At 37.7% G+C, this 72089-nt stretch overlaps 1 long non-coding RNA gene across 1 annotated transcript; it reads left to right on the top strand.

Moving 5' to 3' along the window:
• The first annotated feature begins 20991 nt into the window (after positions 1–20991).
• LOC116809602 (uncharacterized) lies at positions 20992–47995 on the top strand. The gene is made up of 4 exons (XR_009215595.1): positions 20992–21097; positions 21943–21991; positions 23213–23386; positions 47852–47995. It is a non-coding gene; the product is annotated as an uncharacterized LOC116809602 (long non-coding RNA).
• The last annotated feature ends 24094 nt before the right edge of the window (positions 47996–72089 follow it).

Here is a 72089-nt window from a genome sequence, read left to right as displayed (position 1 = left end):
AAGTCAATGAGAAAATTGGCAGAGCCTTTTAGACAATAAAATGTTAAAAAGCCAAGCATGTTTGAAGAGAAATCAGAAATTACATTTTAATCTTTCAACCCTTATATTTGTCAAGTGCCTTAGAGTTCAAAAATGATGTTCACATGTCCCCTTTCATTTGTTATTGGCAACACATCATGTGCATATTATTATCCTTCCTATTTTCCAGCTAAAGGAACTAAGGTTCAGAGAGGCAAACCGATCTTTGTAAGATCATATAGCCACTTTGTGGCAAAGCTTTGGATAAAATTTGTTTGTTCCATTATTAACTTCATATATAGAGTGCTATTTTAGGATAAGGGTTTGGTTGCTATAATAAAGGCCCAAACAAGAGAAAAGTTTATTGCTCTCTAATTCAATTGTCTGTAAATAGTCTGAGCGTAAACAGTCCAAGGCTGTTTTACTATGTGGAGGATCCAGGTCTGTCTGCCTAATTTATCTGCAGCTCATGGCTTCCATCTCATGGGCTAACCCAATGGCCAGAGTTTCCATTTTCACATTTCAATTCTAGCTAGTGAGAAGGGGAGGAGAAAGGGAAGAAGAGCTCTCTGCTTCACTTTAAGAGTATAATCTAGAAGTGGTACACATCTCTTCTGCTCCCATTAGCCAGAACTTGAAAACACCTACTGGCAAGTAGCCTTGTCCTCAGCTAAACCAGGGGATTCTATTGACAAAGCACAAGTCATGAAATGCATACTGGGGGACAATAGCGATCTTTGTCATTTTGAGCACCTATTGTATTTCAAGAATTAGCTAAGGTGTTGGAATACAGAAAGGAAGAAAATGTGATTACCTTCCCCTCAATTTAAGCCAGTATGAGCTTTCCTCCTCTGGTTGGAAAAGTCCCTCTCATCCTCAGGTAGACAGGATGGTTTGAACCAGGCATCCCAAGTGTGCTAGGCTGAACCATAACCACCAAATATGTCCACATCCAAATACCAAGGTTCTGTGAATGTTGCCTTATATGGCAAAAAAGGATTTTGTAGTTTTGATTTAACTAAGGATCTTGAGATAGGAAAATTATACTGAATTATCCAGGTGGGTCCAATATAATCACAATGGTCCTTTTAAGAGAGAGACAGGATATCAAAGTGAGTAGTAGAAGGCAGTGTGACCATGGAAATACAGATTGTCATGATGTGCCACAATTCAAGAAATGCCAGCAGCCTCTAGAAACTGAACTGACCAAGGAATCAATTCTCCCCTGGATCTTCTATAAGGAATCAGGCCTGCCAGCATCTTGATTGTAGCCCTATAATACTCATTTTTGACATCTGACTTTCAGAACTATAAGATAATAAATTTATATTGTTTTAAGCCACTAAGTATGTGGTAATGTGTAACAGCAGCAATAAACAGAAACAAATCCATTAGGTGAATGATAGGACCAAATGCCACTTCTCAGAAAAGCCGGATGCCAGGACTCAACTTTGTGTACGGTGACATGACCTCTGGCACCACCCAGCTGGAAGACAAATATCTAATTTCTTTATATATCATGTTGAGCCCCTAGGAGCCTTTTTCCTCTTGAACCCTTTGCTTTGAAATTAGATCCTCAGAGGAAGCTTCAAAATGGTGGACTAGAGGGACCTGGCACTCACCTCCTCCTCAAAGAAGAACCAAACAGCAAGTAGCTAACCACACCTAGAATAAAGCTTGTGAGAGAGAAACGAATTCAGCAAGGAAGTGACAGGAAACCTCTGAGACAAAGGAGGAGAAGGAAGCAAAGCAGTCTGCCTGGCTAGGAAGAACTCCCTATTGCAGGGAAAATATGAGAGATATGAGAGATATCCAGTGGTCCACATTCCTACTGCACACCCCTGCAACCTCAGCCATGGGAGAGCCCCTTGGTCCTCACAGGCCCTGTGACTACTACAGGGAGCTTCCTAGAGTCTATGCAGAGGCATTGTTCCAGAGAGAGAAAGTTTATGCTGGGTTCCACATAACAACTGAGACCCAAGGAGCTGCAGCATGGTGTAATTTTGAGAGCCCAGCCCCCACCAGATTATATCCTGCCTTGGGGCCCAATAGCTCCAGATCCCTGGAGCCCTGCTGACATCCTCCCACATTCACCCAGAAAGCTGCAGTATCATGATGCCAGCTGGACCCAGCACTGTGACTAAATCTCTAGCATTCTAGCCCATGCAGTGTCCTACACCCAAGGGAATAATAGGTGGTACAGCACACCAGGGAGAATGCCACCAAGACAAAGGGAGTCAAAGCATGTGCTCAGCAGAACCTGAGAGCCACCTGCCTAGGCCACTGACACTGACAGGAGCCTGTGCACTTCAATGACAGGACTGTTGACCAAATGCATACATCTTTAGAGGGTCAGGGGACTGGCTCATCTGATTGCACTGTCCCAAGGCCTAAGGAAAGGCCCACCCTGTCTGCTGCAGCCAGTGCCTGCTTGCACCACCCAGGAGTCTGAGGACAGGTCTACTCTGCTCACTTCCACCACTGCCAGTGCTTGAGTGTGCTGTCCAAAGGCTTGGGGATTGACCCATTCCATCTGCCACTGCTGGCACCCACACACATTGTAGGGGATCTGGGGATTGATTTGCCCAGCACGCTGTTACTGGCACCTACTTATACCATTCAGGGGCCTGAGGACATGTCTGTCCTACCCACTGCTGCCATTGCTGGTTCATCATCGAGGGGCCTGGGAATCAACCCCTCTCTACCTACCCTGACTGTGCCCATGCACATCTTCTGGGAGCTGGAGGATAGGTTCAACCTGCCCACCACCACTGCCCAAATATGCTGAAAGGGGCCTGGGGATAAGCCCACACAGCCTACCACGATTGCCACTAATACTTATCAGCTTGTCCCACCTAGGGAACTGGGGACTGGCCTACTCAGTCCACTATCACCAAGATGGCACCCAAATGTGCCACTCAGGAACCCAAAGAGTGGCTTGTTAGTGCTATTGCCACTGCCAACACAAAACATGCATTCTGAGGGTGCAAGAAGCCCCCTGCTTACCTCACCCACTGCTATGGCCAGCACCCAAACAAGTTACCTGGAGGCCCAAGGACTGGCCCACCAGGACCTGCCTCTTCTGCTGCCTGCATATGTCACCCTGGGGCCTGAGAACTGGCATATCTGGCCCACCACCAGTGCCTGAAGATCAGCCTGCCTGGTGTTTCCATCCCCAGCAAAGCCTTACCACAGCCTCCAATAACAACAGCAGCCTAAGCCACTAAGAAACACACAGACACCACTGATGCTGATTAGCAGCCAAAGAAATCATACAGAGATCACACTATTATACCCACCCAGAATCAAAGCCAGGCACCCTACCCAACCAACATGATAGTACATCTGTGGGAGAAAGTATTTTCCTGCTAAAGCCAAATCATTAAATTGGAAGAAGTGACTGTTACATCAGATGTGGAGATATCAATGTAATATCAGCAAAATATAAGAAACATGAAAAAGCAAACGTGACACCTCCAAAGAAGCATAATAATTACCTAGTAACTATCTCAATTTAAAGACAATCTTTGAAATGTCTGAAAAAGAATTCAAAGTGATGACATTAAAGAAATTCAGTGAGATACAAGACAATACAGATAAACAATACAAATAAATCAGGAAAGCAATTCAGTATATTAGTGAGAAGTTTAACAAAAAGGGAGACACTATTTTTTAAAAAAAGAAGAAAACAAAAACCACAGAACTGAAAACTTCAATGAATGAAACAAAATGCAACTGGGAGCTACAACAATAGACTCAATAGACTAGATCAACCAGATGAAAGCATTTCTGAACTTGAAGACAGGTCTTTTGAAATAATCCAGTCATGAAAGAAAGAAAGAAAGAGAGGAAAGAAGGAAGGAAGGAAGGAAGGAAGAAAATGAGGAAGAAGAAAGCCTACATGACAAAAGAGAAACCAAAAAGCAATCAAATATTTGAAATTTGAGAATTACAGAAGGAGAAAAGATAGGCAAGGGCATAGGAAATCTATGTAATGGAACAATAGCTGAAAACTTCCCAAGTCTTGGAAGAGAGATAGAAATTCAGATACAGGAAGCCGAAAGATTCCCAAATAGACTCAACCCAAAAAAGGTCTTCTGCAAGGCACATTATGGTCAAACTGTCAAAAGTCAAAGACAAAGACAGAATTCTAAAAGCAGCAAGAGAAAAATATCAAGTTATATATAAGGGAATTCCCATCAGACTAACAGTGAATTTCTCAGTGGAAATTTTACCAGCCAGGAGAGAATGAGATAATATATTCAAAGTCCTAAAATAAGAAAAAAACTGCCAGCCAAGAATACTATACGTAGAAAGGCTGTCTTTCAAAAATAAAGGAGAAATGAAGTGTTTACCAGACAAGCAAAAACTGAGAGAATTCATCATCATTAGACCAGCCCTACTTGAAATTCTTAAGGGAATCCTACATCTGGATGTGAAAGGACAATATCTGCTATCACAAAAACACAAAAGTATAAAACTCACTGGTACAGTAGATACACAAAAGAGAAAAAGGCAAAAGTTGCCACTATAAAAGCACTCAACAAATTACAAAGGTAAACAATAAAAGAGAAAGAAAGAAACAAAGATTATACAAAACAATCACAAAACAATTAAGAAAACGACAGGAGTAAGTCCTTACCTATCAATAACAACCTTGAATGTAAATGGTTTAAATTCCCAAATTGCAAGATACAGACTGGCTGAATGGATCAAAAGAAAGACTCAACTATTTGCTGCCTACAAGAAACTCACTTCACTTGTAAAGACACATATGGACTAAAAGTGAAGGGCTGAAAAATATATTTTATGCAAATGGAAACCAAAAGCAGGCAGCAGTATATAAGTTATATAAGTCAAAAAACATAAATAGGGACAAAGAAGTTCATTATATAAGAAAGAAATCAATTCAGCAAGAGGATATAACAATTCTAAGTGTATATGCATACAATGCCAGACCACGTAGATACATAAAGCAAATACTATTACAGCTAAGGAGAGAGATAGACTTCAATACAATAATAGCTGGTACTTCAACACTCCACTTTTAGCACTGGAAAATCATCTAGACAGAAAATCAACAAAGAAACAATGATTTAATATGCACTACAGACCAAAGGGACCTAACAGACATTTACAGAACATTTCATCTAACAGCTGCAGACTATACATTCTTTCTCATCAGCCCATGGAACATTCTCCATAATAGACCATATATTAGGCCATAAAACAAATATCAAAATTTATTTAAAAATTGAAATTATGTTAAGTATCTCCTCAGACCACATTGGAATAAAACTAAAAATCAATAATGACGAACTTTAGAAACTGTACAAGTACATTGAAATTAAACAACAGGCTTCTGAATGACCATTGGGTCAATGAAGAAATTAAGAAGGAAATTTAAAAATGTCTTAAAACAAATGAAAATGAAAGCACATTATACAAAACCTATGGGATACAGCAAATGTAGGGCTAAAAATGAAGTTTATGATAATAAGTACCTACCTGGAAAAGTTTCAAATAACAATCTAACAATGTTTCTCAATGAACTAGAAAAACAAGAACAAACCAAACCCAGAATTAATAGTAGGAAAATAATAATAAAAATTGGAGCAGAGCAGAAATTGACAAAATAGAGACTAAGAAAATTACAATGGATCAGTGAAACAAAAAGTTGGTTTTTTTGAAAAGATGATATTGACAAGCTCCTAGCTAGACTAACCAAGAAAAAGAGAAGACACAAATTAATAAAATCAGAAATGAAAAGGAGATATTACAACTTATATCACAGAAATACAAATGATCATTACAGACAATTTTGAAGAACTATACACTAAAAAATTGGAAAATCTAGAGAAAATAGATAAATTCCTGAACACATACAACCTACCAAGATTGAATCAGGAAGAAACAGAAAACCTGAACAGAACAATAATAAGTAGTAAGATTGAATCAGTTATAAAAAGTCTCCCAACAAAGAAAAGTCCAAGACTGGATGGCTTTACTGCTGAATTTTACCAAACTTATAAAGAAGAACTAATACTAATTATTCTCAAACAATTTCAAAAAAATTGAAAAAAAAGGGAATTCTTTCTAACCTATTCTATGAGGCCAGCATTTCCTGATACCAAAATTAGAGAAGGACACAACAAAAAAAGAAAACTAAAAGCCAATATACCTAATGAACATAGATGCAAAAATCCTCAATGAAATACTAATAAACCAAATGCAACAGCACATCAAAAAGATATTACATCATGATCAAGTGGGATTCATTCCAGAGATGCAAGGATGGTTCAACATACACAAATCCATAAATGTGATAAATCACATAAAAAGAATGAATGACAAAAACATATGTTATGGTTTGGGTATTTGTCCCCTTCGAATCTCATGTTGAAATGTGATTCCCTCCAACACTGGGAATCACATGGTGGAAGGTGATTGGATCATGGGGGTAGATCCTTCGTGAATGGGTTAGTACCACACTTTAGCACAACCCCTGTGGTTATAAGTGAATTACTCAGTTCACTCAAGTTCTGGTTGTTTAAGAGTCTGAGAGCTCTTCCTTCTCTCTCTTGCTCACACTCTCACCATGTGACATACTACTTCTTGCTCCACCTTTTGCTGTGAGTAAAAGCTCCCTGAGGCCACACCAAAAGGTAAGCAGATGCTGGTACCATGCTTCCTGTATAGCCTGCAGAATCATGAGCCGATTAAACCTCTTTTCTTTATAAATTACTCAGCCTCAGATATTTCTTTATAGCAATGCAGAAACAGAATAACACACCACATGATCATCTCCATAGACGAAGAAAAAGCATTTGATAAATTCAACTTCTTTTCATGATAAAAAAGCTCAACAAATTAGACATAGAAGAAACATAACTCAATATAATAAAGGCTGTATATGGCAAACCCACCACTAACATTATACTTAATGAGGAGAAGCTGAAAGCCTTTCCTCCAAGAACTGAAACAAAACAAGTAAGGGAGGACACCACCCCTCATATTGTCTTATGCCCAATTTCTGCCTCAAAGAAAAAGTAGGAGTTAAAGAAAAGACAGAAGAGAAATCAGTAGTCAGACAGCCCAGCACTGCATTCCAGGCCTGGTAGTTAAAAATCAACCCCTAACTTAACTGTTTGTGTTATCTATAGATTCCAGACATTGTATGGAAAAGCATCGTGAAAATCCCTGTCCTGTTCTGTTCTGTTCTGTTCTGATTACCGGTGCATGCAGCCCTCAGTCACGTGCCCCCTGCTTGCTCAATCAATCACGACCCTCTCCTGTGGACCCCCTTAGAGTTGTAAGCCCTTAAAAGGGACAGGAATTGCTCAGTCAGGGAGCTTGGTTTTTGGAGATGTGAGTCCGCTGATGCTCCCAGCTGAATAAAACCCTTTCCTTCCACAACTTGGTGTCTGAGGGCTTCTTGTCTGCAGCTTGTCGTGCTACACAAGGATGACTACTTTTACCACTCTTATTCAACATAGTACTAGAAGTCCAAGCCAGAATAATCAGACAATAGAAAAAACATTAAAGGCATCCCAATTGGAAAAGAGAAAGTCAAACTGTCCTTCTTTGCAGGTAACATAATCTTATATATAGAAAAACCTAAAGACTCCACCCAAAAACTCTAAAGCAAATTCAGTAATGTTGATAAGCAAATTCAGTAATTTTGGAGGATATACAATCAACATATAAAAATCAGTAGTGTTTTTACATATTAATAATAAACTAGCTAAAAAAGAAATCACGAACATAATCCAATTTACAATAGCTGTCACACACACAAAATACTTAGGAATAAATTTAACCAAGGAGGTAAAAGCCCTATACAGGAAAAACATTGATAAAATACATTGAAGACTGGCCAGGTGCAGTGGCTGATGCCTGTAATCCCAGAACTTTTGGAGGCTAAGGTAGGAGGATTGTTGGAGGCCAGGAGTTTTTGACCAGCCTGGGCAATATAGCAAGATCCTATCTCTACAAAATCCAAAAAAATTAGCCAGGTGTGGTGGTGCATGCCTGTAGTCCCAGCTACTCAGAAGGCTGGGCCCACCTTGGGCCCAACAGGTTGAGGCTACAGTAAACTGTGTTTGTGCCACTGCACCCCAGCCTAGGCAGCAGAGCAAGACTCTGTCTCAAAAAAATTGAAGAGGACACAAACAAATGGAAAAACATCCCATACTCACAGGACAGAAGAATTACTGTGATCAAAATGACCATACTACCCAAAGCAATGTACAGATTCAATTCAATTTCTGTCAAAATTCCAATGACATTCTTCACATAAATAGAAAAAGTATTTCTAAAATTTGCATGAAAACAAAATACTCTGAATAGCCAAAGCAATACTGAGCAAAGAGATCGAAGCTGGAGGCATCACACTACCTAACTTCACAATATATTACAAAGATATAGTAACAAAGACAGCATGGTATTGGTATAAAAACAGACACAAAGTCCCAAGGAACAGCACGGAAAACCTAGAAATAAATCCATGTATTTACAGGTGACTGATTTTTACAAAGTTGCCAAGAACATACATTGGGAAAGAGCCAGTGTGTTCAATAAATGGTGCTGGGAAAATGGTGCTGGATATCCATATGCAGAAGAATGAAACTAGACCCTTATCTGTCATCATATAAAATAATCAATTCAAAATGGATTAAAGACTTAAACATAAGAGCTGAAACTATAAAACTTTATTTTATTAGAATAAAACATGGGAGACATTTCAGGACATTAGGCAGAGATTCTATGGCTAAGACTTCAAAAGCACAGGTAGCACAAACAAAAACTGACAAATGATACTACATTACACTGAAAACCTTCTGTGTGGCAAAGGAAACAATCAACAGAGTGAAGTGACAACCTATAGAATGGGAGAAAATATTTGCAAACTATTCATCTGACAAAGGACTAATACCTAAAATATAAGAGGAACTCAAGCAACTCAATAGCAATAATAATAATGATCTGATTTTAAAATAGGCAAAATCCCTGAATAGACACCTCTCAAAAGAAGACATACAAATGACCAACAAGTATATGAAAAAATACTCAGCATCATTAATCATCAAGAAAATGCAAATCAAATCTACAATGAGATATCATCTCACCTGAGAATGGCTACAATCAAAAGACGAAAAAGAACAAATGTTGGTGAGGATGTGAAGAAAAGGAACTCTTATACACTGTTGGTGGGAATGTAAGTTAGTACAGACATTATGGAAAACAGTATGGAGATTCTCAAAATAACTACAAATAGAACTACAATATGATTGAGCAATCTCACTACTGCATATTTATCCAAAGGAAAAACAAATCAGTATATGAAAGGAATACCTACACCCCATGTTTATTGCAACACTATTCACAATAGCTAAGATATGGAATCAACCAAAGTTTCCATCAATGCATAAAGAAAGTGTGATTATATATATATATATACACACACACTTTGGAATACTACTGAGCTATAAAAAATAATGAAATCCTATCATTTGCAGGAACATGGATGGAAGTGGAGGTCATTATGTTGAGTGAAATAAGCCATCCACAGAAAGACAAATACTGCAAGTTCTCGCTCATGTGTGGGAGCTAAAAAACTTGATCTCATAGAGAAAGGGAATAGAATAATAGATACCAGAAGCTGGGAAGGGTTGAGGGGGAGGATGAAGAGAGGTTGGCTCATGAGTAACTCATAGAGTTAGATGGCAGAAATAACTTCTAGTGTTTAATAGCACAGTAGAGTGACTATAGTTGAAAATAATTTATTGTATATTTCAAAATGGCTAGAAGAGAAGATTTAAAATGTGCCCATCAAGAAGAAATGCTCATTATTTGAGGTGATGGATATCCTAAATATCCTGATTTGATCATTACACACTGTATGCATATATCAAAATATCATATGTACTCCATAAATATGTACAATTATTACGTATCCATTTAAAAGTATTTCAAAAATTTAATAAATACATCTAATTAAAAATCTTTGCAAATTAAAAAAAAATAGATCATGAGTCTTACTGAAAAGCCAGGCAAGCCACATGTGGCCTAGAAATCACAGCTTCCTGTCATACTTAAACACTTGTTTAAGCCTTCTGTGCATGTTCCTTTTTTTGCATATCAATTCCTTCATACTAAAAAGGGAAGGGTTCCTTGCTTTCAGAGGTGGGTAGCCCTGTGATTTAATTTTTTGGAAAGGTATAACTCAAATATTTTTTTAAAAAGAAAAAAGAAACCATAGTGGAAGATAGTAGAACAGAAAAGTATGACCCACTCTTACTATACATCAGTAAGTAGATCTGAATTGCTGTGGTCCTTGGCCACTGTCACAGGTAACTTTCCAATGTAGTCCTCCTCCCTCTCACTTGAAGACATGGAAGTATGAGTCAGGAATGGACACGGGCTCTGTCGGAAGCTAAGGTGAATGAACACAGGTGTAGCTCAAATATTTCTAACGTGAATTGCTTTAGGCTGAATGGATTCATGCCCTGAACTTGCACATGGTGCACTGGATAAACCCAGCAAGAAGCTGAGAGTTCATTTGTCCTTTTGGAGAGAGGCTAGAGTCAGATGCTTCATCTAGAGATACCAGTCAGCTCTTCTTGGCTGGCAATTCCTAAGGAAAGAGAGATATAGAAGATATATCTGTTGTGTAGCAGATATTTAAGAAGATAGTCAATTCACCTTGTGGTTGGATTTGGTTCAGGTTGAATACATTCTGAAGGCAAATATTAGCATTATGTTTTGCAATGAAAAACAATTTTTTGTAGGCATTGATGTCATGTCATCACTGCAATAACTCCATGATCTTAGTATCATCATTCTGATTTACAGATAAAGTACCTGAGACCAGAAAGATTATGTAGCTTGTCTAAGTTTACTCAATTTTGTCAGGTAGAACCCAGACCTGAACTCAAGTCTTCAAACTTCAAAATTTCAAGTCTTTTCACTGAAACATGAAGCCCGTGTAGTAACATTCAATGTGAGGGCATTGGTAAAGGAGTATTAATATACTGTTGGAGCTGCAGAGATTCAGTGATTAATTTAGCTCTGCATGTACCTGTGGAGGTAAAGCTTGGGAGACCTGTGAAGGTCTTTGGATAGGCTGTCTTCAGATATGCCATCAGTGCAAAAGCAATGCCAACTCTGCGTAATTTCTCTAATTGTCTTTCTCCTGCCATTCCAGTGCATCCATTAGCATACATCAGAGACTATAGGACTTCCTCAAGAACCTTTATGACAGTTGTCTATAAACTCAAGGAGTCAAGTAAATTCCCCCAAGTAAATGCTACTGTAACCAACATGTCCAAGGCTCCTTAAAGCTGTGTTGTTCTTTCTTCCCTAATCTTCATACTGCTGCCTGCTTCTCACCATTTAGATCCACAGAGTGGCCTGGCCAGCAGCCCTGACTAAAGGACTCACCCTAACCCAAGCACTCCTCATGTCATTACCATTTAATTTTTCTTCAGAAGTATTAATATTTTCTGTAATCTTTGCATTTGTTTTCAAGTTTATATATTCTCTCTTTCTTCACTAGAATATAATCTCTCTGAAAGCAGGCTCCTTATCTACGTTATTCACTGTTATATCCCCAAAGACTAGAATCCTGCCAGGTATGGGAACAGATTCTCAATAAATTATTTGTTGAGTGAATGCATGAAGTGACACTTAGACGAATTCTTCCAATTTTCATGCTCCAAGCCCTGCACTGAAAGAGAACCTAGACTTTTCTCATGGTGACTCTTCCCAAACATTTCTGGAATCCTCCAGGGGCCCTTACAAATGCTTGTGAATCCATTCTCATAATTTTTGCAACTTGCCAAGGGAATGAAAACCCAAGTGCCCATCTCAAAGCTGGACTTCATCTCTGGTTGTTGCTGTGTTGGTTTTGAGCTGGAAATTCAATACTTCTGGCACCATCTTGATTTTCATGGCTTGTGCCAACTCACTTGTCCCTTTTAAAGTGAGAGAGTGGACACAACTTCTTTCTGTGTTACAATCAGTGAAGGATTCCCCATAACAGAGTTGCCAAGGATCCTAAGTGTTACTGACCTTCCACTTCATATAAAAGCTGCCAGAGTAATTGGGTCAAGATGAATTCCAAAATCTAGAATTATCCATAGGCTTTCTTGCTCAAGATCATCAAGCTGGTATCCCACTTAGGTATGTTGGAAAATAATGATTATTCCCACACCTATGTAAAACCTTACACTTAATACCACAGGTGGTCTAAATATTACTGTAGCATAAAGATGTATGCAGTTCCAGTGATGTTGTTACAAAATTATCACAGATGCTTCCTGGTGCTGCACCTCATGGTCTCTTATTTCAGCTGAGATCATCTGCTGGATACTTGAGTGTTAGCCCTTAACACAAGGTAGACACTGAAATGTCATTTTTATACCCACTCACTGGTTTTATATGTGGCAACTTTATTTCTTGTTGTATGTTTTTAGCTCTTTTGAGTAAAGAAACCAAATCTTATGGGTTTTTTGTTTGTTTTGTGTTTTTGAGACAGAGTCTCACTCTATCACCAGGCTGGAGTGCAGTGGCGTGATCTCGGCTCACTGCAACCCCTGCCTCCTAGATTCAAGCGATTCTCCTGCCTCAGCCTCCTGAGTATCTGGGATTACAGGCACCTGCCACCACAGCCAACTAATTTTTGTATTTTTAGTAGAGACGGGGTTTCACCATATTGGCCAGGATGGTCTTGATCTCTTGACCTCGTGATCTGCCTGCCTCGGCCTCCCAAAGTGCTGGGATCACAGACGTGAGCCACTGTGCCCGGCCCAAATCTTATGTTTTACTCTCTATTTCTAGTGCCCACGTATATAGGAGCTGGATCATTAAATATTGAATGGCATTTGATGATTCATGCACTTGCATATTATGGTTAAGAAACTCTAGCTAGATAAATCTGCAGTTGTATAACCTGCTTCAGTTATATTTATACTTATCATTGAAGGACATTACATCCATGAAATGTTTAGGAGATGTATTAAGCTAATCAATTTAATCATGGGCCAAATTAGAAGAGACAAGAAAGTAGCTGAGGATTTATTGCTCATCAGCCTTGGCAAGGCTAAAACCATGCCTGGACATGCTGATTCTCCCTTGCCTTCCTCTGTCTACAAGCTTAAGTCTCTTTTATTCTTATTAAAGTGTAATTCTCTTTCTTTCAAACATTTCACAGCACTACTAACCCCCACTCCCATCCTTTCACATCATCCATGACCAAAGTCTTTCTAGATTTTTGGAGTCACTCAGGATTCTAAGGAACTTGTTCAGAAAGAAACTTTTTCTTTCACATACATGGCTTCTATTTTCCACACAAGCAGGACTGACACACACTGAGTCAACCTTATGTGTGCTGAGCTGTTCCTCACAACAATGTGTCATGCTCACTCTTATATTGATAGTATTTCATTGAACAAATAAACTACAATTCATTTATTTAGTCTAGTCTATTCATTCTGTACCACATGCATTTATTCATGGTTTGCTGTGAACAGTCTTACACATGTCTGTTAAACTTATGCATGTAATGTGTTGGGTGTAGAACTAGGAGCTGATTATTGTGTTTTAAGATTGTCAAAAGAAGACTTGTAGACTTGAAGAAGAAAAGTTTATTTGCAAAGTAGTGCAAAGGACTCAGATTCCAGAAGGCTCAAAAAAAAAATTTAAAAATGAGCAAACTATTTGAAAAAATCAGCATAATTTCCAAGTTTATATTAGTTGATTCATCAATTCATGGTGGGAAAAGAGCAACATTTCTTTTTTTTTTTTTTTTTTTTTGAGACGGAGTCTTGCTCTGTCGCCCAGGCTGGAGTGCAGTGGCACAATCTCGGCTCACTGCAAGCTCAGCCTCCTGGGTTCAGGCCATTCTCCTGCCTCAGCCTCTCCAAGTAGCTGGGACTACAGGCGCCCGCCACCACGCCCAGCTAATTTTTTGTATTTTTAGTAGAGACGGGGTTTCACCGTGGTCTCGATCTCCTGACCTCGTGATCCGCCCGCCTCAGCCTCCCAAAGTGCTGGGATTACAAGCGTGAGCCACCTCGCCCAGCCAAGAGCAACATTTCTGTATGATTATTAGGTTTGCAAAGATCATGGCCTATCTTCAGATATCAGCATCACAAAATCAGCAATAAAGATATTTTTACAGGGCAGGCAAGGGCTCTAGGAAATGTTCAAGGTTTCATTTATTTTGAGGCCTAGAACTACACAGCTGTGCCTGTTATTCTTGCTGTATCTCTGGGTGGAAAGTATTTTGTTTTCTCTGTGTCATGTGATACATACTGCTTTATTCATTACATTAGCAGGACAAAATGTTAGTTATGCTTTTACAGGAATATACAGGCATACCTTGGAGATACTGAGGGTTTGGTTCCAGACCACTACAATAAAGTGAAGGTCACAATAAAGTGAGTCATACAAATTTTTTAGTTTCCCAGTACATGTTGTTTACATTATACTGTTGTCTATTAAGTATGCCATAGCATTCTGTCTAAAAATATATACATACCTTAAATTAAAAATATTTTATTACTAAAAAATGCTAATGATCATCTGAGCCTTCAGCAGGCCATCAGCTTTTCACTGATGAAGTGTCTTGCCTAAATGTTGATGGCTGCTGACAGATTAAGTGGTAGTTGCTGAAGGTTGGGGTGGCCGGGGCAATTTTTTAAAATAAGACAACATTAAAGTCTGCCACATCGATGGATTTTTCCTTTTCATGAAATGTTTACCTGTAGCATGTAATGGTGTTTAATAGCATTTGACTTACAGTAGGACTTCTTTCAAAATTGAAGTCAATCCTCTCCAATCCTGCTACTAGTTAATCAACCAAGTTTACGTAATAATCTAAATACTTTGTTGTCATTTCAACAACATTCACTGCATCTTACAGGAGTAGATTCCAGCTCAAGAAACCTCTTCATTTCCTCATTTATAAGAAGCAACTCCTCATTCTTTCAAGTTTTATCATGAAAGTGAAGCAATTCAGTCACAACTTTAGCCTTCACTTCTCATTCCAGTTCTCTTGCTATTTGTACCACATCTGCAGGGATTTCCTCCGCTGAAGTCTTAAACCCCTCGAATTCATCCATGATGGAATCAACTTCTTCCAAACTCCTCTGAATGTTGATATTCTGACCTCCTTCCATGACTTAGGTTCTTAATGGCATCTAGAATGGTGACTCCTTTTCAGGTTTTCAATTTACTTTGCCCAGATCCATCAGAGGAATCACTATGTTACGGCAGCTTACAAAATGGAGTTTTTACACAATAAGCCAAAATTTCTCCTTGACTCATGAGCTGCAGAACATATGCTGTATTCACAGGCATGAAAGCAATGTGAATCTCTTGTACATCTTCATCAGAGCTCTTGGGTGAGAAGGAGCATTGTCAATGGGCAGTAATGTTTTGAAAGGAATCTTTTTTTCTGAGCAGTAGGTCTCAACAGTGGGCTTAAAATATTATGTAAACCATGCTGCAAACTGATGTGCTGTCATCCAGGCTTTGTTTTTCCATTTATAGAGCACAGACAGAGTAGATTTATCATAGTTCTTAAGGGCCTCAGGATTTTTGGAATGATAAATGAGCATTGGCTTCAATTTAAAGTCACCAGTTACATTAGCCCCTCACTATAGAGTCAGCCTGTCCTTTGAAGCTTCAAAGCCACATTCTGACTTCTCTCTAGCTATGAAATCCCAGATGGCATCTTCTTCCAAGAGGGGTGTTTTGTTTACATTAAAAGTCTGTTGTTTAGTGTAGCTATCTTCTTCAAATATCTTAGCTGTATCTTCTGGATAACTTGCTGCAGCTTCCACATCAGCACTTGCTGCTTCACCTTGCACTTTTTTTGTTATGGAGATGGCTTGTATCTTTAAACCTCATGAACAACCCCATGATAGTTTCAAACTTATTTTCTGCAACTTTCTCACCTCTCTCAGCCTTCGTAGAATTGAAGAGAGTTAGGATCTTGCTCTGGGTTAGCCTTTAGCTTAAAATAATGCTGTGGCTGGTTTGATCTTTCATCCAAATCACTCAAACTTTCTCCATATCAGAATAAGGCTGTTTTGCTTTCTATCATTTTTGTTTTCACTGGAGTGGCACTTTTAATTTCCTTCAAGAACTTTTTACACATTACATACACGTATCAAAATATCACCCGTGCCTTAAAAATATGTATGACTATGATATATCAATTTTTAAAACAATTTTTTAAAGAAAGAAAAAAATAACCTTTCCTTTGCATTCACAATTTGGCTAACTGGCGCCAGAGGACTAGCCTTTGGTTTGTCTTGACTTTCGACATGCCTTCCTCGCGAAGCTTAATAATTTTCTAGCTTTTGATTTAAAGTGAGAGATGTACAATTCTTTCTTTCACTTGGCACTTAGAGGCCATTGTAGGGTTGTTACTGGCTTAGTTTCATTATTGTTATGTCTCAGGAAACAGGGAGGCCCAAGGAGAGGGAGAAAGATGGGAGAATGACTGGTTAGTGGAGCAGTCAGAACACACATAATATTCATCAATTAAGTTTGCAGACTCATAAGAGAATGGTTGGTGGTACCCCAAAATATTACAATACTAACATCGAAGATCACTGTTCACAGATCACTATAACAAACATAAAAATAATGAAAAAGTTTGAAATGTTGTGAGAATTACCAAGATGTGACTCAGAGACATGAAGTGAGCACATGTTGTTGAAAAAAAGGCACCATGTATCTACTCAATACAGGATTGCCACAAGGTTTCAATTTGTAGAAAATGCAGTAACTGAGAATTGAAATAAAACAAGGTACAATAAAATAAGATATACCTGTATACCTTTAGTTTGGTTGATACTGCCAAATAGTTGATCAGCATTGTTGTGTGGATTTACAGTACCATCAGATGTGTGTAAGTTACTTTCAGTTGCCTTGCATCCTAACTATACTTTCGTTGCCTGTATTTCAAGTTTAGCCATTCTAGTAAACACGTAGAGGTGTCTTCTTGCAGTTTACATCTGCATTTCTCTGTTTTCCTGCGGATACTTGGTTATCTTTTGTTTCATACCACTCAATTTTATCCATTTTCATGTTGGCTTATTTGCTTTTGATTGTCATTTCACAGCACTACTTTATATTCTGGGTAAAAATCCTTTGTCTGATATATGTGGTGCAAATAATTTCTCCCACTCTGTTGCTTGCTTTTTTTCTCCCATAATAGTGTCTTTAGATGAACAGAAGTTGTTAATTTTAATGTAATCCAACTTACTCTTTTTTTCTTTTATGGCTGGTGTTTATGAAATCTTTGTCTATTTCAAGGTCATGACATATGCTCGTAAGTTTTCTCCTAAAAGCTTTATTTTTTTACCTTTCACATTTAGATCTACAATCCAACTAGAATTGAATTTTGTGGATTGTGTGAGATAAAAAGTTCAACACTTATTTGTTTTCAAATGGATATCCAATTGACCTAGCAGCATTTATTGAAAAAAATAATTGTTATCCTTTCCCCAGTGCACTGCAGTGTCAGCTTTTTCAAACATCAGGTGTCATGATGTGTTTGGGTCTGTTTCTGAATTCTAATTTGTTCCGCATTGGTTTATTGTCTATTCTTGCACTCATACCAGTCTGTTAGTCATTATTAAATGTGGTAGTTCAGGTTCTAAAGTTATATTCTTCTTCAAAATTGCTATTCTTAACCCTTTACATGTTGCATACATTTAGAATCAGCTTTTTCAAATTACAAACACACAAACACACACACATACTGCTGGGATAGTGATTAGGACTACAGTGAAACTATAGATCCATCAGAGGAGAATTGACATCTTTATACGATTCAGTCTTCCAATTCATCAACATGGCATATGCCTCCATTTATGTAGATATTCTTTAATTTATCACAATAATATTTTGCAGTATTTACTGTGGAATATGCTTAGTATGTTTTGCTCGCAAGTACTGTATATATTTTATTCTTTTGTAGATGATATTTTTAGTGTTTTATCTTTTATGTTTTTTGGTTGATTTATAGGAATACAATTGATTTTTGTATAGTGCCCTTCCACTAGTGGCCTTGCCAAATTTCTTGTTTGATTCCAATAGGTTGTATGTAGTTCTTTTGGACTTTATACAGATTATAATGTCAAATTCAGTTAATAACAGATTTATTTCTTCCTTTCTGTGGACAGGACAATTAAAGATAACCACCAATTAAAAATTGAATCTAATTCTCTTCTTCCTGCCTTTCTTCCCTTGATCTTTCTTCCCTTGATCTACTAGTGGCCTTTATACTTGATTGACCAATAGAACATGGCAAAGGTGAAGTCGGGCCGGTTTTGGGGACAGGCATTACTAGAACTGGCAGCTTTTACCTTGCCCTATTGGGTCCCTGAACTGCTACATAAAAAATAAAGTATTCACACCCTTTCTCCTACTAATTCCACTTTCGTATGACTCAAACATAAAAAATAAAAATAGAAAATGCAGATAAAACATTATGCACAAAATTGTTATTGACTGTGGTGCAAAACTATATGTAACCTAATTGACTAATAATAAATGGTTACATAATTTAAAATAAAATAAAATGAAATGAAACTACTCTGAGACTTTCATTCTGTAAGGAATCCCAAGCCATGGTGAAGCCAGCTTAAGACATGCTGGTCAACAGTCTCAGCTGAGCCCAACATTTCAGCTATCCTTGCCAAGGTACCAGGCATGTGAGTGGGGCCATCTTGAATCCTCCAAACCTCCCCATCTTCTAGCCGAATACTATTGAGTGACTTTGGTTGATGCCATGTGGAATAGAAGAATAAACCAGCCAAGGCCTGTCTAAGTTTCTGACCCACAAAAATTGTGATATATAATAAAAATGCTGTTGTTTTAAGTCATCAGGTTTGGGCATAATTTTCTATAAAGCAGTATATTTAATTTCATGAAACGTTGACCAGAAGTGGTGACAGTAGCCAGACTTATATTTTTCCTAAACACAGGGGAAAATAATTCAATATTTTCCCATTAATTATGATGGTACTATTGGCTTTTCTTCCTTTTTTGTAAGTAGTAATGCATTCCAGATCAAGAGGTTTTCCTTATATTCTCAGATATTGCTAAGAGTTTTCATAGTAGCTTTTAAATTTTTCAATAAGAAAATGATTTTCTTCATTTATTATGTTAATATGATGAATTACATTGATCTTTGAATATTATATCAACCTTGCATTCCTGAAATAAACCTGATTTTTTGTGTTTTTATCCTTTTATAATATTGCAAGAGTCCTTTTGATCATATTAGTTTAGAATTTTTGCATATATATTTATTAGTGAGATTGGCCTTCAATTTTTATTTTCCAAAATGCCTTTATGGATTTGATATACAACTAATAGCCTTATAGAGTTCAGTAGTGTTATTCCTTTTTAATATTTAGAAAATTTTGTGTAATAATTTTTGTTATCGAGCATTGCTTGTTTAAAAAATTTACTGCAAAAACCATCTAGACCTCAGCTTACTTTTGGCTCGTATCTTTTGATATATCTTTTTCTACCTTTTTATTTCCAATTTTTCTGTGTCCTTATATTTAAACTGAGTCTCTTGTACAAAAATACATTGTTAGATTTTTTTTTAAATCCAGTCTAACAATCTTGAACTGTATATATACATATACATATATATATAAAATTTGAAATTTTTGTGCTTGTGTGCAAGTGCATGTGTGTGTGTAATAGGATTTTGAATCTTGTTTATTTCTTCTTGAACAGCATTTTAGGATAGTACATATAAATATACATAACTATTTATTGTGACTATAATTAATTTGGGATGATAATAAAAGTCCATAGGGGTTTTGTGAACAATAAATTATTACTTAATTTTTTTAGACTTACAATACTTTGAAATACAGTTAATACTCAATAAATTAGTAATTACTATTTTCATTACTGAAATTTATTTTTTCAAGTGTTTGCTGCTTCAAATAATCAGCCACGAATATCACTGTACTATAGTTTTATGTGTTCATGCTGTAGTTTCTGCAATATTGCACAGTTCTGTAGTTGAATGTGAATATTTATAATTTTTATAAATAATGACAAATTTGGCTGGGTGTGGTGGCTCACGCCTGTAATACCAGCACTTTGGGAGGCAGAGGCAGGCAGATCACCTGAGGTCAGGAGTTCGAGACCAGCCTGGCTAACATGGTGAAACCCTGTTTCTACTAAAAATACAAAAAATTAGCGGGGCATGGTGGCACGTGCCTATAATCCTAGCTACTCAGGAGACTGAGGCAGGAGAATCTCTTGAACCTGGGAGGCAGATGTTGCAGTGAGCCGAGATCATGCCATCGCACTCCAGCTTGGGCAACAAGTGGGAAACTCCATCTCAAAAAAAAAAAAAAAAAAAAGACAAATTTACATTTTTCTCCTATAAAGCTCTAAAACTCACCTCTTTCATGAGTCATTCATAGCAAACATTTATTTAACTCTGATTACAGTAACAAACTCACAAATTTCTTGGGACTTATATGTAATTCTGATTAATTTACATTTAATAAAACTGATTTGTCATTCTTATTAATAATAGCCTGAAGTACTTATATGTATCAGGCATCAAAAAAAGGTTAAATCATTTTCCCAATATCATATAATACATAAATGTTGAACAAGAATCAAATGTGGTTTGATTTTAATCCAAAGCCTGTGCTCTTGACTGTGATGCAATGATTCTTCTCAGAGCAAATCTGCCTTCTCATTTAATTCTTGCAAGAAGCAAAGATTAAAGAGTTAATTAATCTACCCAAAGCCACACGAAAAATGGCCACTTAATTTATAATCTAAAGTTTAATTGTAAACTTCTTGTTAGATTTTTTTTTTCTACTTCTCAAACCGCAGACATAGAAAAAACCCAATTAATGCTGACTCCCTAACCCACAGGCTAATATATCTGACCACACTGGCTCTGCAAGACCATGGCTGAAGACTGCTTAAATGTTGTCCCTGAGTGAATATCTTAACATTTATTGCATCTTTTATTTTCTTAACAAAAATGAAGGCGTTTGTGACTGTATTGGTAAGTTATTTACAGTGAAAATATACTATATACTACTATAAATAAATCTACTTATTAAATAGAAATGCATGTCACATGACTGCACTGATAGCTGCTGTTTCCTTACATAACTGAGAGTGTGCCTTCCCCTAATCATGACCAAGGCTCCCTTTATAGTCCTTCACATTCACCTTGTCTGATAGGTTGAAATAAAACTGGGACGCTTGCATCCAGAGTCTGATAACAGTTTTTCTTTAGAGTTTCTTCATTTTATGTCCAGGTTATCATCTCCTGTTAGATGTATTGGTCTTCAATAATCTGCTTAGTCAGAAGTCTGAAGTAACTTAATTTATAACAACAACAAAAATCTTCCACTATCTTTCTCCCTGAATCAACAGTGTTTTCCCATTCTTATGACATAAACCTACCCACCATCAGCAAATGCTATATAACATTTTGAGCTATAGCATTTGCCTCTAAATAGTCTTTTTTTAATCAGATCAGATGGCATTATACATCTCACATGGTGCTGAAAAATAACATTCCCTGGCTTTACATAGTGTTGGCTATTGCATTATAAATTCCCACAATACAGGAGGATGGTGACAGAAGTATCAAGTCCCACCCATTCTTTGCTATCTAGAGAATACTTTATGTTTCTTGCTTATTTATAATGGAATTTTTAATCATTATATCATTCAAATGTGGCAAGTATTGATTTGGTATCTAAAATACTTCATTATTCTGGAATGCTTTTTCTGCTTCAAGAGAATCCACAAAGTTGCTACATTTTCTCTTAAGAAGGAATGGAATAGAAATTTAATAGAAGTGTTGATTGACACAGATGTGTTTCTTTTTCTTTACAGTTTTCCATCAAAAATTGGGAATCATGCCCTTTCATACAACACTGTTGTGGTAAGTAGAAGTAAAAGTGTTTGCTCATCATTAAGAATTGATCCATCACTTTTTAAGAGAAAATGAGTGGTTACATTTACATTAAAGAGCCAAGCTTTTTATTTTTGAATAATGACTCAATTTAAACTCCTTTGATTTGGATATTGGAGACACAATTTGTTGAAGTGAAAGAACACTGGAACAGAAACAAAAATACCTGAGATGGAGACTCACCTCTTACCATCAACCTAGTGTTGACTTTGGGTAAACTACTTAATCTCTTTAGCATCTGCATCCTAACTTGTGAAATGAGAGGTTTAAATTACAGTTTTCTTCCAGCTGTAAGAATCCGTATCATTATTTATTATATAGAAGTAATTTTCATTAAACATCTTAGAATTTATATTTCTATCTTTTAAACATTTTATTATTTTATAACACCAAAAATTAAGAAATGTTATGCCTGATATCCCACTAATAGTGTCCTTTGCTGGATTGGCAAGTACAACATGGCTATATGTTGTACTAAATATGCTATATGCTATTGCTAAAGCTATAGCAATTCTACTATGGTGCCTCTTAAAATTCTGCCCTAGACTAATACGTTATATCTTCTAATTAAACCTTAACAATGAGCATACAATCAAGAATCATTAAACATTTACTCAACAAATACAAGTTTAGCCATTTATTGAATTAAGTATACCTGTGAAGTCAATTTAACCTAGATTTTAGTCAAGTATGAATCTACCTATCTATCATCTCTCTCTCTCTGTATCTATCATGTCTGGGTACATATTTATTCAAGTTATTTTTAAATTTTATTTTTAATTGTTATGGGTACATAATAGTTGTACATATTTATGGGGTATGTGTGATGTTTTGATACAGGCATACAAAGTGTAATGATCAAATCAGGGTGATTGTGGTATCCATCACCTCAAACATTTATAATTTATTTGTGTTAGGAGCATTCCAATTCCACTATTTCATTTCTCTAAGATGTATGATAAGTTACTGTTAACTATAGTCACCCTATTGTGCTGTCAAATACTAGATTTTATTCATTCTAATTGTATTTTTGTAGTCATTAACCATCTCCACCTTATGCCCCGTATTTTTATATCCATTAATCATTCAAGTTTTGTCGTATTGTTTTTCAGTGAAAATTATACAGGATATTGGTATTTGATTTACCTACAACCTGGGACAAAATTGACCCCACTGTTATTTTCTTCCTAGGTCCATCTTTTCTCCTGGGGTAGTAGAACCATCAAGATCATCAGAGAACCTAGGGTGCAATATCAGCTCTCCAGTACCAAACACAGTTCATTAACCTCTCGGAACCTCATATGTCTTGGGGCATAGTTCATGTCTCCTGGCCCATCTCACAGGATTATCAGGAGGATAAATGAGGTAAGTGAGTGCATTTTGTAAATTGTGAAGTGCTAAATAAATGTAAGGTAATGCAATGCTAATTGTGAAGTCTTCACTCAAGCTATTGGTTCATTAACATACACTCAGCAGATGGTTTTGAGTACCGGTATGTGGCACAGGCACTGTTTTAAGCATTGGGAATCAGCAGTCAAAAAAGCAGATAAGACTGTCTTGGGGCAGTGGGAAAAAGACATTAAAAAGGTAAAAAAATTTCAAATAATCATCATTGATAAGAAAATTAAAATAAGATGCTTCAACAATTGAGGGACAACTATAAATGGTCATCTCTGTGAGGAGTGATTTTCAAGCTAAGACTTGGACGAAAAGATGGTGTGAGTCAAATCACTCAGGGAAGAGCATTCCCTTGGAAGGGAAGAGCGTTCCCTAGGAAGGGAAGAATAAGTACAAGAACCCTAAGGCAGGAACCAGTTTCATGTTTGAAGAACACAAATAATCTCTGTGGCTGATGTATTGAGTGAGGGTGAAGGTGAAGTGAGATAAGTTAAATGAAGTAGAATCTGCATTCCCTATGAAATGACAGAATGTTCTAGAATTTTGGTATAGTGTAGACTAAAGATGTTTTTCACTTGAAATGGTGCAGCTGCTCTGTCTTAAAAAGATTTAGAGTAAATCCTGGGGGCCAACTGCTCTATACAGGTTAATAAAAACTTCATGACACCTACATGCTATTTCCTGAAGACTTGTTTTGGGGAAGTCGGACTTCAAAGGAGAAATCATAACCAACATGTTTTCATCATTAGGTGAAAGCCAGTTTTCTTTGTGAGAGTACCATAGAAGCTTCAAATTTTCTGCCCATCAAGTTTGTCAGACAGGAGGTAAACTACCCAGTGTCTAAAGCTATTCCCATCATGCCTACATGCCCATGGCAATTTTTTTTCTTCAGCAATAGGTGTCACTAAGAGGTAGTTGGGGAATACTAAGACAGACTTTCTTCAAAAGGATCTCAAATCATTCAGTCTATCAACCACAAGGGCACCCTACTCCCTCCTTCCCCATCTCCTGCCCAGCCCTGACTTCAGCCTGTTTTCAAGAAAAGCAATATAGCAGCAGCCGTTTTTTGTTTTGTTTTGCTGTCTTTGCCTTAGACCACCTGTCCTAGCCTAGGAGAAGCAGTGTCCCAAACCCTGCCATGACCAATACACAGGCGCTTTTCACTTAACTTTAAGTCAAATTCTAATGATTCAGCGATGTGAAAACAAGCATCAAAGGGAGAGGCAGTGTGGAAGAGCAGCAAAAGCACTAGATTGGCAGTCAAGGAGACAGAGTTCAGCTTTAGATGTGCCTACTTCTGAAGCCTCAGTTCCCTTGTGTGTACAATCAGGATGAAAATATTTCCCTGCTGTTCTGACAAGGTTCTAAAGGGAATTAAGTAGCTGTTATCTGCAGAAAGCACTTTGTGAACCTAGGCTGCTATATAAAAACGGAGTGGGGAGAAATGGAGTAGTTCCGAATTGGCGAGTTTGTTTTCATTGACTGCCAGGTATAGGAAGGGCACTGAAGAAGCAAGACAGGGGCTGAGAGTCTGAAAAATATACCCTTTGCCATGAAGACACTAGAATTTATTCTAGAAAGCAGAGATCATGTATTAAGGGGCCACTGTACAGCACAGCTCTGGGAGGCATCGTTTGCACTGTAGTCTACGCATACATTTGAAGGGTTAAGTAAGACTGTAAGTTCACTCAATTAACGGATAGGCAGTAAGTGATGGAGGAGCTCAGTGGCTGAAGAAAGAAGAAAAGAAGGGATGAGACTTCAGCTACTAGGTAGAAAAGGAAACCTTCTGATGGGAGCAAGAATAGAGACAAAAGATCTCCAGTAAATTTAAGAACATGAGAATAATTGGGTGTCCTTTCAGTAGGGGTACGAGAAAGTGGTGTGACTTTTTTGTTCTTTTCCAAAGTTGTTTTTTTTTTTTAATATGGGAATAGTTTGGGGACTTTAAAAAATAATATTATGGCACCTGCCTATTCTTTCTCAATTCAAATGAAACTTAGCATCTGTTCTAAAAGCACTAGGAAAAGCCAAGAGGAGAATGAAGTGCCCGACAGCTAAAACTTTTGTGTTCTTATCTTTTTGCAGTATAATTTTTATTGACCTATGATCTGTTAACTTCTTTCCTCATTCAATGTAAAAAGATGATGACATAAATGTCTTTCAGAGCCTTTATGTATGTTCAAATGCAGAAAAGGCCCTGTGGTTGCTGTCAAGCTAAGGGATTCAATATCCCTGAGAACATCCATTCCAATAACACTGGCCACTCAGAATGTGTTTGTGTCGGTGAGAGCACACACATGTGCATGCATGTAAATTCTGTGTCTAAAATACTACAGTCCGTGAAAACGGTCATACTCTTCAATAAAATTCAGACATTTAGGGCTTCACAAGGTCCAGTATTTCTTAATATTATAAGACAAAAAAAGTTGAATTAAAGAATTTAGTTCATGGTTTAATTAAATTTGTAATTTCAAAATTACATTTGCATCTGAGTGTTAACTGTATTTGAGTAAATAAATGAGCAAAAAAGACTTAAGCATTTCTGTGAAATTGGGCCAATCAAGACATTTTTACTGTGGTTCATTTTTTGTCCCTCTTTTACTGTATAGCCTTTGATTTTTTAAAATGGTCCCATGTTTTATTGTTGACATTTTATTTCAATATCTGATTTGAAAACAGCAGACAGAGCCCCTGTGAATTTTAAAGAGATATCTGCTTTCTTTCATCACAGCTGCTCAGCCTTGGTGGATTGGCTGGGATTTTTTTTTTTTTTTTTTGGATTATTATTGTATTACTTGTGAGAGGAGAAGGAGACAATGCGAACCAATATTCTGATGATAAAGATTTGGCAATCGAGTCATGTCATCATGTCTCTTTTCTCTTCCTCATTGGAGTTTTTTGCAAAAGCAGAAACAGTGACTTTTTTCAACACCTGCATCTTTAACAACCAGAGCAGTGTAATTACCTTTCTTGAATATTCTATAGAATTGTCAAACAGCAATTTTCTTTTACAAGGGTGGCTTTTAAATAATGTCGTTTACATACAGAGCTTAACATCTCTTAAAGTAAAAATCTAATTATAAGAAACTAAAATTTACTGCATGTTTATACTTTGATCCTTATAAAATTGCTAATCAGGGCAACTTTAACATATATTATGAAGCAGAAAAAGTACATATAGTCAGATTAAACTAAATATTTTGGAGTTTCTTGAATATATGTTAATTTCTATCACTATTACTGTTATTAACACTATTTGGTATTTTATTGCGTTGCTCTTGAATTCAACAATTTGTGGAGAGAGGTGGCTCACAATGACATGTTTTCTCAAGATCATCTGATGTCATCGTTTCCTCTTTGTTAATGAAAAGTATCAATATTTAAAAAGAACTGTCATTGTAGTTTATGTATAGACAATAAATGGCATAATCAAGCCAGCTGAGATAATTCTTCCAATGGACACATTAGATAATAATGCCAATACTAAATAATATTAGAATTTAGGTAATGTAGTGCCATTTGATAAAGTGGCTTATGACCAGATTGTATACACACTTATCATCTTTGGCATCTGATTTTATAATTTTTGAAGTGCAGATGGGATTGTCAACCACTGGAAGGAGTGATACCTCAATATTTTACTACAAGGTAAATGTTAAAGTGAAAATCTTAACGTATCCCCACATTATTTCATTCTGGTACAAGCTCTAAATTAATGTTATGAAATGTTATGAGCATACCTATAAACCTATCGCTTACAAAAAATTAAAGAGTATCTTTTATAATCTTCAAATTGTCACTCTGGCAATTCCTCTGTTGCCCCACGTTATTCTCAGAATGTCGACTCGGCTACATTTTCCTTCTGTGCTTCTGTTCAGAATTTCTGTTCTCTATGCCAATTTATGCCCAAGGAGTCTGTAAATCTTTTGTATCTTTTTCTAAGCATGTTCTCCATGGAAAAGATAATCAGCCTGAAGTCTAATGTACAACCTTCTCAGGCGCTTTCTCAAAAGCACACTCTATCATTCTTTTTAAAAAATTACAAATTAAAAAAAGAATTTTAATGGCATTGTTTTGAATTTCCATCGAATGTCTAGATAACCAGTATCTGTTTATATAGCTCCATTCTATAGACATATTACTGTCATGTAAAATAATTTTTAGACTGTTTATATCTTGGTCATATACAATATGATTTTTGTGCCTGAAATCTTAAGTATGCCACTAGGAAGAATCACCAAGTCTGAAATGCTAGAAATGTATTCTTTATGCTATGATACTCAGTTTAAATCTTGACATTTCCTGTTTGGAAAATAACATTTGCAAAAGAAAGTGATACTCAAAATATTCCACCTATTCATAAACGATCTCAATAGCTATATTTTATTATGTAAAACCTGTTACAATTCTTATTTCCCTCCTGTATTTCTAGGCCCCCCATAAAATATACATGTATGATGGTAGATATGTGCGTATCTGTGTTGCGTGTATTTCACATGCAAATACCAGAAACAATAAAAGTAGCACATTCATTCAACTTCTATGTGAACATAATGTTACCAAAGCGAAAAGGCAATTCTCTCTCTCTCTCTCTTTTTTTTAACTTTGCTTTCTCTAGCAACCGCTTTAGATTTTATAGGGTTTCTCTCATACTATCTTAACTGGATTAAAGAGTAAGAACAAGTTTTCTCCGTTACAAAATTCTCATTTAATCCTTATCCACACTTAATTTATCAAATTAAATCAGACAAGATTGATGCCAGGGCTTTTTAAGCTGGACATCGTGTGTAAAATCGGCAGACAAGGGTTTGTAAAGGGTGCCCACCGTGACTTGTCATAGCCTCTTGCCTCAGCTGCCCTCGCCTCGATCCAGGCGGGGTCAGGATGCTTCTTGGTGTTCCACTGTGGGCTCGGCGGGGAAACAGAGCAGCTACACAGCCTCCAGCAGAGTTACTTATTACACCCTCGCCTCCTTCACCTGCCCCAGCCATTCAAAATAACATCACACCATAAAATATTCATGAACCGCGCCATGCTGCAGCCAGGGCTCGCTACTGCAGGTGGCTGTTACATCAGTAATTGCTCAATACTTCCCTCCACAGCGTAAAATTGTTTTCATTATGTGTCATGAACACAGAGCCAAGCAAAGCCCTCTTGAGTGGTTTCCCAAGGGCTGGAGGGAGGTGGTACTTAACTTAAACAGGCGCTTTTTGGCTTAGATTTAAAAATAAATAAATAAAAAATAAAGGGAGAAGCCAGTGAAAGCTCATCATTAACTCTCCTTCTAAGTGCAACAAAAAGCAGAAGCTCATGCAAAACTCTCGTAAAGATTATCCTAAATGTCTCAGTTACTAGGAAGAGCTTTAGGGGTTTTAGCAGGTCTTACGATACTTCAAGCTGCAGAGAAGAGAATAACTTTCCACCTGACTGAAGTTCCCATGGAGTGCAGAGCTCTGGGATAAGCAGGTTTCAGCAATAAACTCCTGCATTGTGAGGCAATAATGCCCAGCCAGGTCCCCGCATTTTGATTCAAGGGTGTCTTTTTCTTTCCCCCCTGTGGAGGACTAATCACAGCTCCACTTTGTTTAATTGCAGCAAAGAGAGAAATGTGTTTAAGAAGTCATTCTGGACCCCTTTAAATGAATGCTGGGGTTCTTCAAGGACAACAAACAGGATGCATAATAAATAAGCTTTAATTTTCAGATCAAAATAGGCAAAGTTAAAGATTTTTAGTGACTGATCTGGGAGAGATGCTGCTGTAAAGAGACCAGAAACTGGGGTGGGGGGGGGAAGGGCGGGGAAAGCAACAAGTGGGATTACAGTCTTGGTTTTTATATAGCACAAGCTGTTTTTGCATGGTGGGAGGATCCTTACAGGAATAAAATCTTTACGGAATTGGGAGCTAGTCGATTTCCCCTAGCATTTTGATTCTGATTTAGAAAGAAGAAAGAAAGGAAGGAAAGGAAAGAGAAAGAGAAAGAAAAAAATGCCCTTCTTGTAAACTATGTTAAACCTCGGTAATTGACAGAGTCGCCTCCCCTCATTTTCAAGCTCAGGCCTAGTTGGGTGCAATATGTGCGGTGAGATGGCCTCAGGGTCATGAACTCCCGGGGTTGGGAGGAAAAGCATTTATCCATCACATGCTTTCTTTCTGAGTTTGACAAAACTAAGCCCCAGACCAAATGATTGGGAAGCACCCCTTTTCATCTATTTAAAATCTGTTTATTTCTTACCACTCTGGCCTAAGCATCTTTTTAAAGGAAAGTTAACTATTTCCCTCTTGTAAGATGGGTATTTGCTGATCCTTATCACTTTCTTTAGAAAATATTTACCATGGATGTTACGGCAAAATTTTCCAATACTGTAGCTATCTGGAACGGTATTATCAAACTTGAAAATGTATAATACAAATCCCCTATTTCAAAACTATGATCTACAAATATAGTTTGTCTTTTTTTTTTTTCCTAAAAGGAGATTTTTTTTTAATCAACCCCTCTAGGGAGAAGGTATTAAAAATTTTTTTTAAATTTATGGCACAGTTCTGACAGTATTGTTTTTAGTAACATACTATCCATTGATAACAAATCGACCATAGATAACTGTCAGTCCCATAAATTGAAGAAGGCAATGGGCATAAAACCCCTCATGAGCATCTGCTGCAGGGGATTTTCCTCTGGGTTAAATGGAAGATGTGAGGTTATTTAACGTCCTGCAAAAACAATGTAGAATGAGCGTGTGTGTGTGTGTGTGTGTGTGTGTGTGTGTGTGTGTCTGCCATATACATATGTATCCTGAATGATGGATTTCCTTTGCATCTGGTAACTATAGACTTTTTTTTCCCCGAATACAGCAAATGACTGTTTCAAAATGAAAATCACTATGTGTTTGAATGTTGTATTATGCCTAGTCCCTTTTTGAGTGAAAGGCGGCTTTAAAAAGTAAGGTATATCATTGCCAAAACGGGGCTAAATAGTATTGTCAGCATTTTGAGAAGGAATAGGTCCTTTTTCGCCTTCCTTCTCAAACTCTTTTCTGGACAGCTGTTAGTGACTTAGCGAACTTTTCATATGGATATGTATGTTAATGGCAGGCAATGAACTGGAGATGGAGAGGCCCAAACACAGGCCCAACTCTTCAGTGCACATCAAAAGCCTTTACAAAAGGAGCAGTAAAAGAGGCAGCGATGGCGGAGCCTTCACTTTTGTACCCTGAATTAGTTCTGCAAGCAATGAAACTGATCTTTTCTCCTTGCCAGAAAAGTCTGCTGATTTTTGTGAGTGCTCATTAGCACAAGAGGCATTTGTGAAGATAATTGACTGACGCTGATACTGCTGGCTGTCACAACAGTGCCAGCCAGCAGTGTATGTGCATTTTAATAGTTGTATTTTTTTTCTTTCTTAGACTTCATGGTTTCTAAAAGATACCAGTCTTCCAAAGGTTTACACTCTTCTTTGAAGCAGAAGGTTTTAAAATCTTTTCTTTGAAAACTGACAGCCAACCTTACTTTTTAAAATATCATATTTCTATGGAGTACCTGGTATGGATGCATAATGTAAAAGGTATCTATTCAATGCATGCAACTGGACAGAAATTATGCAGTTGTAGATCCAGATTATTTTGATATCAGATGGACATTCAGGAAATAGTGGGTACCATCCAGTTCCTGGAATACAAGCTATTATACTGGAGAAATAACAAATAAGGCAATATTCCACTTTGTCATCAGCAACTACAATGATTTCATACATTTTCAAATATTTTTTAGTTTTCTTTTTTGTAGACATATTCATAAAATTAAAAAATTAGGGTGGAAAGGGAAGTATTTTTGGAAATTCTAACTTAGTCATGCTTTGACATGAGGTGGATCTTTTATATGATGCTACCACCCAGAATGGGACTCTGAAGTATCAAAGCATAGATGTCAGAGGACAATTGAGTCTCTGTGCTCAGTGTCAAGGAATTCTGCAGGGAACACGATGTGAACGTTCCTTTTCACTTGAGTTTTTGCTGCCAATTCACAGCATATCATAGAAACCTGTGTTACTTGGTTGACATATGCCTTCTCTCTTTTCTAAAGGAACTTCTAAAACATTTACTTTAATTAATTATACATTTATCAGTTCTTTGTGTGGAAGAGCATATCTGGGAATTTATGTGTCATTGCAGCAAAATACAGACTTCGTAAGTGTCTTGTCCCAAATGAATGGTATATAATAGCAATATGTTAAATCTTCTGTAATCTATATGTGTATTAAGCTGTTTAAGGACTCTGTACATTGAATATGCTCAGAATAGTATTTTTCAAAAGCACTTCAGAAGCCTGCCTAGTTATAACATGCGACAGAGAGTATTTTCTTTGAGAGAAAAATAAGTTATTTTCTCAAGTTAAGGATGACAGAATAAGTTCAGTGAGGGTAAGAGTTACTTCTGTGCTATCAACACTTTTGAATGAAAATAAGTTGTCTACTTTACCCTCTGATATGTATATATTCCTGGCAGCTCAGCTCACTGATAAACTAGGCTGCTCTGAAAGGGCTCCAGGGGAGGGTAAAAAGGTTGGTTATTTCACTGAGCATGCTTTTGAATCTGCTGCTTGATGTGCTTTTTAGAAATAGGTTCTTGATTTCTCAAAATGTAGCTATTGTGTCAACATTTTCTGAAAAACTAGCCATTGAATCCTTGATGCTTCACCTTGGTGGGGTTGTATACGTTCACAGCACAGACAAGTACAAGTTAAAGTATTTTAGAAAAAGAATTGAAATTCTCTTGCCATTCTTTTTCACCACTTGGCTTTCCTTGCATGATATTCTGATAAGAGGGAAGCCAGCTAGCCATCCTTCAAAGGATGAAGGGTGGGATGTATGTATGAAGGGGTGTGTCTGGGGGGTGGCACTTCTCCCCTTCTGTGCTAACCACTGCAAAGAGGATGTTAGAATGATGCATCAACATTTTCTTTACCCAGCTATCATATAAAATCACATTTTGAAAAAGTAGCTCAGTGAATAGTAATCCACATGTGATGAAGAGGATGACATTTGAAAAGCACTGTGTTCGAAAACAGTTAGGAAATAGGAAAAACAGAAAATAGGAGAAAATACCCACATCCTAGGTTATTAGGCTTCTCCCTGCAGCCATATGTGAACTTATGTGGGGAAATGTAGTGGTCTCTGTCTTTTAATGAACAGGCATCAATTCTCTCTTGAAGGTCCAGTGTTGGAACAAGAGGTAATAGAATTGCAATAACTTAGAGACTTATCAAGTAATTCATTCCTCAAATATTTCCTACAATGTTATAGGCATTATTTGAGGCACTGGGATAAAATAAGTCTCTTTCTTCACAAAATTACATTCAAAAGGGGACATGGAAGTAGAAACAGATATTCCTAACTATGTGTCAGGTAGCAATGAATGTTATTGAGAACAGTAGTAACAAAGGCTAAGTAGGTCGATAGTATTGGGGCTGCTATTTGATAGTGGTGCAGGAGGGTCTCTCTAAAGAAAAGACACTTGAGTAGAGACTGAAAGAAGAGGGGAAGTAAACCATGTGAATATCTGAAGAGAGAACATTCCAGGACAAGTAGAGAAGCACAAGGACAAGTGGAGAAGTGTAAGAACGAATGTCCAGAGGACCATGCTTGAAGGACTACAGAAGTAGTAGGGTGGGCATAAGACTTTGCAAGTCATGCTAAACAGAGCTGTCTCCAGCATAATTCAATGCATGCTGGGGTGGTATTATCTTCCTACTTTTTTTAAACCCATGCAACGTAAGTGGCCCAGTCATTGGTGAAAACCATGGTCATACAAATGTATTTTAGACCAATGAGATCCAGTGTCTATAATCAAATCACATATGCTGGAGGAATATGATGAAGCCTTGTAATCTTTTAATATTGAACATACAACTTGTAATCTTTTAATATTGAATATGCACCTTTCGTTGCTGATTTTCTACATGAGTTTGTGTTTACCATCTATTTCAATTGGTTTTTATTCATTTAATAGATAAAATGTGTTTGTACTAGAATATCTTCATATATTTTTGAAGAAAGAAGAGGCTGACCAATTAAGAGGAGTGACATTTGGAGGAAATTACTAACCTGATAATTAGAACACTGATAAAAGAAAAATGGGAGTCTCTAAGAACAGATGAGTAAACAATGTAATTGAAAATGATTTTAAGCAGTGAGTATATTCTGGGGAAGATTAGCTTGACAAATTCATGTAATTCAAATCATAAGAAAAATACACAAAGAGACCTTACTATGTAATGCAGGATTTGCAAACCCACAGCTCGGGGCGGTAGGGCAGCAACAGTGATGGAAAAATCCACAGCTTGTCTTTAAGCTGCAGCCTCTCATAATTCAGTGAGGGCCAGAGGACCCAGTGATCCAGGGTCTTCAGATTTTTCAAGAGGAGCCAGAAATCTGCATTAATTTTTATGTGAACTCATTCTATTTTTGACTGTTGCCAATTAATTTAGAAACACACATATAGGCCAGGCTCAGGGGCTCACGCCTATAATCCCAGCACTTTGGGAGGCTGAGGTGGGTGTCTCACTTGAGGTTAGGAGTTCGAAACCAGTGTGGCCAACCTGGTGAAACCCTGCCTCTACTAAAAATACAAGAAAAAATTAGCGGGCATGGTGGCAGGCACCTGTAATCCCAGCTCCTCTGAAGACTGGGGCAGGAGAATCACTTGAATCCATGAGGCAGAGGTTGCAATGAGCCCAGATTGCACCACTGCACTCCAGCCTTGGTGATAGAGTGAGACCCTGTCTCAAAAACAAACAAAACAAAAAACATATAAAGCATATCTATGGGCTGAATTCTGCCTGCTGCCATACAGTTTGCAACTTCTGATTTAAAGAAGACTTAAAGATTAAATTCTTTTCAATAAAATTCTATAATGAAAATAAAAGTCCTCATTTTTTTCTTTTTTAGCGTTATTTTTATAGACAAATATTTTTATATGAAATATTATTGTACTAGTTAATTTTAATGTAGTGTTTCCATGTTTCACGGTGTGCTATTTGCCTGTTTAAACACTTTTGTGATTAAAAGCACAAATTTGGGTGCACCCATTTTGGTGCACAATTTTGGCGCACCCATCACCCAAGAAGTATACACTGCACCCTATTTGTGGTCTTTTATCCCTTGCCTCCCTCACACCCTCCCTCAAAGTCCCCAAACTCCATTGTATCATTCTTATGCCTTTGTGTCCTCATAACTTAGCTCCCACATATCAGTGAGAACATACAATGTTTGGTTTTCCATTCCTGAGTTACTTCACTTAGAGTAACAGTCTCTAATCTCACCCAGGTAGCTGTGAATGTTGTTAACTCATTGCTTTTTATGGCTGAGTAGTATTCCATTTTATATATATACATATATTTCTTTACCCATTAGTTGATTGATGGGGATTTGGGTTGGTTCCACGAATTTTTTTTTTTTTTTTTTGAGATGGAGTCTTGCTCTGTCACCCAGGCTGGAGTGAAGTGGCACAATCTCAGCTCACTGCAACCTCCACTTCCTGGGTTCAAGCGATTCTCCCACCTCAGCCTCCTGAGTAGCTGGGATTATGGCTAATTTTGTAGAGAGGTTTCACCATGTGGCCAGGCTGGTTTGAACTACCTCAGGTGACTTCTTTCCTCTCAAGTCTGGGATACCCAGTAGTGGGATTGCTGGATCAAATGGTGGTTCTGCTTTTAGCTCTTTAAGAAACCTCCACACTGATTTCCTTAGTGGCTGTACTAGTTTACATTGCCATCAGCAGTGTAAAAGTATTCCCTGATCACCACATCCATGCCAACATCCACTGTTTTTTGTTTCTTTGATTATGGCCATTCTTATAGGAGTAAGGTGGTATTGCATTGTGGTTGTGATTTGCATTTCTGTGATCATTAGTGATGTTGAGCATTTTTTCATGTTTGTTGTTCATTTGTCTATCTTCTTTTGAGAATTATCTATTCATGTCCTTAGCCCACTTTTTGATGGGATTGTTTGCGTTTTTCTTGTTGATTTCTTTGAGTTCCTTGTTGATTCTGGATATTAGTCTTTTGTCAGATGTATAGATTTTGAAGACTTTTTCCTACTCTGTGGGTTGTCTGTTTACTCTGCTGACTGTTCATTTTGCTGTGCAAAAAGCTCTTTAGTTTAATTAAGTCCCAGCTACTTATCCTTGTTTTTATTGCATTTGCTTTTGGGTTCTTGGTCTTGAAATCTTTGCCTAAGCCAATGTCTAGGAGGGTTTTTCCAATGTTATCTTCTAGAATGTTTATAGCTTCAGGTCTTAGATTTAAGTCCTTAATCCATCTTGAGTTGATTTTTGTGTAAGGTGAGAGAGGAGGATCCAGTTTCATTCCCCTACATGTGGCTAGCCAATTATCCCAGCACCATTTGTTGAAAAGGGTATCTTTTCCCCACTTTGTGTTTCTGTTGCTTTGTCGAAGATCAGCCGGCTGTAAGTATTTGAGTTTATTTCTGGGTTCTCTATTCTGTTCCATTGGTCTATGTGCCTATTTTTATACCAGTACCATGCTGTTTTGGTGATTATGGACATAGAGTATAGCTTGAAATCAAGTAGTGTGATGCCTCCAGATTTGTTCTTTTTGCTTAGTCTTGCTTTGCGGGCTCTTTTTTGGTTCCATATGAATTTTAGAATTTTTTTTTTTCTAATTCTGTGAAGAATAGTGGTGATATTTTGATGGCGATTTAGTTGAATTTGTAGATTGCTTTTGGCAGTATGGTCATTTTCACAATATTGATTCTACCCATCCATGAGCATGGGATGTGTTTCCATTTGTTTGTGTCATCTATGATTTCTTTCAGCAGTGTTTTGTAGTTTTCCTTGTAGAAGTCTTTCTCCTCTTTGGTTAGGTATATTCCTAAGGTTTTTTTTTTTTTTTTTTTTTTTTTTTGCAGCTATTGTAAAAGGGGTTGAGTTCTTGATTTGATTCTCTGCTTGGTCGCTGTTGGTGCATAGGAGAGCTACTGATTGTGTACATTAATCTTGTATCTGGAAACTTTGCTGAATTCTTTGTTCAGTTCTAGGAGCTTTCTGGAGGAGTCTTTGGGGTTTTTGAGGTAAAGGATCATATCATCAGCAGTGACAGTTTGACTTCCTCTTTACCAATTTGGATGCCCTTTATCTCTTCCTCTTGTCTGATTGCTCTGGCTAGGACTTCCAGTACTATGTTGAAGAGGAGTGGTGAGAGTGGGCATCCTTGTCGTTTTCCCATTCTCAGAGGGAATGCTTTCAACTTTTCCCCATTCAGTATTATGTTGGCTGTGCTTTGGTCATAGATGGCTTTTATTACATTGAAGTATGTCGCTTGTCCACCGATTTTACTGAGAGTTTTAATCATAAAGGGATGCTGGATTTTATCAAATGCTTTTTCTGCATCTATTGAGATGATGATGTGATTTTTGTTTTTAATTCTGTTTACATGGTACATCACATTTATTGACATGTGTGTATTAAAATGTTCCTGCATCGCTGGTATGAAACCCACTTGATCATGGTGGATTATCTTTTTGATATGTTGTTGGATTTGGTTAGCTAGCATTTTGTTAAGGATTTTAGCATCTATGTTCATCAGGGATATCAGTCTATAGTTTTCTTTTTTGGTTATGTCCTTTCCTGGTTTTGGTATTAGGGTGATGCTGGCTTCATGGAATGAATTAGGGAGGGTTCCCTCTTTCCCTATCTTGTGGAATAGTGTCAATAGGATTGGTACCAACTCTTCTTTGAATGACTGGTAGAATTCTGCTGTGAATCCATCTGGTCCTGGACTTTTTTTTGTTGGTAATATTAAAATTACCATTTCAATCTCACTGTTATCTAATTCTTCTGGGTATCTAATTCTTCCTGATTTAAGCTAGGAGGGTTGTATTTTTCAGGTATTTATTCATCTTTTCTTGGTTTTCAAGTTTATGTGCATAAAGATATTCATAGTAGCCTTTAATGATGTTTTGTATTTCTGTGGTGTCAGTTGTAACATCTCCCGTTTTGTTTCTTATTCAGTTTAATAGGATTTTCTCTCTTCTTTTCTAGATGAATCTTGCTAATGGTCTATCAACTTTATTTCTCTTTTCAAAGAACCAGCTTTTTGTTTCATTTATCTTTTTTTGTTGTTGTTGTTGTCATTGTTTCAATTTCATTTAGTTTTGCTCTGATCTTGGTTATTTCCTTTCTTCTGCTGGGTTTGGATTTGGTTTGTTCTTGCTTCTCTAGTTCCTTGAGGTGTGACCTTAGAACGTGTTTGTGCTCTTTCAGTCTTTTTGATGTAGGAATTTAGGGCTATGAACTTTCCTCTTAGAACCACCTTTACTGTATCCCAGAGGATTTGATAGATTGTATCATTATTATCATTCAGTTTGAAGAATTTTTGATTTCCATTTTTTATTTTGTTTCTGACCCAATGATCATTTAGGAGCAGGTTATTTAATTTCCATGTATTTGCTTGGTTTTGAAGGTTCCTTTTGGAGTTGATTTCCAGTTTTATTCCACTGAAGGAGTCCTTGATATAATTTCAATTTTCTTAAATGTATTGAGGCTTGTTTTGTGGCCTATAATATGGTCTATCTTGGAGAAAGTTCCATGCACTGTTGAATAGAATGTGTATTCTGTGGTTGCTGGATGGAATGTTCTGTATACATCTGTTAAGTCCATTTGTTCCAAGGTGTAGTTTAAACCCATTGTTTCTTTGTTGACTTTCTGTCTTGATGACCTGTCTGCTGTTGTCAGTGGTGCATTGAAGTCCCCCACTACTATTGTGTTGCTGTCTATCTCATTTCTTAGGTCTATTAGTAATTGTTTTATAAATTTGGAAGCTCCAGTGTTAAGTGCATATATGTTTAGGACTGTGATATTTTTCTGTTGCACAAGGCCTTTTACCATTATGTAATGTCCCTCTGTCTTTTTTAACTGTTGTTGCTTTGCAGTTTGTTTCGTCTGATATAAGAATAGCTACTCCTGCTTGTTTTTGGTGTCCATTTGCATGAAATGCCATTTTCCACCCCTTTACTTAAGTTTATGCGAGTCCTTATGTGTTAGGTGAGTCTCTTGAAAGCAGCAGTTAGTTGCTTGGTGAATTCTTATCCATTCTGCAGTTCTGTATCTTTTAAGTGGAGCATTTAGGCCATTTACATTCAATGCTAGTATTCAGAGGTGAGGTACCATTCCATTCATCATGTTATTTGCTTTTTGTTTTTGCTTTTTAAATTGTATTTTTGTTTTATAGGTCCTGTGAGATTTATGCTTTAAAAAAGTTCTGTTTTGACGTGTTTCCAGGATTTCTTTCAAGATTTAGAGCTCCTTTTAGTAGTTCTTGTAGTGGTGGCTTGGTAGTGGCGAATTCTCTCAGCATATGTTTGTCTGAATTTTTCCTTCATAGATGATGTATCTTTCTTTCATATACGATGTTTAGTTTTGCTGGATACAAAATTCTTAGCTGATAATTGTTTTTTTTTTGATGAGGCTGAAGATAGGATCCCAATCCCTTCTGGCTTGTAGGGTTTCTGCTGAGAAATTTGCTGTTAATCGGATAGATTTTCCTTCATAGGTTACCTGGTGCTTTTGTTTCACAGCTCATAAGATTCTTACCTTCATCTTAACTTTAGATAACCTGGTGACAATGTGCCTAGGCAATTATCTTTTTGCAATGAATTTCACAGGTGTTTGTGTTTCTTGTATTTGGTTGTCTAGGTCTCTAGCAAGGCTGGGGAAGTTTTCCTCAATTATTCCCCCAAATATGTTTTCCAAACGTTTAAATTTCTCTTCTTCCTCAGAACACTGATTATTCTTAGGTTTGGTCATTTAACATAATCCCAGAGTTCTTGGAGGCTTTGTTCATACTTTCTTTTTTTTTTTTTTTGGTCTTTGGGTTAATTTGTAGACCTTGTCTTTGGTGATTGATTGATTGATTGAGGCAAATAAAATTTCTGAAGCAATGCCTTATTATTTCTACAATATTTAGGATTAAAAGAGTGTAGTTTTATGTAGAGGAGAGAAATGGATTGGAGCAAATCCCTTATATGTAGCAATCATTGTTTGTTCTTGCCTTAGATAAGGAAGAAAGGAGGTTTGTAGCTAGAGGTACATCAGCACTATGCAAGGACTTTGCCATTTACTAAGCAGTAGACACACTGAGACCCTTCAGTGATTTCTTACTCTAAAGTCTTCCAAGCACCCAATAGTCTTTCTACAAAAGATAAGAGAGTCTGGGGACATAGTTCATATTCAAAGAGCTGGGATAATTTGGAGAAATCCTAAGGATAATTTTTTAAGGTTATGCTTGGCTTGATTTATATTCTTTTGCCTGTGAGAACCTCTACTGATATAAACAGGGCTGAGGTAGAGTAGGAAAACTCTTGCTATAGTTTTATGACTGAATTTCTTAGGACTGAAATGGGGAGGAGTTTAACTTTATCAACCACTTTTAATGAATCAAAAGACAGCCACTATTTCAAAAAACAAATTTTGCCTTTAATCGACTTCACACTTCAATAAAGGAAAGTGATTGTTTCTTTACTTTTAAAGAAGACATAAGGGAAGGAGAGAATTAGATTGTTTTTGCAATGACTTAACTGAACACCCACCTTGGCAGACAGCATTATGACATTTCTACTTAATGGTACAGTTACTTCTATAACACAGCAATTCTTACATTTTTGGAAACCTCTTGAATGCAGGCTGTGTGGGATTCGTCTTTGTGTCTCCTAAACAACCTGGCACTGTGTCTTCTTGCTTACTGGAGAAATTCAATAAATAATTGTTGAATGGATGACTGAATGAATAAGCCAATGAATGGAATTAACACTACACTGTTATTCTCATCTATTCCATCAATCTATATGCCATCACATTCATTTTTTCTCTAAGATGATTTCCTTCTTGGGAAATGCAAGAATCTAAGAAGTGGCTAAGAAACAGGTACAGTGCTTGAAGATATGAGCATTTCTGTTGTTGTTGTTGTTGTTATTGTTGTTGTTTTGGCTTAACAAATACACTGCACCTTAATGAGATGAGTGCCAGGATATTTACCTCTAATGTATTGGAAAGCAAATGTACCTGATACTGCACTCACCATTTATGTAAATGTATGCCTGCAAATTTAGAAAAGTATAACTTCATTAAATTAAATCTATTTTATCACAATCAAATGATTGAGGTAATAAAGGGGCAAAGAAAGATAATCCTGAATTTTAATGGCTGAAACCTGTGAGTAGAGCATTATCTTGCTGCTGCTGTTATAAGGACCAGTAATTGCCATAGTCTAGACACAGGAACAGATGCAAAGTAGAGCTTTATTATATCAGACATTTGCCCTACTACGATACAGTCTAATTACCCAGAAAATACATTTCTACATGAATTATTCTTAATTTGATTCCAAATAGGCCAACTGTTGTATTTTACGGAACTTTATCAAATGACAACATGGAGCACTAAATTTAAGAATAGTTTCTCTTTAATGCCAGTGCTGTTGAAAAAGCCAGTGAAATCCTCAAAGATTGAAATTAGATAAACTTTTCAAATAAGTTCGATATTTGCTTGGCAATGTCATTAGAATTATGGTCATGGTTATTACTGCCTGCCTTTCTAAGTTGGCAAATTTACCACTTCAAGTCTGCTCTGTCTGCATAGGTCTTCTTTAAAAGTACAGAAACAATCACTTTCTTTTATTGAAGTGTGAAACTTATTGAAGACAAAATTTGTTTTTTGAAATAGTGGCTGTCTTTTGATTCATTAAAAGTGGTTCATAAAGTTAAACCCCTTCCCATTTCAGTCCCAAAGATTTTTTTAAACTTTCCTAAGCATTAAATGTGAGTGGTTTTCTGAAGGAAATGTGACCTGTAAAACCAGTTCTCTTTCCCTGATTTTTTTAAGGTCCATTAGAAGTGAGTAATTCTGTGCATCTGTAACTTTATGCCAGTATTTTTAAGAATTTCAATTCAATTTTTTCCTCTGTCGGCAATGAATTTTAAAAGTCTTAAACATGCCCAAACATCTCAGGGGGTTTAAAGAAAATTATAATAGTAACTAGTTTCTCCCCCCTCCCTAAAAAAAAATAGAGCACACTACTGAAATTATTTAAATTGACTGAGGCTTTTAAGCAAGTAAACACATTTTAACTAGGTTTTTTCGCAATCTCTCCATTCATGCCAACTATAGAAATTAGCCTTCACTCTTCCTTCACTTACACATGGATACACACACTTGCATGGACACAAGAAAAATTTCTTTTCTCCTGTCAGCATTCCTCCCCAACAATGGTTAGATTAGTGGCATGAAGGCAGCCGCAGAGAAAGGACATTCAGGCCAGAAGGCTCCCCACAGGCACAGCTGGTAGGGGTTAATGGCGGCTGAACCTCCCAGCCAGGGCCTTTTCTTTATTGTGTGTTCGACTCCTGGGAAGGAGGGACACTTATGACAGCCTCTGGGGTGCAGCGGATCAGAGGTAGAGCAACTGGGTCACAGAGGAGTGTTCCAGGGGAAGGCGAGTTTAGGAAAAACGCACTCTGAAATCCAAATCGTGGTGTTTCTAAATGTACACAACTGCTGTGGGAAAATGCAAAGCGTTTAGCAATATGGCTTATAAGTTTCTAATTCACATCTTCATATAGGAGCCTTACAAGAACAATTGGGCAGGGACTTCGAATCATTCCTATTGGAAAGTGATTGAAATCTGAGTGAAAACTACACGTTTGGCTAATGTATGTTATTAAAGTTTGTGTGCTAATGTCTAGGCGGTCTATTTTCCACATGGCATAAAGACTAGAGTGCAGACACAATGGTCAGAGGGGGAGAAGCTGGGGGCATCTTGATAAATAGGAGGTTGAAATTTAAGTAGAAATTGATTATTATGCATACATGTCCAGATAAAGTAGGTGGGCTTTAATACACACCATCGAATGAAGAGAGGCTTGGAAGTGGACCCGGATTTCTGAATTACCTTTCGATGTAAAAACAAGACAAAGCAACAACAATAACAGTAACGCTGAAACTGTTCTAGATATCTAATCTGTTAAATAGATTTTTATACTTAACTGGATAAATAGGGTTTCGTAGGCAGAACATGTCTTTTACAGAGAGTCCAGGTTTCTTGAAGAAAGAGAGCTTTATAACTTCGAGGGGTACTTATCTGTGAGTATCACAGAGGTGGATTTTGTTACAAGACCTGATTCTTTGGCTCAGGGCGGGTGAACTGAGGGTCTTCCATAAATATTTGTTAAATAAAGACCCCACAGCCACAAAAATTGGCTCTGCTTTTCATTTTTAGCTTAAAAGGTCTGCTTGTTTAGAAATGAGAATAAGGCCCAAGGAGGATGTTTTTATACCGGTGAAGTGAATTTGTTTCTTTTCAAAATAGCTACACATCTCTACCAAAGGATGCTAAAACAATTCACTTCCAAATTAACATTGGCCTAATTTCTTTTCAATAAACTCAACCTTAAGAGCTGTCTAATTGGAGACCCGGTTTTGGCCACATCGAGGCACTGAATACTAGAGGCATCTTTATTCTAAAGCTTTTGGCTTCGTTTATCTAATTTGAAATTTTAATGTCAGTTGACTAAAATTTGCCCTCTGCTTAAGTTTGTTTTGACTTACTACTCTGGGAAAAGGAAGTAGGGGGAGTGAGAACAAATTAGGGCCCTTGGATTTTACCTGCAGCATAAACATTTAATACTTCCTCCCTTAAGTCACAATGGTTTTTTTGGGGAAACAACACAGCCCAGTGAGCTCATTAAAGTTGTTCTCTTTAGGTTGTAGCAGGGTAAGGAAAGCAAATGAGTCAAAGCCCCGGGTGTTACAACAGCACTTTGAGGCCAATTGAAGAGGGCTAGGCTTTGCTGCACCTTGATGTGTCTTCTTGGAAAGGACTGATATTCTGAGTACACAGACCCTTCTAGGGACTCCTGGCCATGAGCAATCGAGGATGACCATCTTATTATCAAGTATCATGATGAATGCCTGGAACCTGCTAGGGGATTTATACTTACGAGCTCATTTGGCATAGTTGGAGTTCGATTGGCAGACTAGAGTGACATAACTATTGTAATATGCCAAAATAGGCTTCTGTGGGCTGTGCTAGTATAGGTCAGTGCTAGTTACAAAATTCACAGGTGTAGAACACCAGGCATTATTTTATTCACAAATATTCATTTTTTTCTTGCCATTTCATTAGCAGCTTTGAAGATTATTCCAACGTGATTTTTTAAATATACAGAAGTGAAAACACAGAAGCTTTCCTAGTTCCACAGTAAGAGAGAAGACCAGAGTGCATTCCTGAACACACCCATGCTCCACTAGAAAAAAACTCCTTCTCTAGAAAACACTTCATTTTCTTTTCTTTCGTCTTTCTTTATTTGGGGGTAAGAGGTGTGGCAGACAAAAATGATCAGAGGATGCTACGTTTTTATTGTCAGTCTAATGACTACCACATGAGGAAACTAAAGGGTTAAATTCCATTTTCTTTCTCTAAAAGTTCTGTATTTGTGTGCATGTGTCTATGCTGCTACATTTCTTTTTCATTTGCAAGAGGAAAAACAAGTCACACCTGGATAGAGACTTTTCATTGCTGCCAATTTCAGCTCACATTGCATTTTTATGGCTGTATTATTATAAATTCCCCCAAATAAAGCTAATACAACCTCCTCGTGGAGCTTGCAGGTGCTGGCGTAATAAGATACATTTGCATTCCCTGCTTGTTTGAATAAAAAGGACGGTGAGATAGGGGAGTTTGTTGACCTCATAGCCCTGGTATGTGTATTAGGTGTACAAAGATACAAAGAAATATTAAATTAAGAACTCAGAAAGAATTGACTCAAATGATAGCTTCACACATTATGGAGTTTTTACATTTAATAAACTCCTGATCTCCCTGGGAGCAATTGATTTGAAGCAATTGATTCAAATAGTTTGTTGTCACATTTTTAAAAATGCAGGTAATTCCATTTTCAAAAACAAATTTAACAGAAGATGCTGTTTACACAATCGCTGTGCTGTTCTTAAACCGCTCACTCCAAGATCGTGTGATACAACTACACAGGACATGCTAGGGAAAGGGTTAAGCTTTTCTGACTTTCAGATACAATGAAATTATGACAGGAAGAAAATTGTGCCATTTTAGCATGAAAATGCTTGTACAAATACTGTCGTTCCTTCCTTCTTACTTTCTTTATAATGCCTCAGCGATAGCTAAGATGACAGACATTTGACAGGTATCTGTAAGCATACGGCCCAGGCAGCTCATTAAAGTTTTTCTTTCTATGCATCAGCTTTCACAAAGGCAAAAACCCATTAGCATTGACTATTTTGCAGATTAGAAGAATTAAGGGCTTCAAACGTTGGCTTATACCAAGCAATGTCATTTGTGAAGTGATGTTTGCTTTATTATTTCCCTTTCTCTCCCTCTGAAACCAGACTGACATGACTTTAGCTCAACGTAGGGCGTAATGTGCAAACCAAAGGACTGGCTCATCGATGAAAAGAAACACATTCGCTTTTAGACATGACTGGAATGGCAAAAAGGGGAGACTTTACATGTACTATTTAAGCTCATTAGAGGACTGATTATGATAGTTCTCTGGTGTAATCTTTAATCGACTTTGACACTAGATTTGCCCCGTTACAAATCCTGTCATGCAAATTAAGTCATTTGTGTTGTTTGATATGGAAAGATCTGCTATGAAATGAAAGATTAGCTCGCAGATGAGGCACAAGAGACCGCTGCCCTTGTGCTCTGTGCAACTGATTACAGGGATGACAGCGTCCATTTCCACACTGCTGTTAACATTTAGGAAAGGAGATTAAATTAACGTAGCTTTAGGTCTTCTTGCCTGAAGATATTCAAAATAGGTGTTCATGTTTTCAGAGATATTATTCTTGGACCATATGAAACAGGTGCTTCGAAGGCAGGGCTCTCATGTCCAGTTATTTTCTCCTGTTTTCCATCGAGTGGGCTTCTATTGTGTCGATTCATGGGTGAAATTCTTTTTCTGTACAGGTGATTGGTGTTCACTGACTGATGCGCAGCTTGACAAACCAGGTGGGATCTCCAGTTGTCCCAGCAAACTATAATTTCATTTGAGCCCTCTACCCCCATTTCACCTTCTATTTTAAATATTAGATGGCCATACTCTCAGGTTTTTGGTGTAATTGATGGTTTCAAAAATATGTAGCCATTTGCAAGCCTCAAGGAGAGTTTTCTAAAAAAGATTCACATGAAGTCTGATAAATAAAAGGATACTACAAATATTCATGCTATGTGACTTTGGAAACTGGAATCTTGTCATTTCTATAATGTGGTTTACCTTTGCTAGACATTTCTGGCCCTGAAAATGCAAGTAATTATTAGCAGAAGATAGGCAGAAAAGACTAGATTTAATAAAAACTGCTTTATCCACAAGTACATCTATCTTAGAATATACTAGTTTGGGGTATTTTTCTCTTTACAGAGCTCTTCTGACTTATAAGAAGGAGTTCACCATTTGTTGCTTTACTGCATTAAAAGAAATTGTATTATTTTTATTGTCGTATTGTTACTTGTTTTTTTCCCCAAATATTTTCATTCTGTAGTTGGCTGATTACAAGGATGGAGAACCTATAGATCTCAAGGGCCAACTGTACTGTAGGTTAAATCAAATATTTGGGAATAGGAAAGTAGCTATATAAGTGAAAAGTTTTTAAAAATCATTTCTTAAAACATTAGTAATATGTAGTATGTTGCTTCACTGGTTTTTAAAGAGAAGTCATATCGCTTCTTGGCCTTTTGGCTAAGATCAAGTGTAAAACGAAGTCATATGTTTACAACAGAAATTAAAAGTTACTAGGCATAATTTTGCTTCACTATCATAATCAGTCCTCTGATGACCCCAAATAGTGCATGAAAAGTCTTCTCTTTTTGCCATTCCAGTCAAGTCTAAAACAATGGTGACACAATCAAGAGGCTCACACCAAATATAACCTAGTTGTCCTTCCCTTTGGTTATTTCTTATTTATAATCTATGATTTGCATCCATACTAAATATGATTATAGACTTGCCATTTAATGAAAGGTCAAACGCAATCCAGCAGTCGACTGCCTGGAAAGCCTGTAGGTGCTCTGCATCTCAGCACCAGATAAATATTCTGTGTAATGCGGGGGCTGTCATAGAGGGTGCCTTTGATTGAATACTAACATAAATAGTCATTTAAAATCCCTTTTAAATGATCATAACACAAGTTAGAGTGGCCTCCAGCAGCTTCATCCGTGTGTCTTCTTTTGGAACATTTTTAATTGGCATGCTTTGTCTTTTGAATGAGTCACACACCTCTGTTTTGATTAACTTTGATCAAATTTGGGGATTTCATTTCCCTTGTAGCTAGGTAGAGAATTAGCCATTTAGATATCAGTAAAAGGAATTTTAATGAGTGAAATAACATGTAGATTTTCCTTGGCAATCTCCAGGAGAAAATCAATCCATAATAGAGTTTAACTAAAGATTTGAGAAAGTTTTCACAATTTCCCATGCTGACCTCACCAAGGTGTAGCAAAATGTCCATAAAACTTTCATTCCATCTGATACTCATGAAGTACATAGGCATATTTTTAATAATGTGATTTTGAATAAAATTATGAAAGAATGGAAGGGTTAAAAATAGATAAAGGAAGAAAAATAAAAATATGAGTCTTGCATAATAAAAGAGGCTGAAAAATCTGTAAGGTAAGAGTGGATTAAACACTGTTGCTTTATTACTATTACACTGACATTTATGTGACTGAGAGTTCCTGCAGTTTGTGCAGTGTTTCGTAAGACATAATCCTTGCTATTAATATAGTACTTTAAATTTTATTTTATAGCACAGCAAGCTAAATTGTTGCCATTTCTCAGCCATTCCCTTTGCTTGGGGACCTAGGCAGGCACATGTATTGTTCCAGACCACTGATGGACCAGTTAATGTATCAAAGGGCACACTGGTATTAATACTTCCAGACCATTTTCAGGGATTCTCAAACTTAAGCCCCAATCAGAAGCACCTGGAGGGCTTGTTAAACCACAGATTGCCGGGGCCCAACTGCAGACTTTCTTACTCAGCTGTGGTAGGTGAAAGTTTACACTTCTAACTAGTTGGTTGGTGTTGCTGATACTGGTCCAAGAACCACACTTTGAGGACTACCGAGCTAGGGCATAGAGTTTCTTGAGGGGTGTGAGGTTTTCACATGGGAAAATTCCTAAGTACTAGGAAGAGAAGGGAATTAAGTTGCCACTAACTTCCTTTAATGTTGTCTTTCTCTTTTCTCTTTTAGTGTAGACAATATCCAGCTTTAGTTTTCAGAATGTATTTTTAAATGTTAAATTGAAATGCAAATTATTTTTCCATGAAGAAGAATATCATATCTAGGACATAATAAATCCTTAATAAGTATTTGTTAACTGTGTTTAGTTCTCAGGCTAAAGAAAATATCACCTAATGTTTCTGATATATAGAATTGTGTGCTGCAAATGGTTGAAAAGATTGTAATTTCAACACCTAATTCCCATCATTCTGTGGCAAAATATATCTTGAGTTCTGATGGGCACCAGAACAACATCTGAAGATTGAATGAACCTTCTAAAGGTGAGGTGAGCAAAGAGAATAAAGTTAAGGGTGGCTTGTGGAAAAAAGCAGAAATCCCTGGATTTCAATTTCCAATTACAATCATTTCAGCAACATTTAAAAAGCTTTTATTATGTGCCAGGTCTTGAGTTAGGGATTGAAGGAATAGTGAGATGAGCTTCCCACCTTCAGGGGACTATATAATCTTATTTATTTTCTGTACCTGCTTAAACTAAGCAAGAACTAGCCCTGGATAAAAACTAGAGCCACATGGGTCCTAGGCCTCTGCCATTAAGTCCTTGGATAATCTTCGGCCAGTCGTCAAACCTTTTTGAGCCTTGTTTACTCCTTAGCAATGACTATTTATCACACAGTTTTTTTCATGCTTTAAACTCTGATCTATCAAATAATGTTATTAATACTTAATTTTCATAGAGAGGAATGTAGATATTATCCCCATTTCACAGTTGTAATCATTTTTCTAAAACAGTGATAACAAGGCCTGTCCTGTACTTCACAGAAGACTTCTGAGGGTCAAAGAGAAGATTTATAGGTAAGGGCTTTACAAATTGTCAAATACTATGCAAATGTGAGGAATCATTGTTCACTACACATAAACACGTTTGTAGGAAGATTCTTGTCTATGCCTGTTACCTTCAGGCATTCCTGTGAAAGAAAACTAAATGCATTTTTCTTTATGGGGTGAAAGCTGCGGGATCCCCTCATCTTTTCTTTAGGTTACTGTGTATGGACACTTTTTAAATCAAATGCTCCTAAGACACGATGGCCTGAATTCTGTGCTTGGGCCTGAGCTTCTGGCCTGGTTGCACAGTGGCCAAGCAGAGTGTTCCTGTTGCAGGTACCACCATCCACTCTTGTGTAGACACACAGCTGGACACAGCAGCAGGTGGTGAGGGCCCTCAGCTTCCAGCAGGACTAATGAGGCATCATTGTGAGGAGAAAAAACTCGAGTTGAGCATGCCTCAACTGGAATCTTGAGTTAGCCACATGCATTTGTATTGGTTTGGAAATATGACTCTTAACTTCTTTGAGCCTCAGTTTCCTCGCTGGTAAGATGAGATAAAAATTGTATATCTGAGTTTAGTGGAGGCTAAATGGGTTATTGAACATGAAGTGCTTACTAATAAAGATAAATGTAAGTACCGGACACGGAACAAGTGCTTTATAAAAGTAGACTGCTATTGTTATGATGATGGGTACACTACAGACTTGTGAGAACACACTCATTTAGCCTATAAATGTCCCTAAATTTTTAAGTTTAAAATCGGAAAGTGCCCAGGAGTTATTTCTGGATAGAGAGGAGCTCTGCATTTCAGTAGTAGAACCCCAGCCAAGCTGCACCTGCCATCTTGTCCCTATTGCTACTTACGGCTTAACCTTAAATTCCTCTCATCCATCCCTTTCCTTGCCGTTATCTCTGATATAGTTCATTCCCATTGTGCAGTTCATGGCGGCGGTCTTCTGGAAGCACAGCTTAACCAGAGCACCTCCACATGGCTTCTACACGTGGCTTGGGCTTTTCACAGAGTGGCAGCTGGACTTTGGGAGAGCTACAAGGCTTCTTATGACCTGGCTTCTAAAGCTCCAGAACAGCACATTTATTGTGATCTGCTCAGATTCAAGGAGAGAGGAGTTATACCCCAGTTCTCACTGGAAAGATTGTCAAAGAATTTGCGGCAAATATTTAATTTGCCACAGGGATTGTGAAAATGAAAAGTTGTCAAGGCCTAGAAGTACCTTGCTCAGCAAATGTAGGGGAAGACAGACATAAAGGGCTCAGTCTAAGATCACTAAAAGATATTAAGACCAATTATCAGGGAAAAGAAGGCCTCTCATATCACTTCCCTTAGCTTGGCACCTACCTCATGTGTTGTAAGTGCTGCTTATTTGCCTCTATCCACCCCTGTTTTCCCCAGGAGCATGGACTGGAACTGAATTGCTCCCTTTGGATCCCCAGTACCCAACTCGGATTCTGGCATATAATAGTAATTCCAAAATTATTTGAACAAATGCATGGATGAGTCATTTTCTTTTTTTTTTTTTTTTTTTTTTTTTGAGGCAGAGTCTCCCTCTGTCGCCCAGGCTGGAGTGCAGTGGCGCGATCTCGGCTCACTGCAAGCTCCGCCTCCCGGGTTCACGCCATTCTCCTGCCTCAGCCCCTCCGAGTAGCTGGGAGGGACTACAGGCTCCCGCCACCACGCCCGGCTAATTTTTCGTATTTTTGGTAGTGACAGGGTTTCACCGTGGTCTCGATCTCCTGACCTCGTGATCCGCCCACCTCGGCCTCCCAAAGTGCTGGGATTACAAGCATGAGCCACCGCGCCCGGCCGGAGTCATTTTCATAAATAGGTAAGGCAGGAGAAAAAGTTGATTTGAAAGAAAAGATAATCTTTGACATTAGATATATTAAAGTTTGAGAGGCCAGGGATATCTGGAAATTGCCAGCCATTGAGAATATAAAACCCAGTTGGGAAAGGTGCAAGTAATAACACAGATTTGCAAATCGCCTGTAGAAAGTTGATTATTGTCAGGCCATGTGAGTTCTCCAAAGGAGAAATGTAGAAGAGGAAGACAGACTTAGCTAAGAGTTTTTATTCCAAGAATAGGAAGAAGAATAGGCAGGCATTGGATATGAATGGTGAATTCCCACCTCCGAAGATAAGGAGGGCATCCTGAGCAAGTCATAATCCTTATGAGAAGCCAGTGTTTATCATCTTTGATCTTGGGATCTTGTTCATGGATTTCTCCCCCCAAACATTTATACGCTTTGATCTAGAAGTACTGGAAATATTCCCAAGGGAATTAAGCAACCCAAAAGTTATATATGCCAATAATTTCCTTACAGAATGACCTACAACAAAAGTCACATTCTCCAGAGAAGTAAAGAAAGATAGAGGGCAAGTGAATGTGCAGCACAGGAAGATAAAAAATCAAAACGTTTTAACTAGTATTTTTATCACATTTAGTGTGAAACATATTTCTTACTATAATGTTTTATTGAAAACATTGCTAAATGTCATTTTGTTAATACAGAAGTTTAACTTTGCAAAACCATATCTTTGGTTTCACCCATCACTCCATGTCCAATTTACCTGGATTTCAATATTTCTTTTTTTTTTTTTTTTTTTTTTTGAGGAGGAGTGTCGCTCTGTCACCCAGGCTAGAGTGCAGTGGCAGGATCTCAGCTCACTGCAAGCTCCACCTCCCAGGTTCACACCATTCTTATGCCTCAGCCTCCCGAGTAGCTGGGACTACAGGCACCCACCACCACACCCGGCTAATTTTTTGTATTTTAGTAGAGATGGGGTTTCACCGCGTTAGCCAGGATGGTCTCGATCTCCTGACCTCGTGATCTGCCCATCTTGGCCTCCCAAAGTGCTGGGATTACAGGCATGAGCCACTGCACCCTGCCTGGATTTCAATATTTCAAGATAAAAAATTCCAGTTCAGTGAGTAGGAATCCTCAAACCTTTGTTCTTGCTTTCCCACGTGACCTTGGGTGGGTCACTTAGTTCTGATGGGCCTTAAGTCTCTTATTTGTAAAATGATGAGAGATGGTAGGAATTTCTTAAGTCCTTTCCAGCTCTAAAATTCTGTAATTTTATGGTTTTGAAGTCAACAGTTTGGAGCCTCCTGTCTTATATTTATATAGTCAAGAAAAGAGAAATTGCCCCGGTAGTCAGTCACGTGAACTGGATTCAGGTTATTTCCTTGGTGGTAATTGCAAATGAAGAGTTGTTAGTAACAAACATTAGGTGTTTTTGTTGTTGTTGTTTTGTTGTTGTTGTTGTTTTTAGCACCAGCTGATTAAAGCCACTTTTTTGATTCTTTGAGTTACTTCCCCTTCAGATACTGACCACACCTAGGCAGCTCAAGACATTCTTCTGGCTCTGAATCTTACCATACAGTAACCAAAGTGTTATGCTCAAAAAGGACTTTAACACCAATGATTCATCATTTCAAACCTCCAGGAAAGATGATATTACAATGATAAAAACAATGTATGAAGGCACTAGCAAATATATAGAGCAATGAATAAATTCAAAAATAACAGAGCATGAAATATTATCAACGATTTATTTCTCAGCCATGTAAAACTTCCTAGAACATGTTAGAGTATCTGACCATTTAAGTGCCATCAGAATGTTATAAAAGTTATCCTGCAAAAAACAGATCAGTATCTTTAAAGTTAACTGTTTACTACCCAAGTAACCTTGGAAGTCTTAGAAGAGTATGGCTTTGAGCCACGTTGGAAACAAATACACTCAGATATTTATCTACAACGGCAAAATGCATATGTTTGGAAAATGAACATATCCCAGGGTATTAGAATAGAATAGACAAACAAAAGTGGCATGACTTAAATTTGCCCTGGACTTTAATATAAAATCTAAAGGAAAAAATCTGATATTTTTTTATTGCATTTTAGAATAATTCTATAATAATGATGATGATGATTTGACAAGCACATATTACAAAACATTTATGAGGCCTGGCGTATTGTTCCTGGAACATAGCAGTAAATATTTGTTGTTATATTGGCAAAGTTCAAACTGTGAAGGTAATTTAGTCCACATGGCATTCAATAAACTGCACATTGGCACAGTTAGCTCGACCTTAGAATATATTGATTTTTTGGGGGAAACATTTGAAAAAGATGTATGCAATTTATAAAGTTTAATTGAAATAAAATAGCATAATTTAGTCAAAATTCAGCTTAATAAATAAAAATAATCTAAATTAGCACATTATTGATAGTAAGTTTTTAAACCTAAAAGAATTGATTAGTGAATACTGTAAATATTAAATACAAGTAAGTCATAAATGTAAAATATTGTCAGCTAAACATTAAATAGTTCTCATTATGTGCAGTGTGTATGCTAAATTCTCTATTAACTGACATTATCTCAATCAATTCCAGTAACAATCCTTTGAAGTAGGAGCTCTTACCCCATTTTCAGATGAGAAAACTGAGTCTTAGAGACTTGCCTCTAACCGCATAACCAAAGTCATCCATCATTTGAACTCCGTATCTGTCTGCTTCCAAGGCTCATAATCTTAACCACTTGTGCCCCTCGGTGAGCATGAAATAAACACTAATAAATGGAAATCATGGAAACAGGGATTTATAATAGCCATTTTTACTTGCTCAAGGGAATAGTGTTATAAGATGTAATTGAATCATCTTTCATAAAGAAATGAGTAAATCTAAATAAAATCATGCACATAGTATGCCTCATTTGCTACACAAAATTAGCTTTCATGGTTAGTGAATAAAGATGAATCCTTGTGGTAAAAAGTTGTACCTGATAACAACTTCCAGATGCAACAAAGCATATAAACTCTAGTTTATAGAAATGTAGGGCATTACGAGTCCATATTTCCCATGTTTTGTTGCCTAGTACTGGTAGTTATAAGTAGGTAAAGTTAAAAGTTACATTTAGTGAAAACTGCAGCTAGCGATCCAGTAGCTGCTGTGCCTTTCAGACAAATGAATTTTTCTAAAGAACATGAGGTTTTGGAGGTGGCTTCATCTTCTCATATTAGCACATTCTGTTGTCATCTTATTTTATTATTTATTTTGTTGTTGTTGCAGTGCATCAGAAATTGGTACAGTCTGATATGCAGTTACTTTATGCTCATAAATTATATTCCTTCTTGCTCCCTTTCATTCCTGGGATTCTGGCCTCCTCCTCCCAGCAAGAGGCAGTGGGGGTTTAGACATAAGCATCTTGCGTTAAAGTCTGCTTCAAAGCTCTCCTGTAAATGTATGCCTCTCAGCCGGGCGCAGTGGCTCATGCCTGTAATCCCACCACCTTGGAAGGCCAAGCAGGTGGATCACGAGGTCAAGAGATCGAGACCATCCTGGCCAACATGGTAAAATCCCCTCTACTAAAAATACAAAAATTAGCCAGGCGTGGTGATGCGTGCCTGTAGTCCCAGCTACTCAGGAGACTGAGGCAGGAGAATCCCTTGAACCCACAAGGCCGAGGCGGAGGTTGCAGTGAGCCGAGATGGTGCCACTGCATTCCAGCCTGGCGACAGAGCGAGACTCTGTCTCAAACAAAACAAAACAAAACAAAACAAAAAGCCTCTCCTACAAGGGATACTAAAAAGCGTATGGGAAAAAGGGGGCGGGTGAAATGCCGTCCCATTAGAAGCATCCAAGAAGATAATGCAGAATTCTAAAATTATGAAAAGGGCACTAACTTTTTTGGTTCACAAAGAAAATAACATGAAAAGAAGAATAAAGAACCAGAATCATTATACGCCCTCTTCAAAAAAATATGACACGGACTGTCTTTGTCTCTTCTTTCCAGGGTAGCCTTCTACCTTGTGACTTAGAGATTATTTGTTGAGAAATACAGGAGGCTTTTCCTATGGGGTGACTCATTAATAATGAGAGCCAGTCCTGCTTCTGTCAGCCTCCTTAGCATTGCGAACCAGGCTGCTGTGGCCCTGGCTCTGCTGCCACGTAATTCACAGGCCCACACATTGACCACCTCCACCCTGCTGGAAGCATGTCACCTATTGTCACCCCCTCACTAGCAATTCTTTATAGATTCCTCCCTAGGACTGAGCTGAAAGTTTCTCAATTAAGCCTGATTAATTTCTGGAGACTCCCCTCTAATTTGGAAACTTCAGTTCTGTAGATACAGTGCGTTAAGTCTCCAAGGAAACCATGACAATTTGTGACTCTGGAGCTCTAGAACTAATTCTTACCTGCTTTAGTAATACTGACAGTGTCATGACAGCTTCAGAGGCTGCCGTTTCCACAATGAAAGATTCTGTAAATCGATTATTAATGAAGTACTGCCATATTTTATGTGACTGTACTTTTGAGGGAGCATGTTTATATTTAATTATTGAAATTTGAGCTATGCAATGGCATGGCAGCACAAAAGTCAGCTATTATCTCCCCAAAATGGTTCAAAAATCAATCTTCATTCCAAAACCCATAATAAAAAAATAAAAAAATAGCAATTTATTAAAAAATGAAAGACGTCCTATGTCAGAAAAGCTATCATTAGTTGTGCTAAAACTAATATGTACATATTTTTTAAAGAGAGATGTGCATAATTATGCAAAAGAATTTTAAGCACTTAGTGAATGGAGGACCCACTGAATTGTCACTATCATTGGTAGTTTGACATTTGCCCTGCTGCTGCCTGTCACACTAACCAAGGAGGCAGCTGTTATTAGAGATGTGTATGAAGAGTATTTAATAAAAATAAATAAATAAGTGAATAACTACTTATGTTACCATGTTCCCACCCTCTGTGGAGTGTCATCAACTTGTCCTATTGAAGTTTTGACCTCTTCTAGAGTCAAGAATTTTGCCTGTACAGCTGCTTCTGGAACTCTATGATCATGGAGGGGCAATACATAGAAAGTAAGAGTGGGATGACAAGAAAACCTTCCCAGTTGACAAGTAGTGGCCTTAGAATTCTTATCTTAAAGAGACTGGGGCAGCAATCTGAATATGAAGTGGTATTCATGTAGCATTTTACATAGAGGTGCAAAATGGATGGGCACTGCTCAAGTTCATGGAAGTCTAAATCTTCCCAACCTACTCACCCTGCTGTCACTGGCTCTTCAGTGCTTGGTTCCTATGCTTTAGGAGAATGGCAGGGCCACTGAAGTCTTGTGAGTGGTGTGTGGTGTGATCAAATCTGTATTTTATGAAGATACCTCTGAGACAAAGCAGGAGGAGATATATCACTTTGCCCAAAAAAGAAAGGATGATGGCTCAAACTCAGTTACTGTGGGAAGAAGAGTAGGCCAAAGCCACAAATGTCATTTACTATGAGAGGCATTTTAAATGCCTTATTTTATTTACTCTTCAGAATAACACTGCGTGATAGCATAATTGTGCCCATTCTGTAGAGTCTTAGAGATGTAAAGTTGGTGACACAGTAACATAGTTCATGAGTGAGGGGTGATGGGGCTGCAGTTTAACTGAGATGTGCTTGAGTGTAAAGCCATGATGTTTCAGAGTTAAGAGCTAGCACTAGGTAAGTAAGCAATTGTTAGCATGTAATGGAGATGTAATCAAGATTGACTAACGTTTTCTGCTTAGTTTATGGGTAGTTGATAATACTGTTCAGAGACAGAGAGAAATGAAAAAGAACAACAATGGATTTGGAAGGAAAGATAGTAAGTTTGTTCAGGAAAGAATCATGTTTAAGTCAGTGCAGAATATGCAGAGGGATGTACCCAACAGAAGGTTGGAAACTCAGGTCTGGAGATTTAAAAATTTAGAAATAACTAGAGGTTCTAAGAAAAGTTGATGCCATCTAAGTTGATAAAACTGCCTGTAGATGTTGGAGAAAATAAGAAGAAAAGAGAACTGGGGGTAGAATCTTGAGAAAACCTAGAAAACATTAGGACAGACTGGGTGATCTATAAGAAGTGTGACTGGCCTGAATTTTCCCCTAGATCAATCAGAATTTCTAAAGTGGGTCCCAGGTATAGGCAAGTTATAAAAACTCTCCAGTGATTCTATTGTGAAATACAGCCTGAAACCATGATCTGAGGAGTGGGCAAAGTGAAGGGAGAGTGATGTGAGGTCTGAGGACCACCAGGGGAGAACAGCAGCTTGTCATTTCAGAACCAGACCTGAAAGAGGTCTGGTAAAATGGGGCCCCCAGAGAGGCTGCTTTCAGGAATTGTCTTGGTGGAATCATAAAGAAGGAAGGTAACCACCTGGATAAAAACCGGAACAGAATCAGGGTGTGTGGCTTCTCCTCTCAAGGACTTATGTGGTAAATCAAAGTAGAAATCTAAGACTATTCTTGGTCTGTGGGAGTGGGACGGCTGGGAGAGACTTCATCCTGTTTACTGGCTGTGCAGAGCCATCCAGCTGTACACAGCTGGAAAGAAAAACAACATAGAAAGGAGAAGAGACTATTGAGATCCTGGAACAGGTGAGTGTGTGGAAATTGAATCAAGAGCATAAGTTGGTCTTGAAAAGAAAGAGGCACATTCTTCCTTAGTTAGATCAAAATACGTGAGGATAGATGGAGACCAATAAGAAAATGAAAGGAAGGTGAGTTCAGAGTTCACACCTGATCATCATTATTTTTCTGACGTAGAAGGCTATTGGGTTCCTCTTCCCTAAAAAGGTACACCCAGAGGTATCTCAGCACAGCTCAGGTTGGTCTGGGTCCTGTGGTGGAGATTTGAGGCACCTCTTGCTTAATGACTGTAGAATGTGCAACTGAGGGCAAATCCCAGAAGTTAAGTTTTAAGGGAGTGAGGAACTTAAAGCCAATAAGTCTAAATAGAACAGGAAACCAAGACACGGCACTGAAACAAACTGAGAAGCCAGGAGACCCAGTTAAATAAGTTGTCAAAGCAGGCAGCAGGCAAAGGGCAGCCTAGCTGGAGAAACCCCGGGCAGGTGCCTGCAGCAGCTGCTTGTGTCATCCATGCAGCTGCCTGCACACTCTGCAGATGCATTTCAACAGAATACAGAGGTTAAGCCATTTCTGGAGTGTGACTGGAATGATGGCAAAGCTGTGGACTACCGTCTCTCTCTCTCTCTTTTTTTTTTTTTTTTTTTTTGAGATGGAGTTTCACTCTGTCACCCAGGCTGGAGTGCAGTGGCACGATCTTGGCTCACTGCGTCCTCCACCTCCTGGGTTCAAGTGATTCTCCTGCCTCAGCCTCCTGAGTAGCTGGGACTACAGACTCACGCTACTGCACCCAGCTAATTTTTGTATTTTTAGTAGAGACGGGGTTTCACCATGTTGGCCAGGATGGTCTCAATCTCCTGACATCATGATCCACCTACCTCAGCCTCCCAAAGTGCTGGGATTATAGGCATGAGCCACTGCACCTGGCCTCTGCCATCTCTTTCATCAGTCACCAGGGCCCATTGTTTTAGGAAGCATAGAAATGAGCCCAATAATCCCTCCTATCTCATATTTTACAATGTGACTTTACCATTCCTCCCTTTAAGATGTGGAGTCTATTTCTCCTTCTGAATCTGGGCTATACCTGTGACCTACTTTAACCAATAGAATGAGGTGGAAGTGATGTATGACTTCTGAGCCTGGGCTTTGAAGCTTCTGTTTATCATCCATTGGGAATCTAGCTGCCATAGAAATAAGCTATGAATAGAGAGAGACCACAGAGGAGGTGGGGGAATTGTAGAAGAGAACTGAGGTGCCCCAGCCAACAACCAGCACCAAGACCCCTGATACGTACATAAGGCCATCTTAGACACTCGAGTATCATTGAGCTGATCCAGACTTCCGCAGACACAGCTTCTATAGAATAGGACATTCTTTTGTGTTTCTTTACATGGGTCTCATCATTTTTAGTGAACATTGGACATTTTAAATACTATAATGTGGCAACTCTGAAAATGAAATTCTCCTTCCTTTCCTGAGTTTGTTGTTGTTACTGTTTATTATTGTTTTTGCTATTGCTGAAAGTTTGTTGTGTGACTTTCTTGAACTAACTCTGTGAAGTCTGTATATTCTTTGTTATGTGTGGCCGCTGAAAAGTCTGCTCAGTCAGCTTAGTGGTCAGCTGATGATTGGGCAGTGATTTCCCTAAATGCTTGGAACCAGTAAGTCTCCCTTATCTCCTGTATTTTTTGTGAGTGTTGGGGCATACCTTAAACATTTAGGCAGGCAATTTACAACTCTACCTTAACCCTCACTTCCTACTTGTACAGAGCCTCAAGGTCATCCAGAGGTGAGAGTTTAGGCCTTCTAAGGTCGTTCCTGAGCATACACACAGCTCTGGCCACACACCTATTTCTATATATATGCATGATCTCCAAGATTCCCAGGTTCATGTGAGATCTTTTCAGAGCCCCTTTGTTCATCTCATTTCCCAGATGTTTCTTTTAAGTGTTGTGGCTAGCTTGTTATTTGTTACCTCAGGCAGCTGTGGTGCTAAACAATTGCCATGGGTTGTTTTCAACAAATGCCTTGAGGGAAAACTCTATTTGCATTGGATGAACTCTGAGTCAGGGCAAATAGAGACAAGCCCTGCAAGTGGAGCTGCCAGACATGTCAAATAATGACAATTCTCTGGGAAAGGGATTTAAAGAAGCTCCAGCTTCATTCTGCCCCCTCCTGTGGCTCCTAGGCTGCTGGTTTTCACTGTGATTGCAGGCCATTGGTTTTAAGGCTTCCACAGAACTAGGGAACGGAAACAGTGCAAGTTAAAATGCCACAAAGTGCCCAGCTCTTACCAAGATTTCACCTTTTTCTTGAACACATGCTCTCCAGACTGAAGTTGTCTTTGGTTAATTTTGAGTTTTGAAAAAGTTTAACAATTTATGCCAGGATTTTCATTGCTTTTACAAAGAAAAGACTTTTTGGAGGGCCTTATTCCACCTTTCTTGCTAACATCACTTTTTTGGGGACTTGGGCAATTTGTATCACTTCTCTAAGACTCAGAACTCAGGATAAACATTTTGGATTAAATAAGTTAAATATGATAAAGTGCCTACAACATGGAAGAAGCTTGACAAGTGGTGATGGTTGTGTGAGTGAGTTGCTGAAGTGGAGTGAAAGCTGATGTTATGTAGTAGAGAGGTCAGAGGATGTGCTTGAATCCCTCCACCCCAACCTTTGCTCTCTTGTGTGGTCTGAAGAAAGAAAAAATGAATTGGCCTAGCCAGGACAGGCCAGACCCACGGTTACTGTGGAGATCCTTAGGACTTGAGATATACCTGAGTCTATAAGGATGCTGAGAGACAGAGAATATGCCTTGAGAAATTGCAGTTTAGAACCCCAAATTAAAGTTAAAACACTGAATTTCAGTCCCAGGGAAAAGATTAGGATATGGGTCCCAAGACCAAGACATGAGATTAGGTAGAAATCAAGTGAGTGTTAGTTCAGATTAGAAATAGGGATGGGGGTTAGTCAGATGGAGAGGACAAGTGTAAAAAAAGGGCCCCAGCATGACTCCTAGGCCAGTACAACCTTCCAATATGTGTTGCATTAATGAGGATAAGGAGGCTTTAGGGCTCAAGGTGAGGGGAGAGGACCAAGTGAGGTTTACACAGAAAGGCCACAGCTAAAATGATGCTGGAAAGGAAGTGGAATATTAAGCCATGGAAAAGAGACTCCTTCATATTCTTTACACATTAATGGAATCTTTCTTCTCCCCTGCGGTAGAGGTGTTTTGGATATTTTTTTTCTCCTTGGCAGAATCCCCACCAAAATCCTTTTATCAACTAAAGTCATGCATCAATGAGAGGCAGAGTGAGGCAAAGGTAACCCAGAATTTAAAGATAGCAAACTACCGGCACTGAATCCATTTATAGGCACTTCTCAGCGTAGTTAGATAGTGGACTCCTGGCTTCCTCAATTGATATTGTTCAAGGAACGTAAGCTAATTTTATTATTAGAGAAAACACGAGGAGGCAAATTACAGGCAAAAAGGAATACGTTCAAGAATAAATTTTAAAATAGTGATAGTTTGACATTATCTTTGTCATGATTTTGTTTTAAATGGCTTCAACATTTATTGAGTTCTTCGCATGTGGTAGGCACTGAGTTAGGACCTAGGAGTGAGATAAGGCCAAGAAGCACTTAATACATTTGAGTGATGACAGAAAGAATGGAGACAGACAAAAACCAGCTAAATTACAAAGGCCCCCCAAAACAAAACAGAAACCTTAAGCATTAAAAATAAAGATATATAAGTAATGAACTGTGGGAATGTGAAGGAAGACACAGTTAAAGAAATCTTCACACAAGAGGTAGATAGAAAGAGATATGAGTAACCCAGTGTTTTAAAGGAAAGGATTTTGATAGGCAAAAGATTTTGCCTCCATTAGAAACTGACTTCTATAAAATGAGAACTTTTATTTTTGTCTCCTATTTCATGTATTAACATGAATGTATAACATTAACATATATGTATAAGTTAATCTCCCATATAACAATTAAAATCAGAAATGTAATTTTTTGGCCAGGCATGGTGGCTCACACCTGTAATCCCAGCATTTTGGGAGACTGAGGCAGGTGGATCACGAGGTCAAGAGATCGAGACCATCCTGGCCAACATGGTGAAACCCCATCTCTAATAAAAATACAAAAATTAGCTGGGCATGGTGGCTTGCACCTGTAATCCCAGCTACTCGGGAGACTGAGGCAGGACAATTGCTTGAACCCAGGAGGCAGAGATTGCAGTGAGTGGAAATCATGCCACTGCACTCCAGCCTGGCAACAGAGCAAGACTCTGTCTCAAAAAAAAAAAAAAAAGTAAATTTTTAAGAAAAGTAAAGCTATTTGAGTTTTTACTTTTCAGTAAGGTGTTCCATCAATCTATGAGCAGATGAGAATTTTAGAGAACTTTCTAACTGAATAGGTATTTTGATTTTATTTACAATAAAATTTTATTACTCATAAAATTTACTGAAATATTTGTAAGATGATGTTCTTTTTCTCTTCTGAAATGATGTACGGAAACATTAGAGTTAGAGAGTGACCTGATTCAAGGTCACGCAATAAGTCAGGACCATGTTGAAACCTTATAACATATTCTGAATTTCTAATATAGTTGAATGATCTATTGGGGCATCATGAGCATAAATAAGTCTTGGTTCACATGATTTGAGTGCTATTTAAAGAGTTCCAATGTTTGCTGCCTGAGAAAGTAAAATATTTTTAAATTATACATTAATTAAAAAATGCTTTTATTTAGTAGAGTGATGAAAGTTCTAGCCTGTTCAACAAGGCAAGAAAAGAAATCAAACACATGAATTGGAAAGGAAGAAATCAATCTTTTCCTATTTGCAGAAAACACGATAGTCCATATAGAAATTACAAACAATCTACACAAAACTCCAAGAAGTTCAGCAAGGTCACAGAATACAAGATCAACCTACAAAAATCAATTGAATATCTATACACTAGCAGTGAACACATAGAAAGTCAAAGTAAATACACGAAACCATTTACAATGATTTTAAAAAGTGAAATACTTAGGAAAAAAATCTAATTACACATGTACAGGACTGGCATGCTGAAAACTACATAGCACTGATGAAATAAATAAAACAAGCTATAAATAAATAGACAAATATACTGAGCTCATGGGATCAGAAGTGTCTACACATTAAAGATGTCAGTTCTAACCTAAATTAATCCATATATTTAATTGCAATTACTATCAAAATCCCAGCAAGGCTTTCTGTATATATAGTGTATATTCTAAAACTGACATTGAAAGGCTAGTAGGCTCACATACGCATGGTCAACTGATTTGTGACAAAGATGCAAAAGCAATTCAGTGGAGGAAAGAGAATCTTATTACTAAATGGTGCTGAATAAACCTAAACCTCATACCTTATACAAAAATTAACTCAATATGTATCATAGATTTGAATGTAGAATGTAAAACTACAGAAGTTTTAGAAGAAAACATGCAAAGAAATCTCCAGAACCTAGAGCTAGGCAAAGAGTTCTTAGGTATAATATAAAAATCAGGCTCCATAAAATGAAAATAAAAATAATAAATGGGACTTTATAAAAATTATAACTTTTTGTTTTATAAAAGGTTCTGTTAAGAGTATGACAAAACAGGCTACTCATGGGGAAAATATTTGCCAACCACATAACAACAGAGGATTCATATCTAGAATATATAAAGAACTCTCCAAACTCTACAGTGAAAAAACAACAACCATCCAATTAGAAAATGTGCTAAAGATATGAATGAACATTTCACAAAAGAAGATATACATATGGCAATATGTATATCAACATCAACAGCCATCAGGGAAACAAAAATTAAGACCAGAAAGTGACACGACCAAACACCATTTAAAATAGCTAAAATGAAAATAGTGACAATACCAAATGCTGATGAGGATGCAAAGAAACTCAATTACTCATACTTTGCTGGTGGGGACATAAACTGCTACAGCCAGTCTGGAAAAGAGTTTGGCAGTTTTTAAAAAATCTAAACATATACTTACCATACAACCAAACAATAACAGTCCTGGACATTTATCCCAGAGAAATATAAACTTGTGTCCACACAAAAATATGTACATGAATGTTCATAGCAGCTTTATTTGCAATTGCCAAAAACGGGAAACAATCCACTGTTGTTCAGTGGGTGAATAGTTAGGCACTCTATGATACATCGATATAATGGAACACTACTTCACAACAAAAATAAACTAACAATTGACATAGGCAACTACTTAGAAGGATCTCAAGGGAATTATACCAGGCGAAAAACCAACCTCGAAAGGTTACCTACCTTATTATTCCACTTATACAACAATTTCAAAATGATGTTAAAGAGATGTAGAACAGATTTGTGGTTGCCAGTGGTTGGGGATGAGATGGGGGACTTAGGAAGAAGGGTGAGGAGAGGAATGGGTATGATTCTAAAGGGGTAACAAGAAGGATCTTTGTGATTATAGAACAGTTCCTTGATTGTGATGATGACTACCTGACCCTATGCAGATGCTGAAATTGCATAAAATTGCACACATACCATACACACTCAAATGAGTGTATGCAAACCTGGTAAAATTTGAATACTGTCTATTGATTTTACCAACATCAATTTCCTGGTTTTGATATTATACCACAGTTATGCGAGATGTTATATAAGATGATACCTTGAGAGTAAACTGGGTGGAAAATAGATGAGACCTCTCTGCAATGGTTTTTGCAACTTTCTGTTAATCTATAATTATTTCAAAATATGAAGTTAAAAATAATAACTTTATCTTAAAAACAACTTTATTGCTGGGCGCGGTGGCTCACGCCTGTAATCCCAGCACTTTGGGAGGCTGAGGCGGGCGGATCATGAGGTCAGGAGATCGAGACCACGGTGAAACCCCATCTCTACTAAAAATACAAAAAAATTAGCCGGGCGTGGTGGCGGGCACCTGTAGTCCCAGCTACGCGGGAGGCTGAGGCAGGAGAATGGCGTGAACCTGGGAGGCGGAGCCTGCAGTGAGCCGAGATTGCGCCACTGCACTCCAGCCTGGGTGAAAGAGCGAGACTCCGTCTCAAAAATAAAATAAAATAAAATAAAAACAACTTTATTGTTAAAAATAATAACTTCGCAAATGTGCTTTTTTTTTGGCTTAATGTTTAGTGTTGTGGGGGCGAGGATGAAGGTATAAGAAAGGTATGATGCCAACATTGCTTTGCTTTTGCTATAGGGTATCTCATTGTTTAAACTTTGTCATGAATTACTCAATTGGCAAAAAGGCTAAAATTAAGATCTCAATCTGGTTGTTTGAGACTTATGGGAAGATTTTGTTTTTCAACTTCTGATGAACTTTAAATATTTAAATTTAAAAAAAGGTTTTCCATGTATTCTACTTGCAAAAGTGTTTATTTCAAAATAAGTGTTAAAATATATGGAAGTAAATATTTTTTAGAGTTATTATTTGATGATTTGGAATGGCAAGTGTGTGGGTGTTTGCTGTAGCATCCTTTATACATCTCAATATTAATGTTTCAAAACCCAACAGCCATTGCAACCAAAAGATCCTGGACCAGAAGCTTGACTCCCAAACCAGAAGGTATGAGAGTCCATCCAAAGAGATTCTGGTATAAGGTCCTCTAAATCTGGAATTTAAAAAGTGTCCTAGGTGGATTTGGATAAGCAGCTAAGTTTGGAAACCCCTAGACCAGAGGATGCTGAAGTCCCTCTTCTACACATAAAATAACAAGGGGCCCTAGAATCCATTTGTAAGACTTGATTTTGACTCACAGATTTTCTCAGGAAGAAATTTTCTATTCTTCTGGGATGGAGTGTGTGCAACCCGTCCACTCTTATTTTGTTGTCCTCTGCTGGTCATGTGCATGACTTGCCATGACTTATTTTCCCTTGGTGCACTTACTACTTCCTAGTAATGTGCTGTAATCCTTCCTACAATGTGCTGTAATCATTATCTGTGTTTCTGTGGTTATTTTCATCATTAAGGAGTGGACTTCTGGGTGAGTCTTTGGAATTCATTAGTTAATGTTTTGATGATTAAACACTTGCATTTCATGACCCAATTCACATCTCTTATTAGGAAGAAAATATATTCTAATTCAAGAGTCTTCACTAATTCTTCAGATTACTCTAGCAGGCAATGATTTTGAATTCTTTCAGATATTGGTTGTGTAATTCCAAAGGATTCTTGAGTTGGAGCTACTAGTTGTTTGATTTGGAGCATGGTTGTTTGGATAATGACTTCAGAGGCAGTGGAGAGAGGCCATGACCTGGTCTACTCTTTATTGGAAGATGAGTCAGAGGCTTGTCTTCAGCAATTACAGAAGCCCATAGTGCTCACTTTTTATACTTCATAACCAAGTCTTCCTTGCTCTTTTACTTTATAAGCCCAATATTTGTCCCATTTTGGCTTTCAACTGCCTACCAGTTAATCTTGGTGAGGTCTCAACCTTATCAAAGTGATATCTGCCTATGTTGAATGCATGACTCCATCCAGGGATGTCTGCATGATAACAGGAGGCTGCTGTGGACTGCTTCCAGGATAGGGAGGGAGAGAGAGTAACTGCCTTGATTACCACTGCCTCCTTTCCCATTTTTCGCTCTCTTCCTGGGAGGTCAGGGATGTTTGAGCCATGGTAACCCCTAGGAAGTGGCCTCTAACATTTTAACATTTATTCCTTTGATAAAAGTGAATACATTTACAGGAGGTATTCTTTCAGAAATGTTGGGAATGACTGAACCCATAGCATGGAATAAGAATTATATTCATTTTCTATACTGTTAACAAAACTGCAGTTTTATTCAACAAACTATAAAAGCAGTTCATTAGAATGTCGTATAATAGGGTGAAGAATTTAATAGAAACTCCTTAACAGTATGGATTAGAGAATAGACTTCATTCAAATTCATTCCAGAATCCTCTTTTATCCCATTTTGCAAATCATGCTCGTCATCTTCTGTGCATCCAATACCATTCTTGTTCCATTACAGTCGATTGGAATGTCATTTTCTGATATCTACTCCCTAACCTGAACCTTAAAAGTAAGTCACAAGTGTGTACCAAGTACTTCTCATGGATGGTATCATGTAACCCTTAAACAACACAAATGCAGTTTTTTATACATTTAATTTATACTTGTATACATTTTATAGATATTGAGGTACAGAACATTAAGTAATTTACTCAAAGTAACAGAGCTAGAAGAGAAGGCAAGCACTTCATCAGAGTTTTCAATACAAGGGGTAAAAGCTATGATAGAGGTACAAATGCTTTGTAATATCATCATAAGAATGTTCTAACCCTCCACTGTGTAACCTGAGATGTTCAATCATTTTATTAATCAATATAATTTGTAGTGATAAACGTCTGGAAGAAGCAAGGGCAGCTATATTCATTTCCGATTGCTGCTATAACAAATCACTATAAACTTAGTGACTTACCTCAACACAAATTTATTATCTTACAGTTCTGGAGGTCAGAAGTCCAAGCTGAGTTTCCCTGGCCCAAATTCAAGGTATGAGCAGGGCGCATTCCCTTCAGAGGCTCTGGGATAGAATCCATTTCCTTGCCTTTTTCAGCTCCTAGAAGTCTCCTGCATTTCTTGGCTCACGCTCCTGCCTTCATCTTCAAAGCCAATAGCATGGCATCAAATTTGTGTCTCTGTTCTCTTTCCTTGTCACATCTCCTTCTCTGACTCTCCTGTTGCTCTCTTTTCCTTATAAGGGTCCTTGTTATTATATTGGACCCACCCAGATAATCCAGGATATTATCCCTGTCTCCAAATTGTTAAATCAAATCTACAAAGTCCCTTTTGTCATATAAACTAACATATTCACAGGTTCTAGGAATTAGAATGTGCGGATCTTATGGGGCGGGGGGCATTATTTTCCCTACCACAGTATCATTAAAAAAATAAAAAACCTAGTTTTTTTATTTTGAGACAGGCTCTTGCTCTGTCGCCCAGGCTGGAGTACAGTGGCACAATCTGGGCTCACTGCAGCCTCCGCCTCCTAGGTTTAAGCGATTCTCCTGCCTCAGCCTCCTGAGTAGCTGGGACTACAGGCTCATGCCACCACGCCTGGCTAATTTTTGTATTTTTAGTAGAGACGGGGTTTCTCCATGTTGGCCAGCATGGTCTTGATCTCCTGACCTCATGATCCACCTGCCTCGACCTCCCAAAGTGCTGGGATTACAGACATGAGCCACCGCACCCAGCCAAAAAACCTAGCTTTAATTTTACAAGATCTGGTTTCAAAACCTTCCTCTAACACTTATTATGGTATTACCTTGGGTGAGCTATTTAACATCACATCCCCATTTTATCCATCTAGGTGGGTGCTTGTGATCAAAGTGAGACTACTCTGGTGCACCAGGAACTGCTCACTTACCAGCCAATGTCATATCCCTCCAGGTGCCACCTCATCAACCATTCTGATGTAAACAGACAGAATTTACCTTTTGCACTCATAATCTCGTGATTGTGTATTTCACTTTCCTCCATTTCCTTGGATATTTGCTTGTTTTGACTTGTTTGGCATGTGCAGCCATGGTAGTGCTTAGATATTCAATGTTCCTACCTGCTATTCTTTCCTTATGTTTCATTAAATTCCAAACATCAGGATCCAAAGCTGCAAGCTTGTTAAGTGATTACACTCATTTTCTTCATTTACCATGGCGCCAGATTTCTAGCTTCTTTATAAAAACTAGCTCAGTCATGTGGCACGTTCAACTAGAGATTCCAGATGCAGTCATTTTCTCCACCACAAATTATCTCAGCCTTACTCAGAGTTTGACCCATAAAGTTGGCAGAAAATTATTTTTTTTTGTAACCTGCCCCACTATTGTGGCTTGGACAATAAAAAGATTGGAAAAGAAGCCCAGTGATTTTTATTCTTAATAGACAGGCAGATAATATAGTTTTCTTCCTAGACTGAATATTTGCATAGTATGAAAGAAATTTTTCCATCCACTTTTTCTATATCTATTCTGCTTCAGAGTACCAGGCCAGATTTCCAAATGGGACAACAGGTGGAACTCTCATTTTCCTCATGTTCAGGTACTAATTTTAACATCCAATTATCTTTGTAATTATTGAATTTTTATATATTAAGAAAAAACTGGCACTAAGTGTATGTGTTTAAAAGAAAATGGCCGACTCATAAATAGAATGATAATTTGATATTTATGAAGTGCCAGCTTTACCTATTGAGAATTCTGCAATTATCACTAAATTGTTTTGTGAAATTTTAGAAAATGACAAAAAAAGGGTTACTAAATTTTACAATTAAAATTCAAGAACAGAAAAATCATTTTGTGTAAATAATTATTTAGATACATATTCCTTTGTATTGATAGAAGTACTGGCATTATGGTCTTTCACTCTCAAACCAAATGCCCCATCCAAATATCAAACTACGAAGCAATGAATATTTATGATGAAGACTACTGCATATAGTAGACACTCAATTATTTATGGAATGAGTGAAGTTGTGTAATCAGTTGAAAGATACTTTGAAAGGGAAACAGAGAGATTGGATAAACATTAGCTGGTTTTACATTATCTATGTTAGGGAAATATGAGACTATATAAAGGAAATGACATTAATGCCTTCTCATTTGTTCTGGTTCTTACTGCTGCCTAATAAAATGTCTGAAAACATAGTGGCTAAAAACAACAATAAGTATTTATTTTGCTCACAAATCTGCAATTTGGGTAAGAAGAGCTCCTTTTTTGCTCAACATGGTATAAAGTGGATGGCTCTGCTAGTGGCTAAAAGACCTACGTTCCAGAGGGCTGCCTTACAAGGCTGGCAAGTTTGTGCTGGCTCTTGGCCCCCAGGTGGGCCTCACCCTACAGACTGCCTATGGGCCCTTTGGTCTTCCTCACAACATGGAAACCGGGTTTGAACACACACAAAGTAGAAGTTGCTAATTTCTTAAAGCCTGAGCCCGGAAACTCACATAGTGTCGCTTCTTCTGTATTCTAATATTAGGAAGTCACAGAGCTCAGATTCCAAGGGAAAAGACATTCACCTTTAAAAGGAAGGAATTTCAGAGAATTTGCAGACATGTTTGAAAACAGCCACACATTGCATTAAAACAAAACTCCAAGCTTCTTTCCTCAGCCTCAAGGTCCTAGGGGTTGGTAAACCTTTTCTGTAAAAGCCATACAGTAAATGTTTTAGGCTTGATGGGCGAAAGGACAATCTCTGTTGCAGCTACTCAGCTCTGCTTTATTAGTGAGAAAGCAACAATAGATGGTACATGAAAAAATGAGCATGTCTATGTTCCAGTAAAATTGTATTTACCAATGCATATTTCAGGCCAGATTTACCTTACAGTGCCAACTTCTGCTGTGGATGACATGCTTCCTCTTACTTCTCTATTCTCTCCTCTGCTTACTACACTCCAATCATATAGCTTCGAGTCCCCTAAAAGAAAAAAGTTTGTTTTCTCTTGCAGCTTGTGCACACCCTATTCCCAGTAGCACTTGCTTTAGCCTAAATGTTACTTTCTGAGTGAATTCTTAACTGTCTTATAGATCTCCCCTTGCTATTCTCTATGACAATGTTCTATTGCCTTACTAGCACCTTACATCTTATAGTTAACATATGTATTTGGTTTCTTTAGCATTCCACCAATATTTGAGTGTCTACTGTCATCTAGAAGCAGTCTAGACAGTAGGATGAAGTTGGCGCTCATGGCTTACAAGACTCCTGTGCACATGGGACAAGCATTCTTTTGGGAAAAATAGGCAATAAACAAGGAGGCAAATAAACAAGAAAATATCTGCCTTTTCTTTTTTCCCTCTGTCACCCAGGCTGGAGTGCAGTGACACAATCATGGCTCACTGCAGCCTTGACCTCCTGGGCTCAAGCTATCCTCCCATGTCAGCCTTCTGATTAGCTGGGACTATAGGCATGCACCATCACACTCAGCTAAGTTTTTCTTTTTATTATTTGTAGAGACAGGGTCTCCCTGTATTGCCCAGGCTGGTCTTGAACTCCTGAGCTGAAGCGATCCTCCTGCCTCGGCTTCCCAAAATGCTGAGATTACATGCATAAGCTATTGTGCCCTGTTGAAAATATTTGATACTGCTTAGTGCTAACAAGAAAATTACAGGGGACTGTGTGAGACAGGTCAGGGGAGGCCTCAGTGGAGAAATGCTATTTGCTAAACACTAAACTGTAAGGAACTAGCCAAGCAAAGATTTGGAAGAAGAGATTTTCATGCAAGGAGAAAAGCCCATGGGGCATGTGGGCTCAGGCGAGTACTTGGCAAGACTGAGGAAGCACAGACAAGCCGGTACAGCTGGAGCAAAGCATGTGAAGCGAAAGATGCTAAGGGATGAGATCAGAAAGACAGGAGTTGCAGGGTTCTACAACTACAAGATAAGTTTAGGTTTTATTCTATTATGTCTCTGCATGCATTAATCTTCATCCACCATATAGTGCGTGTGCATTGTGCTGGGCCTGTGTTAAGTCCTAAGATAGAGCAGTGAATGTGTGTGTCCCACTACACTACATGCTCCACAAGGGGCATGAATAAATGGGAATATTACAATCTACATCTATTTTAGGCTGGGCTGCAAAGAAGTAGATCCTGAGATATCAATTTTTTTGGAAGTAATTTATTAGGAATGTCTCAAGGAGCAGGAAGTTGTTGAAGGGAAGGAAGCCATACAAAGGTGCAATATCAAGTACAATCCTAGAAAATCTAACTTAGGTTCAGCTCTACAGTGGCGATCTGGAGTCAGTTAGATTATACCTCAGAGTTGTTCCTATCCAGGACTGGGGAGCTGGGCATTTATACTTCCACACTGGTCAGTCTCAAGGGAACATCAGTTTTCAGGAAACTCTGGTTCTTTGCCACACAGGACATGATGGCAGTCTTCCTCTGACAAGGAGAGAAGACGCTGGCTGTGAAGAGTTGATGTGCACCCAATGGTGAGGACACAGAGGCATATGGGCAGAGCCTGAGAACATCTCCTACAGTTTCAAAAGGTTTTCCATATAAGAAGCACGTTAATAGAAGAAGCAAGCTGTATAAGCAAGTTCCATATAAGAAGCACGTTAATATAAGGAGCAAGTTAATGTAAAAAGCACATCAAGAAAATGTCCTGTGCTCCAAACTGTGGGCTAGGTGGAATTGTTGCAAAGGGCCTCCAGCTAATAAGCTTTATCCTACGTAAATAATACTCAATGCTTATGTTCTATTTATTTTAAAAACTTATGTAGATGCTACTGTGGTTGATAAAATACAAGCTCATTTACAAAGTGTTATTGAATTGATAAGCTCGTTGTTTTACTTTAGTAACTAGGGACGTAAAAGGCATCACTATTATTATTATTTGGAAGACTGTGACATACTTTTGGCATGGTAAAGGTATTTTCAAGCTCACAAATATGGGAGCCCTAATGTAAATGTTCATAAATTCTTTATCACTAAAATATAACTGTTTCTTTTTTCAGAACTGAGATAGGAAAAAGTGATGTGAAAGAAGCAAGTAATATTTTTTTAGAGTAAATGGTTATTCAAGTTGGATGAAGCATGGTGAGAAATTTTCTTAGGTCTTGAGACAAGAGCCCTGGCTCTGAACAAGTCACACCCCCAATTTCTATGTATTTTTTGAATAACATATTATTTTCCTGCTTTGAGCCATGGATACTGGAAAAAGGCAGCTGTAAGATGTTTTAGTGAACATAATACACTGTCACTATAAAAAGTGTTTGCTGTTATAAAACATTGTTTCTCACTTCATTTCACATAATCATAACCCATTAGGCATCTCTGTCTTTGACCTTCAATAAATATCTGAGGACACAAAAAGCTACACATGATATAATGGAATTCTCCACTTTCAATTTGTTGAAGAAAAAACTTCTCTTAGCTTCTTTGATTCTCATTTCCATTTCTTTCTTTCTAGTGTGGTTACCCTTTTCAAGTACACACTATTTTTATGTCCGTATCCTAATTCTGTCAGGTTCAATGTAAATGATTACGCAAGAGTGGTATTTAACACATGATTTCTTAGCAGCTGGCCAAATCACCAGCATTTTATGGGACTTTTCCTTTTCTTTGGGCATGACACTAGGAAGATCATTGCACAAATGTTTC

This window comes from Hylobates moloch, unplaced genomic scaffold (assembly GCF_009828535.3).
Source record: "Hylobates moloch isolate HMO894 unplaced genomic scaffold, HMol_V3 SCAFFOLD_1, whole genome shotgun sequence".
In the NCBI taxonomy this organism is placed as follows: domain Eukaryota; kingdom Metazoa; phylum Chordata; class Mammalia; order Primates; family Hylobatidae; genus Hylobates; species Hylobates moloch.
This window is presented reverse-complemented; position numbering and strand designations above follow the sequence as displayed.